This window comes from Heteronotia binoei, chromosome 14, assembly GCF_032191835.1.
Source record: "Heteronotia binoei isolate CCM8104 ecotype False Entrance Well chromosome 14, APGP_CSIRO_Hbin_v1, whole genome shotgun sequence".
In the NCBI taxonomy this organism is placed as follows: domain Eukaryota; kingdom Metazoa; phylum Chordata; class Lepidosauria; order Squamata; family Gekkonidae; genus Heteronotia; species Heteronotia binoei.
Genome location: NC_083236.1, coordinates 35,765,970 through 35,837,853, shown reverse-complemented (window position 1 = coordinate 35,837,853; position 71,884 = coordinate 35,765,970). Strand labels below are relative to the sequence as shown.

Genomic DNA, 71,884 nt, shown 5'->3' with positions numbered 1-71,884 from the left:
TGGGACGACGGGCCACCTTGCAGAGTTTGACCCCACCAACCCTGATAGGTGGGAGATCTACACGGAGTGCGCGACTGCTACCTACGGGCGAACATGATTACAGACGACAGCCGTAAGAGAGATGTGCTCCTGAGTGTCTGCAGGGAGGCCACATTCGAGATTGCAAAGGGTCTCTCGGCCCATGCAAAGATCACAGAGAAAACGTACGAGGAGATAGACTCCTGACCGGGCACTTCTTGCCCCAGCCTTCCATCATCACCCGCCGTTCCTCTTCCGCAAGAGGGATCAAGGGGCGGGAGAGACAGCCGCCGTCTACCTGGCCGCCCTCCGCCAAATCGCAGGGAACTGCAGCTTCAACAAGCTAGATGAAGCCCTGAGGGATCGCTTCGTCTGGGGCCTCCGAGACGAAAGACTGCAGCAAAAGCTCTTTGCAAAGGAAGAGCTCACCCTCCAACTTACCTTCAACGAAGCCACCGCGTTGTAGAGAGCAACCAAAGCTTACAACAACCTGCAAGCGGAAGCCATCCACCAGGAGGAGATGGCACCAGGCAACCCAGAGGAGGAGGAGGCAAACCAGCTACGTCGCCAACCAGGAATGGGGCCGAGAGCGCCCACGCGGCCATGAGCGACAGAGAGATCCACACAAGCGCCGGGACTGCCCCTACCACAACGTGGACTGCAGGAACTGCAGAAGAGTGAGCCACATAGCGAGGGCTTGCCGGGCCAAGGCCACCCACAGATGCCAGTCCACCAACCACGACTCGACCGATGCCTTCTCGACCGCATCAACTAGCCTGCAGGTAATGAACTTGCCCCTCACCACCCCAGATAAGGTCAGGGTGTCGGTCCTAATCGAGGGCGCTCCATGCCTAATGGAGCTGGACTCAGGCTCTTCCATCTCCATAATTTTGGAGAAGTCTCTAAGAAAACTTTGTCCCCTTGGCAGCCCCGGCTGCGACCAGTGGACTTCATACTGCGAGACTTCCAAAAAAACCCTGTACAGATTTTGGGTTGGGCCACTGTAAGGGTAGAGTTTAAAAATTTTAAGGGCAAGCTGGACATTCTCATGGTCAAACGCCAGCTCACCACATTACTGAAGCTGGCCTGGTTTCAACCACTGGGTATTCAAATAGTGGGGGTGCAGCAGATGCAAATGCAAAATTTCGAGCACGTGTGCCGAGAATTCCCGGAAGTGTTTGATGGGTCCCTGGGGTGCTACAAGGGGCCTCCCATCACCTCACCCCTCGATCCCTACATGAGACCGATAAGGCTGAAGGCCAGGCGAGTTCTGTTCTCTCTTAAACCAAAAATAGAAGCGGAGCTGGACCACCTCACGGCCCAGGGAGTGCTAGAACCGGTATCCTATGCTGCATGGGAAACTCCCATAGTCACTCCAGTGAAGCCAAATGGAGATGTGCGCATATGAGCTGATTACAAGTGCACAATAAATAAGGCACTTCAGGACAACCCATACCCCGTTCCGGTGGTTAGCTACGTACTGGCAGCCCTAGCAGGCTCTAAGGTTTTGGGGAAACTGGACTTGGCCCAGGCGTACCAGCAACTCCCGGTGGACGCCGAGACAGCAGAAGCCCAGACCATTGTGACTCACAGGGGAGCTTTTCGGGTGCAGCGGTTGCAATTTGGGGTTAGTGTGGCTCTGGGGATTTTTCAAAGCATAATGGATACTCTTCTCAAAGTGATCCCCGGAATGCAACTGTTTTTTGATGACGTTTTGATTGCCTCCCCAGACGCTGAGGAATTCAGCAGCCGTCTGCGTAAGGTACTCTGCCTTTTCCAGGTGGCGGGACTTAAAGTAAAATGGGAGAAGTGTTCCCTCGGGGTGTCGAGGGTAGAGTTCTTGGGATTTGCAGTAGACGCCGCGGCAATCCACCCGACGGCCGACAAGACCAGGGCTATTGTCCATGCTTCGGCCCCCACAAGCAAGATGGAGTTACAAAGTTTCTTGGGATTATTAATTTTTATCGTTCATTTTTGCCCCACAAAGCAGCCATCACAGAACCCCTTCATAGGCTCCTTGATAAAAACGCCCGTGGGTCTGGGAAAAGAAGCAGGCCGCCGCTTTTCAGGCAGTCAAGGACCTCCTAGTTTCCAATGACGTGCTCCACCATTTTGACGAATCCTTACTAGTGATTCTGGTTTGCGATGCTTGCCCGTACGCGGTGGGTGCCGTTCTGGGGCACCAACTCCCGGATGGGAGGGAGGTTTCTGTGGCTTATTATTTGAGGACCCTGACCCCCACGGAGCGCAACTATGCCCAGATAGACAAGGAGCCTTGGCAATAGTGGTGGGTGTGCATAAATTCAACGACTACCTGTACGGTAGGCGTTTCATGATCACCATGGACCATAAGCTGCTACTGGGCCTCCTCGCCCCAGACCGCCATACACTGCAAATCCTGTCACAGCGCGTCCTGTGGTGGAACTGGTTCCTCAACTCATACACATATGCCCTGGTCCACCGCCCCAGCAAAGCTATGGGACACGCGGACGCCCTCAGCTGCCTGCCGCTGCCCTCTATGGACCCGGATCCCACCCACCATGTGATGCTTATAGAGAATCTACCAGAGAGGCCCCTCCACACCGCTGAGGTAGCTAGGGCCACGGGTAGAGACCACATCCTCGCACACGTTTTAGACTGGGTGGGAAGGGGGTGGCCCACGAGCAAACTGGACGCAGAATTCAGGGCATTCGCATCACTCAGAGAAGAGCTGTCCATGCACAAGGGGTGCCTTTTCTGGGGTAGCAGGGTGGTGGTCCCCCCCTCCATTGTGGAAGCAACTGCTGGAAGCCGCACACGAAACACACCCAGGGATAGTGCGCATGAAGGCCCTGGCATGTAGCTATGTATGGTGGCCGAGGATGGACGAGGAGAGAAGATTCCAGAACAGCAACAGGCGACGGACAGCCCTTTTCCGTCGTCACCCCACCGCGAGGAACCAGCCGCCTCGCCAGCCACAGCGGCCGCTCCAACTCCTCAAATAACCCTGAGGAGGTTGACCCGGGAACGCAGGGCCAGCCTACTTGAAAGACTTCGTGTCTTGAACTGGGGGGGGGGGAGTGTTGTGTCTTGCATTTCAGTCCCAAAATTACAACACAGCAGACGCTACAGAGGTGACCAGTGGAAGTCCACTGGTCCCCGGATGTAGCTCCGCAAATACGCTCCGCCAATCAAGATCTGTGGTGGGAAGTTTAACTGGCTAGGATTGGACCTGGCCAGACTGAGGGTTGTTCCGGGGTATGTATATAATCGGGACCCGGCCCGCGTTGCCTTGCCTTGTGATGTACTCGCTAATAAAGCATGCTGCCTTCAACACGTCTCGTCACTCAGTACATTACACTTTTCCAGGATTATTAATTTTCTTGGGATTATTAATTTTTATCATTCATTTTTGCCCCACAAAGCAGCCATCGCAGAACCCCTTCATAGGCTCCTTGATAAAAACGCCCGTGGGTCTGGGAAAAGAAGCAGGCCGCCGCTTTTCAGGCAGTCAAGGACCTCCTAGTTTCCAATGATGTGCTCCAGGGCCTTGCAGCATCTGGTACAATTCTGAAGGGTCTGCAAAACAGAGCTGAGAGCAGTATCAGATGCCTAGCCAATAGACTACTGTAAGTTTTGGCCTCTCTCTCCTTCCCTTATCCCCCTGCTTCCACCCCCCAACACTTTTTCTTCCCTTCTTCAGACATTTTATATTGCCCTCCATTTGAGTTTTTACACCGTATAAAAATTGTTTTACTGATTTTATTGCTGTTTATTAACTTACATTGTATTTTAGAAGGTTTTATTGTATTGTTATGAATTGTTGTCACCCGCTGTGAGCCGGTTCCAGCGAAAGAAAGTTAGAAATTAAATGAAATAAATAAGGTTCCTGAACAGGAGCAATATATATATAGACACTAAAATACTTCTTTGGTTTGAGCAAACGAACCCTTGGATGTTTTAGGGTTCTGGTTCATGTGTATTGTGGCCATATGCACATTTAAAATAGATGTGATGACCTGTGCAGATGGCACAACAACCTCAGACAATGGGGCCACGGATAGTTGCATGAGCTCCCACCTGGCATGGTTGCCAAGCCATTACACATGGATGGAACATCTGAAAAGAACGCTTGTGTGCTTACCTGCCTGATCTGCTGTTTGCATGGGTTTCTTTTCTTACTGCTTTCCTGCTTCTGCCCACTGCTTTCAATGGCTCTCTAGAACTCTGTAAAACTACCAGTTTCAGTTTTATTTTAATGCTACTGCTTGTCTGTTTGATTATGTTTATATTTCTTAGAAGCCTCTTTTATTTATATTTCTTAGAATTTCTCTAACACAGCATAGGAGGGGAGGGGGGGTGAGAACCAAGGAGAGACACAGAACAGTAGCTTTTGAAAGAGGCTGAAAGGTTGTCTGATCCAATCTGCTCTCCTAAGAGAGAAACATCCACGCAGCAGCCCTCTGCTGAAAGCACCTAATACACTTTCATCGCCAGTAATAATTTGGGTGTTAGGAAGAGAGACACGCAGAGACGACTGCAGCACCACCAATTTCTAGGATCCTTGGAGGACTGAGTCCAGGGTACAATTTCAGGAAGCAATTATCTTGGAGAAACGCTCTAATTGGGGACAGATTGGGTTTTCTCTGGAGCGTTCTCTCTTTCACGCCCCTCTCTGTTTACTGAAAGAGCTAAAACATAAAGCAATGCTCCACTGCTTCCCAGTTTAATCTCTACGGCCCAGCTGGGCCCAGGAGATTACTACTATATTCTTACCCTACAAGGCTTCTCCCCCCACCCCATTCTCATGCACCTTACCCTGTAGAGACTCATAATTTGTGGAGGGAGATAACAGGCTTTTATAATTGAGGTGGAAAAAGTAAGCAGAGCTGTCTCTAGAGGCTTGGACACTGACAGGCATCAGTCAGAACCCTCAAGAGAGAAACAGGTTATTTAGCATGGTACCCTTAAGTGCAGGGGAAAGGAGAGACCTGTCAGCACTTTGCATCTCTGGAGTGTACATCCCTTGATCCTTAGCAAGCCAATGAACCTGCAAGCCGTTCCTGGATTCATGCTGGGATAGAGGGCAGCATTGAGGTCTGCAGCCAGGTGCCAAAAGACAAGCAAGCGCTTGCTGTCATCGGGAAAAACTGATGTCACAGGACCTTTATTTTCCATAGCAGAGCTTGGGCTGCTAACAACAAACTCACTTGGGAATTTGGACCATTCAAGCATCCTCTTTGCAAAAAATCAAAAAACCCTGAGCATTGCTGTTTACGTCACTGAAGCTGACCACCAGACTGACAGATTGTTGCAGCATTTACTCTCTGATACCGATTTCCTTCTTGCTGAAATTGCAGAATCTACTTGTTTGGTTCTGTATTTCTAAGGAAGGAAAGGTGGTGGAAAATAAAATTTGAAAAGGATGTTAACCAGGAAGGCAGGACCAGTGAGAGAGATCAGCCAAAGGGCCTGCAAACGAGCCCTGACTTACAAGACTGAAGGCTGCCAATTTTCAGGTGGTACCTAGAGACCTGCTATTTGATCTCCAGATGACATGGATCAGTTCCCCTGAAGAAAATGGCTGCTTTGGAGGATGGAGTCCATGGCTGTTTTTGAGCAGGAACACACAGGAACACAGTTCCAGCTGGCTTGGCATCAGAGGGTGTGACCTAATATGCAAATAAGTTCCCACTGGGCTTTTTCTACAAAAAAAGCACCCTGTGTTAAACAATGGTGATGTCAGGGGGTGTGGCCTAATATGCAAAAAATTAACTCTGACAGAGTCTATGACATATCCTGCTGAGGTCCCTCCCCTGCCCAAACTATGTCCTCCCCAAGCTCAGTCCCCAAGATCTCCAGCTATTTCCCAACCCAGAGCTGGTAATGCTAAACTCAAGGCCTCTGACCCAACCTTTGACTCAAATGAGTACTTGCTCCACAGTTTTTTCCCCTGGGCACCTCTCTAAGCCAGAAATGGAAGCTCGCTACAGAAAATGCTGTGATGTCACAGAGATCTCTGAGGTGATTTTCCAGTTCAAGGAGGGAGGGAGTCCCAGGAAATGAGCTGAGCCCTGTTCCTTCAGGCCCCATCAGCACATGACTATCTAGCAAAATAAGGGAGTAACGTTACTCCCGCAGGAAAAAGGAAGGAGCCAGTTTTGTATAGTGACTACAGTGCCAAACTAGGATTTGAAGGACCCAAGTTCAAATCTCTGCTCAGCCATGAAGTTTGCCGGATGGCCTTGGGTCAGTCACTCTCTTTCAGCCCAACCTGCACTGGGTTGATATAAGGATACACATCGTTTAATACTGAATCAGACCACCAATCTATTAAGACCACTATTGTCTGGATGGTAGCAGTTCTTCGAGATCTCAGGATCTTTCACAGCATGTGCTATTTCATCCATTTAATTAGGGATTGAACCTGGAACCTGCGGTATGCAAGGCAAATGCTCTGTCACTGAACTATGGCCCCTCAGTCCCTACTCCACATTTTCCGGATTTTTAAATTTAATACCTGAAGTGTTGCATGTCTAGGTCAAAAAAGGGTGCTATAAATGTGACTGTAGCTTGAATGTTGTAGAAAATCTCTGCAGATGGAAGGGATTTCCATCTGTGGATCAGGGCTTTTTCACCTCTACTCTGTTGCTGCAGCCCTCAAATCTCCCCCTCAGTGGTCCTGCAGGACAAGGGACACTCACAATTGGAAGGGGGGAATTAGCAGAAACCACCTCCTTTCCATTAGCGGAAATTTTCTGCTGGATCCAATCAATCTGTTATTCATAGCATCACATTTCAACAACAGAAATGAGATGTGGACAGAGCTTTTTCTTTTTTTTTTTTAGCAGGAACGCACAGGAACACAGTTCCGGCTGGCTTGGTGCCAGGGGGTGTGGCCTAATATACAAATGAATTCCTGCTGGGCTTTTTCTACAAAGAAAGCCCTGTGCCAAACAATGGTGATGTCAGGGAGTATAGCCTAATATGCAAATGAGTTCCTGCTGAGCTTCTACAAAAAACAGCCCTGGATGTGGGTAGTAGATCCAGTGGGAACTGGATGATGCCTCCTGGACTGTGATCACACACACGAAATAATTCACTTTCAATCCACTTTCAGTGTACTTTCCAACTCGATTTTGCCAGTTCACACAGTAAAACCAAGTTGGAAAGTGCACTGAAAGTGGATTGAAAGTGCATTATTTAGTGTGTGTGATCACAGCCTTGGTATGACCAGCACTAGGGCTGCCAACCCTAGGTTAGGATTAGGAAATCCCTGGACATTTGAGGATGGTGTAATGAAGATTTCTTTTAATGGTATTGTGGATTTTAAAAATCTAATTATATACATATATCTAGTGGTTTTGGTTTCTGGGCTGCTTACCAATTTTTATTCTTCCAGCCGTGTTTTGGTTATGTGTGAACTTGGAAGGAGTTGTTTTAATCTCCTAATTAATGGTTACTCTCAGTTGCACTAGGAGAGTCAGCTTGGGTTGACTGGTTCTTCCGGGATGCCCATTTTTGGTTTGTCATTAGCCAGCTGAGGGGGATTTATACTGTTTCCCAAAACTGCTTTTTTATTACTGTTTTTCTTGGCAAAAAGCTGTCCTGCTTACCGGCTGGTGATTATGGGGTTATGTAAGTCGTATTAGTTAGTTATATTTTATAACATTATTTTGTTTGCACCAGTCTATTCTGAAACTGCCTGCCAGCTCAATAAATATTTTTGCTTATCTTTGAGTTGTGTTGCCTTGTCTGTCACTGTAAGAAAACACCTTGGTCTGCCTCGGTGTGAGGGGAGTATAGGTTGTTTACAGATGGTGTCTGGAGAGGGCGGGGTTTGAACCAGGCAGGAAGCAGAGCAGCAGAGACATGTCATTCAAAGGAGGAGTGGCAAAAGGCCTCTTGGAAAGCTGACAGGAAAGACCTGACAGGCTAGCCAGAAAGCTCTTCTGTGGAAAGAAGCTTGGCCAAGATGTTCCTCAGCCTATCAGCTCTCTCTCACATACGCCTTACCTCAGGTACATCTCTCTGAACCACTGAAGGTACAACCTACTGTGTAGCACAGCACTGGAGTTAGGGTGACACTGAAATAAAGATGGACAATTATTTATTTTATATATTTCTTTTACTTCATTTATATCCAGCCTTTCTCCCAAATAGTGCATTATTATTCTCTCCTCAGTTTTTACCTCAAATTAATTATGTCAGGTAGGTAAGATTGAAAGTGTGTGTGGCCCAAGGTCACCAAGTAAGCTTCCATGGCAAAGTGGGGATTTGATCATGGATATCCCACATCCTAGTCTGAGACATTCTAATCCAATGGTTCCCAAAATGGGGTACACCACTCCAAGGAGGTGTTGGGATTGCTTAGGGGGTGCTAAGAGGCAAGGGCACAGCAGGGGTTGCAGAAGGATGGCAAACAAATAGAGGGAGAGAGGGAGGGAGAAGTGGAAAAAAGCAACTTTAAATGCATTCTCCAAGGTGCCAGCTGGCTTGTCTTGGAGAAGTGATTTAAAGAGAGAAATGCCTTTTCCAAGTCATAGGGTGGTGGGGGCTTCAAGAGCCACACAATATATGTGGCTCCCGAGTCACAGTTTGGCCACCCATGATATATAAGACCAAAAGTCTGTGCTTGTACTAGTTTTACCTCAGTAATTTCAACCCCTGGTTTCACCTGACCTTTCCCCGCAACGTTAAATAAAAACTTTTGTTGTTTTTGAATGTTAAAGGCTCTCAAGAGCCATTTTCAAGGGTTTAAGGGTGATCCTATCCCTTCCCTCAGGTTCCTGGGCTGAACTTACTGAAAGGCTGGGATAGCCAGAGTTTCTTCAGGGGAGAAGAAACACATTACCGGGGCTGCTCAGTTAGATAAGAGACAGAGAAACGGAGGAAAAATCTTGCCTCTGAGAGAGGGAAGCAGATAGGGTGCATCATAGTGTGCTTTATCAAAGGTGAAAGTTTGGCTTGTTATTTGCAAGGCAACTGAGAACAGATACTAAAGGAGAATCAATATTTCATGTCACTGATCAGTTCTTAAAGGACAAGGAAATTCTGCTTACTAACTTAATTGTCTGAGAAACTGTTGGAGCTTCATCAACGACTGGTCACTATTGTAGGTGTGTTGCTTACTTGTCAAAAGCACTGCCAAATGTCTTTAACATTCACTGTGTCATTCATCACCATCATCTGGTTGCAAAAAACCTCAATGATTGCCTACACAAGTTGTTGAACACTGTCAAATTGCAATAAATAAAATGCTCTCAATGATTAACTATCTCAAGAGCTCTGTGTTGAGAATGAAGATTTTTAATGTTTGCTCTTCATACTCAAGTTCTTTGTGTTGTGAAGTTTTTTGAAGGCATTAATGCTTTGCTTAATGATGAACTCAAAAGAGATCAGGCATGACATCGTTTATGACATCGAACTATTTGCTACATTCAATTAAATGAATTTGCAAAGAAATTAGGTCAATCTTATCAGGGCCAAATCTGTCATTTCTACATTTGTTTAAAGTTAACTCTATTCAAACACAATATAGGTGGTCACAGGCTATACCAAGTTTGTCTGAGCTTGAAGAAAAAAGTGGGATACAAGATGATCTGCAAGCTTTTTATGACCATTTGGACATGCTGCTTGAATATATGTCTGAGTGATTTGAAAATCTTTTGATGAAAATTCCAGATTGGGCGATAAATCTATTTGCAGATACGGAGGAAACTGAGGCGGTGAAGAAAGAACTGAGCTACAAAATTACATTGAGCTGAAGCCAAACTTAAGAAATTTACGCAGAGTTTTGGCTACAGAAAGAAATTCCTGATCAGTATCCAGCATTACGGACAGTGGTTAGGAAGCTCCTTGTTGCATTTCCAACATCATTATTTGGTGGAACATGGTTTTAATGTTGTCATCCAACTTCTCCCCCAGCAAAGAAATCAACTCCAGATTACTAAATATGGTTATTTAAGACTCCTGCTATGTGAATTTAAACCAGACATTGGGAAACTTTGTTTCACCTCATCAAGCCCATCCATCATATTAAGAATTTACTGAACAGTGAAGTAGCTACCGAATGTGGTATCTAAGATTCTTGCTAAATGACTCTTGAGCTTTTGAAAAGCTGGTATATCACCAGTTCAAGATCATCAATTTTGTTGTATAAAATAAAATTAAAAGTTTTAATTGGGTTTTGAATAAATGTGCAATTCATTGTTACTGTTTTGAATCTTATCGTTATCTTCCTTAGTGGGCCATGTAAACTGTATTCAGGATAATGTTTTGGTAGGGTAGAGTAGAGGAGGACACCCTGTTCTGGATAGCCCAGGCTCATCAGATCTCAGAAGCAGGGTTGGCTCTAGCCAATATTTGGATAGGAGACCACCAAAGAATACCAGGGTCATGACGTGGAGGCAGGCAATAGCAACCACCTCTGAATATATATTGCCTTGAAAATCATACAGGATCACTATAAGATATAGTAGTTGTAGTAGTACCATGGCACAGAGTGGTAAGCTGCAGTATTGCAATTCAAGCTCTGCTCATGACCTGAGTTCAACCCTGGCAGAAGCTGGGTTCAGGTAACCAGCTCAAGGTTGACTCAGCCTTCCATCTTTCCAAGGCTGGTCAAATGAGTACCCAGCTTGCTGGGGGTAAAGTGTAGATGACTGGGGAAGGGAATGGCAAACCACCCCGTAAAAAGTCTGCCAAGAAAACGTTGTGATGCGACGTCACCCAAGAGTCGGAAATGACTGGTGCTTGCACAGGGGACTACCTCTACCTTTTTAGTCATTGTTTAGATTTTTCAGCAGTGACTTAACAACACTTTCCACCACCAGAGTAGCGGGCACTGGGGATGAGTTCATGGAACCAAGGGGGGTGGCCTGAGCATTTTTGGGAACTACTGTTGTAATCACAATATCACATTGGCTCACAGTAGGTTGAGTGATACCATGGCAGGCAATTGGTAGAGGCAGTTAATGCTCATCCTGTCCACCCTCAGAGGCCCCTAAATGCTCAGGAGCCAGAAACTATGAAAGCAAAGGGGGAAAGGTACACTGTCCTATTCTCTGTTCTCATGCCTTGTCAGAGGAAGATATCATTCAACAAGGGTCCTCTTCAACTTTCCCCTCCCTAATAGTTTTATTGATGTGTTTTTAAAGGGGGGGGGGCCTTCCTCCAGCTTCTCTTTCTTCTTCCTTGTGGTCTCGGCAGCAGGACCTTTTCCATCTCCAACTAGACTAGCCAGCTGCAGATCTCCCCCACAAGGGGTGGAAATACAGAAAGTATAATCCGCAGAATGTGACATTCCAGGCATGAAGTACCAAGGGAAATTCAACAGATGCAGAATGAAAGCAAATGATCTGAAACAAAGGCATAACAGCTCAACTACTGGAAAACTGTGGAGTAAAAACAGGATGCAGAAAGCGCCAGGGGAGGGGGCGCCTTGGCTAATATTTTTCTCTTTTTGGAAGAAAGTGCAAAAGTTAACCATGACTGGAAAATGAAGTTCAATTAAAAATATTTACACGTTTTACATGAGAAGCTTAGGAAGAGGCTGATCCAATAGATTTGCATTCAATCAAGAAACTACATTACAAAATAAAATAATAGAAAAAATTACAGAATTTCCACAGAGAGGTACTTAGGCCATCTATTTGTTTTCAGGTAAAATCTCTTCAAACAAAATTAATTCTAAAATTTATTTGAAGGAGTTTCTGTTTCTTGGTGCCTGGCAAGACAAACAGGTAATTCTGCTGAGTCAGACCATCGGCCTTTCAAAGTCATTCTCATCTACTCTGACCAGCAGTGGCTCTCCAAGTTCTCCCATCACCTAGTACCTGATTCTTTTAGTGGGAATTGCCTCAGCTGGGACCTTCCGCATGTGAAGCAGGTAATCTATGTTGAGCCATGCCCCCTTCTCAACACACGAGCTGCTAGAAAGCAACACACATAGTTTACAATTCTATAGGACTTGCAAGACAGAGCTCTTCCACCAGGCTTTCAATCTAACAATGGCTGCCTGTGCTTGGTGCACTGTGCACCAGGGAGCCTAGACTTCGGATTTCCATCTAGTATTGACTGGATCTCCTATCTGTATATGGTGATCATGGATTGCTGCATTTCGTCACTGCACGTAGAGCACTTTACAGGGCTTTTTTTGTAGCCGGAACTCCTTTGCATATTAGGCCACACACCCCTGATGTAGCCAATCCTCCAGGATCTTACAGTAGGCCCTGTACGAAGAGCTCTGTAAGCTCTTAGAGGCTTGGTTACATCAGGGGTATGTGGCCTAATATGCAAAGGAGTTCCTGCTACATAAAACCTCTGGCACTTGATGTTTTTACTGTTATAGATTGTTTTTAATTGTTTTACGGTGAAGTATGCCGGTTTGGCTCTTGTAAGCTGCCCCAAGCCTGCCTCGGTGGGGAGGGCAAGGTATAAATTGAACTAATGACTAACAAATAAATAAAGTTTGCCATATGCATCCACCCCCCACCCCCGTGTTTGTCATACCCTGTTAGAATGTCTGAAAGAGCTACCAAGCTGGCCAGAAAAGCAGGGCGGGGTGAGAAGCATTGTCAAGTCACAGCCATAGCGTTTTCACAACAAGAGACAAACAGAGGTGGTTTGCCATTTCCTGCCTGGACTTCTTTGGTGGATTCCCATCCAAGTACTAACCAGGGCCAGCTCCGCTCAGTTTCTGAGATCAGGCAAGCCTGGGCCATGCAGGTCAGGACTGAACAAAGTAGGAGTCAAGTAGCAACTTTAAGACCAACCAAGTTTTATACATTTTTATGAATTATTTTTAATTCATAACACTGCCAGCCATTGGCTGCTGGCCCAGGAAAGTGGAACTCAAGCTTTTGTATGTGTGTGTACTTCTTCAGACGAGCGAGCAGAACTTACATATACCTGGTGGGTAGTGGTTAAGAATGCAAAGTGATACGAAGTTAGGACCCAATGGCAAAATAGTGTCATAAACAAACTGAAAGACCATTTGGTCTGGGTAGCATTTGTGTGGGAAACTAATCAAAGGTAATAAAAGTTGCCTGTTAATTGCTCTTTCAGGGCTGAAATGCAGGTTCTCTAGAGGAATTTGGTCTGAAACACTAGGCGCATGGGATCCCTCTCTCCTTTCCAAGTCGCAACCTGGGAACTGAGTTATGGCGAGCAAATCCAAGAAGAGGAATTCCTACATGGATACATGATCAAGTGATTCCCACTAACAAAACTTACTTCAGGGTGTTCTCTGTGCCACTTTCCCCAGAGCAGCCGTCATAGCAATCATTGATAGTGAGGCCTTATATCGAGATTTTTGCACTTCAAACACGTCCTACAAATTGACACACGAAGTGCAGGTTTGTTGATGTGGCATAAATGGGTCCAGAATGCACAGATTGCAAGCCTGCTGTTGAATGTCTGCCTTGTATGCAGAATATTATGGGAAACTTTGTACAGGTTGCACTCCTCATTAAGAGCAACTGCGGGAGCACAGAAGCCAGCACTTACAGGAACAGCTCACATAAAAAGGGTATTCTGTAGCAGACCTATACATATCCATTTTATTTTTAATTCATAACACTGCCAGCCATTGGCTGCTGGCCCAGGAAAGTGGAACTCAACCCCAGCCTCCCTCGCAACGTAAAATGCACCCAGCCTGGCCCCCTTTGTAAACAAATACACTGTCCAAAACCTTCCTATGGCTCAATAATCTTCCTTGAAAAGCCAATCCAAACATGCCCACAATGACCTGGTCTAGCCCTCTCAACCAAGCAAAACCACTTTAGATTTCACATAGTCACAGAATCATACTGTTGGAAGGGACATCCAGGGTCATCTAGTCCAACCCAACGCACAATGCAGGAAACTCCCAAATAACTCCCTCTAAGTTCACAGGATCTTCATTGCTGTCAAATGGCCATACAGCCTCTGTTCCTGTTCCACTGAGGAACTGCTCTGTCAGGAAGCTCTTCCTAATGTTGAACCAAAAACTCTTTTAATTTCAACCCATTGGTTCTGGTCCTATCTTCTGGGGCCACAGAAAACAATTCCACACCATCCTCTTTGACAGCCCTTCAAGTACATGAAAATGGTGATCATATCACCTCTCAGTCGCCTCCTCTCCAAGCTAAACATGCCCAGCTCTTTCAACCTTCCTTTGTAGGACTTGGTCTCCAGATCCCTTACCATCTTCGTCGCCCTCCTCTGGACCCGTTCCAACTTGTCTATATCCTTCTTAAAATGTGGTGCCCAAAACTGAACACAATACTCCAGGTGAGGTCTTACCAGAGCAGAGTAAAGCAATACCATCACTTCACATGATCTGGACACTATACTTCTGTTGATACAGCCCAAAATTGCATTTGCCTTTTCAGCCACATCACACTATTATGATGACTCTTGTTCAGCGTATGGTCCACTAAGACCCCTAGATCCTTTTCGCACATACTACTGTTAAGACAAGTCTCCCCCATCTTCTAACCATGGATTTTTCCTACCTAAATGCAGAACTTTACATTTATCCCTGTTAAAATTCTTTTTATTGGTTTTAGTCCAGTTTTCTAGCCTGTCAAGATCATCCTGTATCCTGTTTGTCTTCTACTGTATTTGCAACCCCTCCCAATTTCGTATCATCTGCAAATTTAATAAGCATTCCCTCTATTCCCCAGGACAAATCCTTGAGGCGCTCTACTTGTCACTTCTCTCCAAGAGGATGAGGAACCATTCACAAGCACTTTGGGTGTGATCTGTCAGTTACAGATCCACCTAACGGTAACAGGATCCAAACCCCAGAGAAAAAGAAGGGAGTAATTTGCTTGTAGGAAGACATGTGACCTCAAAACCAGTCCACCCTACATAAAGGGGGACAGTGGACAGGAACTGGGTGTCAAGGTGGCCGTGGTACCCTAAAACCCTGCAGGATATAAGGTTTATTTTTACATTAGGATTTCAAAGATGGCTAAAGAAATGAAAATCTAGAATGTGACTGCTTATTGTAATCTGATTTACTTATTTAGTACATCTTTATCCTGTCCAGGGCTTTTTTCCCCCTGGGGGAACACATAAGAACATAAGAGAAGCCATGTTGGATCAGGCCAATGGCCCATCCAGTCCAACACTCTGTGTCACACAGTGGCCAAAAAAACGCCAGGTACCATCAGGTCTATCAGTGGGGCCAGGACATTAGAAGCCCTCCCACTGTGCCCCCCCCACAAGCAACAAGAAAACGGAGCATCACTGTTCTAGACAGAGAGTTCCAACAATATGCTGTGGCTAATAGCCACTGATGGACCTCTGCTCCATATGTTGATCCAATCAAGACATTTGTTCCATTCAATATATTTTATTTAGTTTATAAAGAAAAAAGTCAGGGGTTGGGGGATACAGAAAAAAAGAAGGGAGCAGATAGGATAAAATTAGCCATCATGTTTCCTGCATCATAATTCTACAAAATGTTATTCCATTATTTACATGGTCAAGGTTAGAAACTGTAATTTAATCCTTGATAATCTACTAGTTTACACCTATCAGGGATACAGGGATAGAGTATAATCAACCAACACATATGTTGATTCAATCAACACAGTGGAACAGAGTTCTGGAACCAATTTGTGAAAACAAAATTATAAAAAAAAGTTTAAAATTCCATGAAGGGCACCCCTGTATTTCTCCTTCATTTCCCTCTTGAGAGTTCTGGCACCTCTTTTTCCAGGAAAAAAGCCCTGATCCTACCCTACCCCTTGACCTGGAAAGCCCAGGCTAGCCCAGTCTCATTAGATCTAGGAAGCTCATGTATGTTTTGCTCCCTCTCAGGCCTCAGATTCAGCAGGAGCTCACAGGAGCACAGCCCTTGAACCTTTCTGAGGGTTCCCCCTCTTCCTCCCCACCTACCTTGTCCATTGAATAGTAGGTGCAGCTGCATAACAATCCCTGGATTAGGAGAGCAGCCAGCCAGCCAACTACCAGGAGCTTTGCCATGCCCCCAGCAGCCCTCATTAACCCCTGGAGAAGCCCACACCATCCTTTCTCTACTTCTTACGTGATTTTGGGCAGTGGGTAGCTTGCTGGCCTTTTGACTAGGGAGCCGGCCCAGGAGAGCCTCAGGCGAACGAGGCCTGTTTGGGCTGGCTGGATCTCTAGACAGCCCAAGCCAGCCTCACTCGCCCAGGGCTCTCCTTTCTTGCATCAGGTTGCTTTTGGCTGAGGTGCAGGATATGCTTATGAGGTATGCTCCCTCTAGTGGTTGATTCAATATTGCATTGGTTCATGCCCAGCACATCTCCCTGCAGATTTAAACTGCATGTTTTTGTGCCAGACTGATGTAATATTAAATACACCACAAGAGGGAGCAAGACGCATGAGGAACAGATTCCCCCCACCCCACCCCAAGCAAATGGAACTTTCAAGTGAGGAAAATGAGAATGCAGGAAAGTTCTAAATCCAGCTAGAAACCAGGTTGCCTAGATGCGAAACCCCTACTCTGTCATGGAAGCTTGCTGGGTGACCTTGGGCCAATCACTCTCTCTTTGAGCCTAACTGTCCTCCCAGGGTGGCAGTGAGGACGAAGATGGGGAAGGAAGAACCCAGTATGCTGCCCCAAGTTCCTTGGAAGAAATCAGCAATCAAAATGTACTGGGCAGATTTATAAACTGTTGAACTAATCCAATAACACCATTCTTTAAGTGCCATATATAACTACTTAACCACTTACTGTGTTCTATTACCAGAAATTTTGTTTTATTGTTGTGGCTTTCCATTTCAAGTGCACTCACAAATGGCAGCTTCTCCCAATTGGGAACCTCACACGAAGGCAGTATAGAGCATCATAAATGTCAATGCGCTGATTTAATGCGATTATCTGGGGAGCGTGATATTACAAACACCGTAACTTAGCATTGCTTGCGTATAAAACACCTTTATGACGGGTTTTATTAGTGGTGACATTAGAATTAGAAGCAAATTGAGAGGTGGTAAAAACCCCTACGCAGAAGCAGACTCTAAAAGGCAGCAGTGAAAATAACGTGTGCAAAACCCTGAGCAGGATTCTCTCAACAAGGCTGTTTCCTTTGGAAAAGAAGAGAGAAGAGAGATGAAATTTTCTAAAACCTTCTCAACCTATATTTCCGTATAGCAGGGGTGGCCAACGGTAGCTCTCCAGATGTTTTTTTGCCTACAACTCCCATCAGCTCCAGCCAGCATAACCAATGGCTGGGGCTGATGGGAATTGTAGGCAAAAAACATCTGGAGAGCTACAAATGGTTACCCCTGCTGTATAGGTTGACTAGATAGCATGCAAGCAGCACTAGCTTCTTCTACAACACTAGCTGTTTTAGCTCGTCTTTTGATTCTACACCGAGCCATGTCGGGCTAGGCCATTTGTGTACCTATTTTAGATTAAGTAGCAGAGATATAAATTTGATAAAGGACACAGAGAAACACAATTAAAACATGCTTAAAACATTAGCACTCGTTGGTCTTAAAGGTGCCCTATTTGTATTTCTCCCATGGGATCCAGGGAACTGGGCAAAGGAAGTTCTGGCCCTTTCATTCCTTCCCCAGGGGACCAGGATGGGGAGGAGACTCGGCCAATAGAAGGAAGAGAGGCTTGGCTCAGTAGCTCCACAGTGTGATTGAGAGAGCCTGGAAAAACAAGCTCTGTCTCCCCCCCTCCTTCCCAATAGAGGACCCTCAGCCAACTGAAAAGACAGAGGCTTTGCTCTGTAGCTCCTGTGCCATTGAGCAAGCCTGGCAAAGCAAGCTGTTAAGAAAAAGGAAGCAAGAGATAGGGAAGAGGAAGCAGATGACAGCCAGTTGCTCGAGGGCCTGATAGGAGCCTTCTGGGGGCCTGATTAGGCCCCCAGACTGCATGTTTGATACCCCTGCCCTAAGCAGTCTGGGACCAGTGTATCTGCAGGACCACGCCTTCTGGTACGTCCCCTGTCCCCCCCAAAAAGCATTATACTCAATGGATAACAACTTACTAGTGATCCCTGGCCTGAAAAGTATCCAGCTGTCCTCAACCAGAGCCAGGGCTCTCCAAGTCAAATTCAGGCCCTGTGGGATTTGATGCTGTTCCACAGGATATGTAAGACAGAGATGTTCTGCCGGGCCTACAGTTCACGCCAGTGAGGATTTCCATCTAGGCTCGACTCCCTTCCCGCCCCCCATCCATTTCCCCTTCCCCTGTGGGTTATTCTCCATTTACCATTCTTCCCTTTTTATGCACTAATTGATCAGTTGCCAGTAATATTGCAAGAGTGGTTTTAATAATTTTAAAATTAAGAATATTGTTTATATGGATATCATTGTCACCCACTCTGAGCCCTGCTGTACAGGGAAGGGCAGGCTATAAATATAATAAATAAATAAAAATCGTTTGAATAAAAAGAAAGCCCAGTTAATTGTGGGTTTTTTTAAAAAAAAAAAATCTTGAGAATACTAGACTAGGGTTTGGGAGGGCCAGGTTTGAATCTCCATTCTGCTATGGAAGCTTGCTGGGTAACCTTTAGCCACACAGTTTCAACCTAACCGACCTCACAGGATTGTTGTGAGGATAAAATGGAGAGAAAGAGAACGATGGAAACCACTCAGGGTCTGCCCCACTGAGGAGAAAAGCAGGATCTAAGTGAAGTATATAAAAATGTGCAGTTCATTTAATATTATTTTGCACATGCATGTTTTTAATGCAGTTTTATGGGAGCCACTGATGCCCAGCATTATTTAAGTAGGTGACCCAGCCAGCCACAATCCTGGGACAGAACTGATTTCACCTACTGTGTAGGTGCAGAAAGTGTCTGGAAGACAGACGGGAATGAGAGCTTCTGCTTCTCCAGCTCCTGTGCAACCGCAAAGCTGTTTGACGCGATGCCCGATTTGAATGGCAGCAAGACGAGTGGATCAAAGGCTTGGCTCACAAGTTGGTACAGCTGTCAAAAACAGGACACTGAGCTGTCAAACGTGTTTGTTGCAAGCTTCTCAGCATCCTGCATTTTGAAGGGTGTGGATGAGGGCTGGACAATCTCTGAAGCCATTAAAGGGCTAGGTAAGATCTATAGTAGTTGGCAACGAGACGTCACTATTCCGCTTAGTGGCTTGCTCTTCCCCACAGGCAGAAGCAAAATACAAGATGCAAAAGTCAGAGTTGTGCAAAGAAAAAAATATTGGCATCATTTAGACTTTTTTTTTTAAGCATACAGGTTACTCCCAGCCTTGGTTCCAATTAGGACTGCAACAAATGAAGGAATTCTGAGTCGATTTAACTGTATGAGATTCAATGGATGGATGAAGTCTGCTTAAGGTTGCATTACAGTTAATACAACAGTTCTGAAGTTTGAAAAGCACACTTTGTTTCTTTTAAATAAGTGTTACATTATTTATTTATCATAATATTTTTAACCCACCTTCCCAATAGTTCAGATTCAGCTTGCAATAAATAGAAAACTATATTGGCACAGCAAGAAAACAAACCAACACTCGATAATCTCTAAAAATAAAGACATTCTAAATCGGGGTGCCAACGGTAGCTCTCCAGATGTTTTTTTGCCTACAACTCCCATCAGCCCCAGCCATTGGCCATGCTCTAAGTGATATCCAAATCCCCTGCAAAATCTTGAGGAACACAGACTTGCAAGCTTTCCTAACCACTTCCAAGAGCTCACTGGGAGGGGGAGTAGAAAAAAAATTATAGAATTTGATAAATCAGCTATAAAAGGGGCACTTTCAAAAGATGCTGTTGCATATGGGTTCCTTTAGGGAGGCAGCCCTTTAGATCAGGGATGGCCAATGGTAGTTCTCCAGATGTTTTTTGCCTACAACTCCCATCAGCCCCAGCCAGCATGGCCAACGGCTGCGGCTGATGGGAGTTGTAGGCAAAAAAACTTCTGGAGAGCTACCTTTGGCCACCCCTGCTTTAGATATTTATCTGCCAAGTCCATGTTTATTCCACCCTTTCTCTACAGTTCTCAAAGCGGCAGACCTGGTTTCCCCCACATAACAACTTTGTGAGGCAGGCTAGGCTGCAAAAGAGGGATTGGCCAAGGGACATCCAGTGAGCTTCAGGGCTCAGTAGAGATTGGAACCTGCCTCTCGCAGATCCTAGTTTCACCCTCTGGCTGCTCTGCCACACTGGCTCACTGCAAGCCCCAACATATTGGAACCCAACAAAGCTGAGCCAGTTTGGTGTAGTGATTAAGTGTGTGGACTCTTATCTGGGAGAACCGGGTTTTAATCCCCACTCCTCCACTTGCACCTGATGGAATGGCCTTGGGTTAGCCGTAGCTCTTGCAGAGGTTGTCCTTGAAAAGGCAGCTGCTGTAAGAGCTCTCTCAGCCCCACCCATTTCACAGGGTGTCTGTTGTGGGGGAAGAAGATAAAGAAGATTGTAAGCCGCTCTGAATCTTTGATTCAGAGAGAAGGGCGGGGTATAAATCTGCAATTCTTCTTCTTTTTCTTAACATCAGCTGACTTTGAACATCAGCTCCTGGCTAGTCTCAGCGTCCTGACAGTCTCTGTCCTAAAGTAAGGGAAGCCTCTTCTAATGCGACCTTAATGGAGGCATTCCCATTTCTCTATCAGAGAGAAGGGAATACCTTGTCTAAGATGGTGCTCTTTTTGGCAATACTCAAAGCATTGGGGGAAACTGTTGCTTAATCAGGGGTGCTTTTTTAAGTCGATCACAAGGGTGGGTGGTTTTTTTGGCTGTTGTTGTTCACTGGATCTACCCGGTTCATTGACAAAGCATTACCACACGTATTTAAAAATCTATGTAACAAAGGAAATCACAGCATTGCGATTTTAATTGCTTGGGCTTCACCCTTGTGCAATTTAGAGGTATTCTTTCCTCTTCGTGAAGCACTTGATGAGAAGCCACAGATGTTAACCTTTCATGACTGGCAAGCTGGAGCACGTGTGCATGTTTGTGTCTTAAGAATGCAACACGTAATCCTAATTACTCTTCCCAAAGCTTGGTTGGTATGGTTATGCATTACATCCTGATCGCTGTGTTCTGCATGGAATGATAAAAACAGACAGGGAGTCTCCAAGAATAATTTTAAAAACGCATTTGTTGGGGCAACTAAAAAAGAGTTTAGGAAAATAAAACCAGCTTAGCTTGGTGCCCAGGCGACTGCAGTTTTGGTGCCAGATAAGCCTCAGTGGGGGAAAGTATGCCAATGTTGTATAGGAGACAAACATCCATCACACAAAAAACCCCAACATGTGTTCTGTGATATAATCCTCCATCACTCATTTTATCATTCTAAGCAAGACAGAGTCGTGTGGTTAGAGTGTTAGGCTAGAAGCTGGGAGAAAAGGGCAACTAAAATGATTGAAGGATTGGAACACTTTCCCTATGAAGAAAGGTTAAAGCTGCCCTGAGCCTGCCTTGGTGGGGAGGGCGGGGTATAAATAAAATTGTATTATTATTATTATTATTATTAAAGCACTTGGGGCTCTTTAGCTTGGAGAAATGTCAACTAAGGGGTGACATGATAATGTCGACTAAGGGATTTTACAAGATTATGCATGGGGTAGAAAAAGAAGTACTTTTCTTCCTTTCTCACAATACAAGAACTCGTGGGCACTCAATGAAATTGCTGAGCAGTTGGGTTACAATGGATAAAAGGAAGTACTTCTTCACTCAAAGGGTGATTACCACATGGAATTCACTGCCACAGGAGGTAGTGGCAGCTACAAGCATAAACGGCTTCAAGAGGGGATTGGATAAACATATGGAGCAGTGTGTGTGTGTGCGCCTCATCAGTGGCTATTAGCCACAAGGTATAGATGGAATTCTCTGTCTGAGGCAGTGATGCTCTGTATTCTTGGTGCGGGGGGGGGAACTAGTGGGAGGGCTTCTAGTGTCCTTGCCCCACTGGTGGACCTCCTGATGGCACCTGGTGTTTTTGGCCACTGTGTTGCACAGAGTGTTGGACTGGGTTGGCCATTGGCCTGGTCCAACATGGCTTCTCTTATGTTCTTATGACTCACCCAGGTTAAAATCCTCACTCTGCCATGGAAGCTTGCTGGGTGACCTTGGGTTAGTTACGCTCTCTCAGCCTAGCCCACGAGCTTATTGTGAGGATAAAATGGAGAAGAAGAGAATGATGTAAGCCACTTGGGAGAAAGGCAAGGTATAAATAGCAAAAGAAAGAAAGCTCTGTGAATATGCTTATATCTCATTATTTTGCCATGGTATTCCCTTCAAAACAAACTGTGTGCGCTCATGTGTCATTTTCTTTTTCAATGAAATCACAAATAATCTTTAAAAAAGGGGGGAAAATGGTCAAAGCAAATTGTACTCTGCAGAGTCTTTTGTCAGGCAATCCAAAAGAGCCACTAATGCCTCAAGAGCCATTAGGTTCCAAATGCGGCCAATTTTTATTACAAACACGTCAGAGTCTCTCTCGCCTGCATTCCAGGAATCAGAAAACGTCAGGGGCAACCTGCTCCTTCAGTGGCCTGTCTTCTGGACGCTGGGCTGACCGCCAACCCAGACACCAGCTCTGCAGAGCTCTACTCCTGCATTGGGATATTCCTCAATTTCTGCCTCAATTCTTCTGCATGTGCATGGCTCTTGGCTCTTTTATCTTGATACTGGAAGGAAGAAAACAAGGCAATAAATGAATTATAGATAAGTTATGTCACTCCATTTAAATGCAGCATTAGCTGGATCATTCAGGAAGGGGGGGGAATTGTTGGACACAAATTATATTTGCATTGGCAAAAAAATCCACATACACACCACAATATGATTATTTAATCTACATCTTTAGCAACTCTATTTGCTTTAGATAGAATGCAGCTTGCAAAAAACAAAAGCAAAAAAGAACAAAATTAGCATTCTCCCAGGCATCAAAAGCCTTCCAGCTGATATTTAAACATGTGCCTCTGTGACTGTGAAAAGAAGAAAACTGTATAAGCAGTGCTAGCTAGAAAGCCAAAACCCCAGGCAAAACAGGAATATGGCTACATATATCAAGCCCTATATATGTACATGCACTAGAAGCAACAACAGAGGAGTAACAGCGACATACTTTTCTCAGGAAAACTGGGAACAGAAAAGCAAAAACGGGGTGGGGAGTGAAAAATATGCACAGTCTCCGCAAAACCTAGGATCTCAGCAGGATGTTACTCCCCTCTGACCTAGGCTGCATTCAGATGTTATGATAAACAGAGGTCGGGCCACAATAGAGGCTTGCTATTCGGCTCACTTCAGCCTCCTCCCATCCAATAAATGGAGTCACCCGGAGGCTTCTGAGTTTGGGTATCCTTGAGTCAACCTGTGAATCTCCATAGCATTCAGCTGCAGGTGGCAGACTGACCAGGAGTTTGTTTGCAAGGGCCATGGCTCAGGGTGGAGCATCTGCTGGGCACAGAGAAGGTCTCAGGTTCAGTCCCTGGCATCTCCAACCAAAAGGAGCAGGCAATATGAAAGGCCTGAGAACCTGCTCCCAGTCTGAGTAGTCAAGTGCTGACTTCAATGGACCCGTGGTCTGATGCAGTATAAGGCACCAAGATCCTGTGTCGTCCTACAAACTGGGATTCTAACCTTTGGGTTTAATCCCAAAAATGGAGCGGGGAAGAGAGTGCGCAAGCAGGACAAGCAAGATATATTTATGCTTGTTCTAGACAACCAACCAACACATGCTTACATGTTCCCTATTTTTTAAGAACTAGAGCGCTAGTGGGGGGGGTGTGTGTTAAAACACGGCCTCCCACTCAATCTCCTCTCCATGGCACAAAGCAAGTTCCACTAACATCTCTGCCCATGGTTAAGGTTCACCATTACTAGCCTTGCCCTGCTTCAAAGTCAGGTTCAAATCCCCATTTTAAAAAAGCATTAGGACTCTGTTGACTTAAAGTTTTTAAGCAAGCCTCAAGCCTTTTCGGAAGATAACAGCTGGGGGGTGTCTGAATGCACAATCTCTTAAGCGTGCCCTTAAACATGGATCCGCAATTTAGAGTGCAGAACCCATACCAGCTGAAAGCAAACCTAAATATGAGGGCCGATCTGTATTCTAGGTTGAAAACTCCATCTCAGGCCTGGGCTAGAATCAGATGGTAGAATCGGTAGACTGCAGGTGGGAGGGCGCATCTTTGAATGTTCCCCCCACAGAACAACTATATATGAGTCAAAGAGCAGCTTATCAAGACACGTTCTAGCTTTGCCTTTTTTTGTATACTGGACCAGCTTTCCACTTAAGAGAGAATTATTAATCTGTACTCAGAAGCAGCAGAGCACATTCTAACAGCTATGCAATCCGCTACCTAATAAACCACTTCATGCTTTTGCACCAGGCCTTAGTAATAATTCTCGCTTATCCACATGGGGGGAGGGACTTGTGCGGTTTCCCTGTTGCTGCTGCCAATGCAATGCAGTGGTAATAGAACTAAGTTGGAGTCCAGTAGCACCTTTAAGACCAATGAAGTTTTATTCAGAATATAAGCTTTCATGCGCATGCACACTTCATCAGTGATGAATCAGACAATGCAGTAGTAAGTCGGCTTCCATGTGACAGGTGTCCTTACATTTTCCCTGTCCTACTTCCCCCAGCACTAGCCACTTCACCCCCACCCCAGTGCACCATCTGAGCTTTTTCTGTTTTGTTTTTAACTGACAATTGAATATAGCTACAGTATTATAACAATGTATGTACTAGGTTCTCAAAATTCTCAGCTATCTTTTAAAAAATCTCTAGTCCCTTCCCTTGTGGAGATATAAAAGGAAAGGCATATGTCTGCAATGAAAGGGACCAGAGATTTTTTTTTAAACGATAGCTGGGATTGCAGAGAACCTAACAGACACATTGTTATAAAATCACTACGATATAATGATATTCAACTATCAAACACTTAAAAAAAAAAAAAACCTTTGGTGGTGTTGGGAGGAAATGGCCTCCATGGGGATTGGGACAGGGGAAATGGATGCCACATGGACAGAACCAGGAAAATCCAAACTTTCTCGCCCACACAGCAGCCATCCAGATCTTTTTCAGAACCTTGCAGCAAAGCAGGCTTGGAAAGATCAGAGAAAAGTCAGGGAATACCTTGAGAGATAAACAAATACACATCAATGCTCTGCAGAAGCAGGGTGGGGAAAACGCTTCCCCAAACCACCCAATCAAGGGTTTTTTTCCTGAGAAATGACTTTCATATTCCAACAACAGACTGCAAGGTTTTTTGTTTGTTTTTGCATATATCCAGATTGACCCTAGGCTCACCAGGAGAAATGAACGTTTAAAACGGCACTTTGGGATACTGGGTTGGATCTTACCATTCTCTTCCAACTAAGCAAGGAGTCTTGCTTCAGAGCAAAAGATCGCTTACATGGTAGAAGAAAGGCCTGAAGGCTACCAGAGGCTTACCTCTCTCTTTAAGCACTGCCTCATTTCTCTGTCGAGATGGTTACAATGGCCCAAATATTTCATGATGGAGTGCTGAGGGGCAGAAAAAGAACAGTTTTAGAATGCCAACTTTTGCCTTTAAAAGAAGAAGAAAGCTGTGATCTTCAGGTCCCTGTCTGTGCTAGTAGAAAAAAATGTTCTGATGGCAAGAGACAGTATTTAGACTGGTTTATTCTGTGCAAATGTCCTACCTCTTCCTGAAGAGTCTTTTAATTGATATTAAGCATATCCCCAAAACCTACTTGAAGCAAGCCAGGAGAGGACATGCACAATCCAAGACAAACCTGCACTTTGACAGGCAACTTATTAATAACAGTCCCTGTTCATTGAGAAGCCAGTCCTATAACTGAGTCACACAAGGAGCTTTGTCGGTGTTGCCAAGTACAGATAAATGTACTCACAAAAACAGCACTAACTACATGCAAGTAAAGTCTGGAAAGCCGTAGGAGCAGAAAAGAATCAACTTCTACAGCAAAGATTCAGGAGGGCTGAACCAAGAGCTCTATAGAGGGAAGCTCTTAAGACTTGAGGAGAGATCCAGAAAACGGTGTGACAAATTTTTCCCTACATAGTAATTTTGAGTTATGATTTCAAAAGGTTAAAGAATCAAAGCATTTCAAGCAGAATACTGTGAACCCATTTCCTGCTGGCTGGATCCTTCTGCAGTTGAGTTGGATCCAGTGCAGTTTTTTTCTGTAAAAGAACTTCCCCTCTGATATGAGGACCAAGAAGTCACTGTATCCAACCCATGGTTTGTAAAGGTAAAGGTAGTCCCCTGTGAAGCACCAGTGGTTTTCGACTCTGGGGTGATGTTGCTTTCACAACGTTTTCACCGCAGACTTTTTACGGGGTGGTTTGCCATTGCCTTCCCCAGTCATCTACACTTTCCCCCCAGCAAGCTGGGTACTCATTTTACCCACCTCGGAAGGATGGAAGGCTGAATCAACCTGGAGCCGGCTACCTGAACCAGCTTCCACTGGAATCAAACTCAGGTCGTAAGCAGAGGGCTCCGACTGCAGTACTGCAGCTTTACCACTCTGCGCCACAGGTTTGTACATTCAGGTAATTCCCCTTCCACTTCCATTAGCCTGGTGGGGCGTGGGACCAGATTCTTTCACTCGGTCTCCTCTCTCCACATTACACAGTAAGCCATTTTTTAAACTCTGGCTCAGCCCTCCTTCCCTACTGAAGTTCAGCCTAAACACACGTAACTGGAACAAATACATATTCTCTTCATTTATTCTTGCCCTCTAACTTCTTTCCCCTTCCCTTATACCAAGTTTTAGATCAGGGGTGGGGAACCTTTTTTCTGCCAAGGGCCATATAGATAGATATTTATAACATCATAAAAAATTATCAACTTAAAAAACAGTGCTCTGCTGAGGAAGAATGATTCAGGCCAGCAAAATTAATGCAAATGATTGTTTTTCTATTTGAAGTCATGTGGAGAGAACCTAATCTGGCCCACACACACAGCCTGCTGCCCTAGGCAAATGCATAGGCCCAGGGTTTTTTTGTAGAAAAAGCCCAGCAGGAACTCAGTAGCATATTAGACCACATCCCCTAATATTAGCATATTAGGCCACACACTCATTAGCATATTAGGCCACACCATCTGGGATAATCAAGTGAACGGTGACAGTAACTTTTCCAGGCCCTGCAGCAATTCTGGCCGGCCAGCCAGGCCCCAGGGAGGCTGCCGCACAATACATCTGGGCCCTGTGATCGCTGCCTGGCCCAGGGGAGGCTGCTGCACAGCACGGCTGGGCCCCACGATCCTCGCTGGCCAGTCAGGCCCCAGGGAAGTTGTCACATGGCTCGGTTCAGTCCAGCAACCCCCGAGGGCCATATCAAGTGACCTCGAGGGCCATATACAGCCCTCGGGACAGAGGTTCCCCACCCCTGTTTTAGATCATATATTCCCTGGGGCAGTGACCTGTCTTATACATCGATGGTGCCACGTTAATTAATATGATTGCTAAAGTTGAGGAACAGTTCAAAACCAGTTGGCAATTTTAAAAAAAATGAGCAGGGGTAGGTAACATGCTGCCCATGGGCACCACTGTGCTCCCAATACCTTTTGTGGCACCAGCCAAATGTTTTTAGAATGAGGGCAGAGCCAAGTGGGGCTTATGCCCAGCAAAGCTTCTGATTAGCCACTGAAGATCTGATTGGCTCTGAAGATTTTTAAAAAACATTGCTTTGACAGCAGCTGCCACCACAGCCCACAGATTTTCTGCATGTGACTGAAGGAAAGCTGTGGCAGCCATTTTGTGGCTGGCTCCATTTTTACAGCAGTCATTTTGTGGGTGTGCCCACCATGTTGTGTTAGAATTCCAAAAGTGCCCACAGGCTCAAAAAAGCTCAGGGACCTCTGAGGTAGAGGAAACCGCTGAGAAGTCACACAAGCATCTTTACATCTCAGCTGAGAAGGAGAACGAGGATAGGACAGGAAGTTTAGCCTGCATGTATCTCCAAAAGGATGCCTGAGGTGGTGCAGAAGAACCCAACCTGCCCTCCCTTTCTCTCCTCTAAAAGTCTAATACCTGAAGGAACCCCCTAAAAAAACCCAGTTTGTACAAGGAAATTTCATACATCTCTAAACAATTTGTTATTTTATGCTACCCATTTTTTCCTACCCCCAAACACCATATTAATAAATACAGAAGCACAAGGATACAAAATAAGCCACATTAATTCCTGGTGCACTTTTGAGCAGCTCAGAGAAATGTTGGAAAAGCAGTTTGGATAGAGCATCGATGATGAGGAGGGAGAGGGGGGGGGAGGATGAGGATGAGGATGAGGATGGTGATGATGCAAATTCTACTGGATGCACCTACATCCTTGTGCATGTGGTTTTGTTTATTATCATGGCCACAGCTCAAAATCAAGCACTAATACCTTGTGGGTTAAGGATTCTGCTGCCCCAAGAAGCATCCAGGAAAAAAAGAGAGAGAAATCTGACTTTTAGGCTAGAAAAAAGACTCGCCTAGTTTTGTCTGATCACACACACAAAACTTCTAAGTTTAGACACCAAGGTCCATGTTTCTGTTCAAAAAAGCCAAACTCTTCTCAGAACAATAAAACCCGTACTTTTATAACAACTCAAACACTCTTTCATGAACAACAGTGAGAAAAACAGAATGGCATTTCTTCTTTTGCAAGTATTCTTATTTGAGCAACTTTATTTATTAGTGACTGCAGTATTTTTAATTAATAAGCTCCATTTTTTTTAAAAAAAAGTATATGTAGTATGATATTAAACAATCTACATATTTTACTTCCACATCAATTGAGTTACTTTCAATAAACAGATTAACAATTGCTACAATTCTAAAATGTAAATACACAACTGCTTGTCAATTTTGAGCAGCGGAGATCTTACTGATACCATCTCTCTTAGGTCAAAGGGCTCAAAGAAAACTATGGGCAGTTAAACTCCCAACATTCCTCCATCCTGCTCAAATTCCGTGAGGTGCTCAACTGAACAATGGGGTGGGGAAAGACAACAGCAACACTTTGATACTGGCTGGAACCAGTAACTAATGTCAGCAACACTCTAGGAATCTTCTCAAACCCTATGGTTTCTACCATAGAGACAGGGCAAAAGCCTAGACCACCACTGACCTAGAAGTGACATCAACATATTGCCAATGTCCTTTTTCTCATGCTGTGTCTGCAAAAGTCTTCCAGGGGTTCCAGGCATGTGGCTGGGAACCCTACCAGTACATCGGCTCCATTTTTTTATAACCCTGATTTTACTGCAGCTGTGTTTGTATAGGACTTTCATGCATTCAAAGAAATTGGCATAGATTCACTCATTAACCCTGATAACAACCTGTATGGCATAGCAGCACTGTTTCAAATGGCAGGAGCTAAGGAAGCATGGCAAGCCTAAGTCCACTTAGTAAACAGAAAGGAGCTTCCAGATTTGTAGTCTAATCTTTTAGACATTAGCTAGTACCAGGTCTTGATTCAAATCTTCAAAGTTCAAGGGTGTTACCTCAGAAAAATTGCCCAAACAATCAAGTCTTGTGAGCCCTGAAAGAAGGGGGAGAGGGGGAGAGAGACTAAACTACACATGCCAACAATGGCTGCAATCACACCATTTGCTCCCTGGATCAATATTGCTTAATGTGGATTAGTTAATGCTTTTTAACAGCCTTTTAACCACCCTCTTGTACTCACAATCAGGCAGTCTGGAGAGGATTTCTGTTCTAATTGGAATGCAACCTTCCTAAATGGAGTGGCAATCGGAGCAGTTCACGTTTGCAATTGTAACTACAGAACTAGGGGGCGGGGGGGGGGTGGCAATTATTCTCAATTAATGCAGAGAGCGTGATCTTGGCCAAAAGCATCATTTCTCCTGCTCTGGAGACAAAGAGCACAAAATGTTGCCACAATGTGGCAACGGCAAATAACGTTCTGTGTTTTTTTAGGAACCAACATTAAATAAACGTTTAAAAATAAAACAGAACGAACATTTGAAAACGTTTACTTAAACCTTTCTGCGAAGTAGCTCTAAGGCAAAATGCAATGAAAACCATATGGATAGACAGCAAATCAAAATCCAGCGGTTCCCATTCCATGTAATCCTATCCTGAAAACCAATTGTTTATGAGACATCCCACCCTATTCCAGCCCCCCTCCCCACCAGTTGCTCCTCCACTGCAGATTGTCCAAGCTGCCTATCGAAGTCTGGCAATGAGAACTGCTAAATGTGACTTCCAACCAATGCTCCCTCTAAGCTGTGGAGTCTTGTGAGCAAAAATTCTACTTCCCGAGCTACTGGCATTAAAGTTGTGAGCTACTGCATAAATTAATTTGCTCTGGGGGGGCATTTTTCCTGAGCTAAGACAAAAACGTGTGAGCCGGAGGCTAAAAAACCCCGTGAGCTAGCTCACACTAACTCAGCTTAGAGGGAACACTGCTTCCAACATATAGGGTTGCCAGGTCCTCCCTGACGACCAGTTGGAGATGGGGGGTGGGACAGAGCTGCCAGATCCAGACTGAGAAAATCCTGGAGATTTGGGGATGGAGCCTGGGGAGAATAGGGACCTCGGTGGGGTACAAGGTACAATGCCATAGCGTCCACCCTCCAAAGAAGCCTTTTTCTCCAGGTAAAGTGATCTCTGTAATCTGGAGATGGTGCTTTCAGGGAATCTCCATGTCCTACCTGGAAGCTGGCATGGCCACAACATGCAGGTAGCACACCAAGATATTTTCCACTCTTAAACCTTACAGGGAATGAATATGCACCTTAATAGGAAGGCAAGGAAAATGCCACGAGAAGCTTCTTTACAGTCAGGAGGGAAACTGGAAGTGCTAAGCAAAGCTCTGGAGGAACAGATGGCAATGCTTATGATAGTTACAAGCACAACAGGACAAGAAAGGGAGAGAAGTTTTACTACTGGAAAAGAAGTTGCTTTTTGTTGTCGGTGCTATTTATTACCAGTTCTTTTCCTGGTGACGGGGGAAGAATGGGGTGGCAGTGGTGGTGGGAAAGGTTGTTCAACAGCCATCCAACAAGGACCTTCTTCTGATGTAGTCTAAACCAATTAGGGATCCTATGGGCTGAGGAACAATCTGATACTTGGCTACATCACAGTGCAATAAAACAAAATTAGAACAGTATGCACTGCACTTAGGCTTGCCACTCCCCAGTTGTGTAACAAAACACAAGGCACCATGGTCTCTAAGCTAGACAAAAACAATGAAAAGACCATGCAATTCACAACAAACATATATATATATATATAATAACAATGTAGAACAGTAAGACAATATTGGTAAAGTAACAGTCCATGAATGGTGAAAAACCTTTTCAGTCCAAACAAGGTGTTCTACAAATATGGTCCCATAGAGAGTGCTTTCCTCCTTTCTTCCACTAGCCAATGGGACTTCTCTTGAAGAGACAAGCTTCCAAACAGGAGAAAAGGATCCCTGAGCCCGACTTGCTATTCAAATGTAAGCAGTTTCATGTCTTCTTCAAGAGCTCCTTTCTCAATTAGTGTCTCAACCAAGTGTTTTTTCAAATGGAACACAGTGGCCTCCAGCAATCACACAGAGCCTAAGCTTCACCAGTATCATTGGGCTATTAGTTCTACTCCCCAGTTGAGGGCAGGGAATCTCCCATTTTTGCGGGTTCCTAGCTGGCGGGAGAAAATCCCCCCCCCCCAACAGCAACATCATGTGACATGCCTACATCACCCAGAAGTGATGTGGGCATATGGGGGGCAATACTCTAGTTTTGCGGCAATGGTTTGAGGGCCATTTTAACTTGCTTTTTGCCCAAAAACCAGCACGTCACCCCAATGTGCCTAGTCACTTCTGGGTGATGTAGACACGGTGCATAACATCCTTTCTGGTGATGTCAGCATGTTGGGGGCGACACTTCCAGTTCCTGGAATGACCCCACCCCACCTGCCAGTGACTCAAACACACCTGGCAACCTGTACCTGCTCAGAATAGGCATCCTGACAAGGCCACGCAGCCTTTCAAGGGTGCTGTTTGATGCTATCAGGAAATCCAATCATATGAGGGTGACGCTTCCTGTCCTCACTCTGAGCTCAGCCTGCTTCATACTCCCCCCGCCCTGTGAAGTTGTCAGTGTTGCGGATGATTTTCACAGGAGGTGTTTCAGAAATCATCTGCGCCCCATGCTCAGTCCTCATCACCACAGGCAACTAGTTCAATGGCAACTCCAACAAATCACCAAAGCCTTTAAAGAACCAGCATTCAGTTTTTAGGCATCATCCAGGTCTTCACATCTGCATCTAATTCTTAGTGGCATCAACAAAGGTATGTTGTGTCCCATTTGCCAGACACATCTCTCATCAACCCCAATGGCTTGGATCCAATGACTTCCTTCCACAAAGTAATACGTCTTTCTTCATCAGTCTCTTCCCATCAGATGAAGACCTTTCTCTTTATGAAAAGAAACCACTAGAGCCGGCCTAATAAATGCAACAGATTGCTTTTGTGGATCCCACATGAAACAATTGAGGAGACTGAAGAGCTTCAAAGAAAATAATAGACGTTAGCTATTGACAAGAAGCAGAAAAGATTTGTGCAAATATGAAGCTGGAAAGAAAGGAATTCCTATCAGTGGCAGGGGAGGATACGTAGCAACAGTACTTTACCTACTTCTACAAGAACACAATTAGGTTTCTGTAGCACCTCAAAGGCTAACAAAACTCTTCAGGGTATAAACTTTGTCAGATGCAAGAAATCTTGCATCTGACAAAGTGAGCACTGCTTATACCCTGGAAAAATCTGTTGGCCTCTAAGGTCCTACTGGACTCAAGTTTTGTTGCACCACTACAAACCAATACAGCTACCACCTGACACTTTCTTCTGCAATTAGCTCTGTGGTCTGGAAAAAAATTCTAATTTTCAATACAACAGTTGCACTTCCTTCATCTTTATGCTGAGCATGGCTTTTCAAAACACATGAACAAAAAAGCCAGGCTTGTGTTTCTGTTCTTCTAGTAATCAAATATACTTCTCAACTAGAACTGATCAGGACATGCATCTTGTGGATGCGTAATTACATGTAATGATTCACTTATTTTCAGTCATGAAAGGGTTCATGAATGCCAATTCAGAGAAGGATTCCCTCGCAGACAGGGATAGTCACTGATGTTGCTATTGATGAATTCTGCCAAGCAGAAGAGACAGCTTTTAATTATCCATTACTGTTATAATTAGACAGCAACGACAAGCTTCTTGCTGCTCAAGAGAACAATGGCACTTGATGAGCACGAGTGAGACCAGGCCACTTCTACAGGATACACTTGCAGCATCGTTGCTCTGGTGCAGCATCTGAAACGTCTATGTTTGAAAACTGAGAGCCAAACAAACGAGAACCTAGTCATTCTGAGGACATCCAAAAATACTTTTGGCAATCATATATGAAGCTGTCTTATCCAGGCTATCCGTCTGTCCTTATATTGCCTTCTCTGCTATCTGGTAGAAAGAGTTCCCTCCATCGGAAGCAGAGTGGCACCCTTCTGAGCTCATGGCTTTTAATGGTCTTAGAAAAATGCAACATTACTTAGAATAGCACTGAAAAAATCACAGAACTGTCTCTGTGTCCAGGGGTCGCAAGAAGTCAACCAGGACTTACAGGCATACATGCACACAGACACATGCATACACAAATATTAACAAAACAAAACCACAAAACTGTGAGATGCCAAAGATTAAATTTGAGAATTTTTGCATGCAAGAGACATTGCTTCACAACCAGGGGTGTCGAACTCACTCATTATGAGAGATGGATCTGACATAAATCTGACCTTTTCGAGCTGGACCATGTGTGTCATAAAATATAATACAGTGGGTTCTATGCATGGATGAGGCAAAGGATAAGTGATAACAAGCTCTTTATTAAGTACAGCATGGTCGGTGGCTGCACTAACAAGACTGAGAACTGGGCAACAAGGCCAAACCTATATACATCTTTGGGTTCCCACACAAGCACATTATTGGGTCATAGAACCACAGAGTTGGAAGGGACCTCAAGGGTCAACTAGTCCAACCCCCTGCACAATGCAGGAAACTCACAAATACCTCCCCCTAAATTAACAGGATCTTCATTGCTGTCAGAAGGCCATCTAGCCTCTGTTTAAAAACCTTCCAAGGAAGGAGACCCCATAAGGAGAAGCGTTGCAGGCCAAAATGACGGGCAGTCGCTCATCAAAGTGCACCAGCAAGCTATTCGAAGTTAAAATGTTCTTTACTGCCTGGAAGGCAGTGGCTTGCTGGCGACCCCAAACCCATGGTGCCCTTTTGTCCAACAGTCTATGCAAGGGTTCCTCTACTGCCGCCTTGTGGGGAAGAAAGGGGTGGTAGAAGTTGAGGAGGCCCAAGAAAGATTGTAGTTCCGCCTTATTGGTGGGGGCAGGTGTGTCGCAAATGGCCTTTATTTTGTCCTGTGCCGGGTGGATTCCGCTCACGTCCACCATATACCCCAGAAAGTCAATGGTGGGCACCCCAACATACACTTCTCCCATTTGACCTTTAACCCCCACCACGTCGAAACACTGCAACACCGTCCAGAGGCGGGCAGCAAATTCTTCTTTGGTGGCCGCTGCTATCAGCACATCATCGAAGAACGGCTGGACACTGGGGACACCTTTAAAAAGAGAGTCCATTAAGTTCTGGAAGATCCCAGGGGCCACGCTAACACTGAACTGCAGGTGCTTGACTCAGAAGGCCGCCCAGTGCGCTACGATGGTTTGGGCCTCCACTGTGGTGGTGTCCACAGAGAGCTGCTGATACACCTGGGCCAAATCAAGTTTGCCAAAAAAAATTGCCCCCACTAAAGAAGCTAGCATGTGGCTTACAACTGGAACCTGATATGCATGACCCTTCAGCACCTTGTTTATCGTGCATTTGTAATCAGCACAAATGCAGATGCTGCCATTGGGTTTGACCGGGGTGATGATGGGGGTCTCCCATTTTGCATTAGCGACCGGTTCCAGAATCCCTTGGGCCATGAGGCAGTCTAGCTCCTAAGTTTTGAGTCTCAGAGCTAGGGGCATGTGCCGGGCCTTCAGCCTTATGGGCTGCATGCTGGGGTTCAGTTGTAAGGCTACTTGGGGCCCGGTGTACGTCCCCAAGGTACCATCGAAGACAGCAGGAAATTCTTCGCAAACCTTTTGAAAATCTCCTTGAGAGGGAGCGTGATGGATACCCATTACCCGGATCCCCAGGGCCTCAAACCAGGACCGCCCCAGTAGGCTACACAGATCCCCTTCAACAACGATTATGGGAAGCTTGCCCGCGAACTTCCTGTATTTAACGTGAACCGCCTCCACCCCCAGGACAGCGACCTCTCTCTTCTGGAAGTCGCAGACAGGTGTAACTGGAATTCCCTCCCTGGGCACAGCTCCCAGAACTGGCTGAAATGACCATCTGGCCTGCCCCAGAATCTACCTCCATTTTGTAGGGCGTGCCTTCTATAAATACAGTCACTTTGAATTTATCAGGGGAGAGCATGGGCAGCTGGCATACCTGGTTCCCTGTTGTGGTGAGCGCCTGGATGTCTTCCACGAGTACAACCCTGTGACGGCAGCCATTTTTCTGTTATGAAGTGTCCCCTTGGTGCAGCAACAATCCTCTGCAAACACGTGCCAGGTGCCCGGCCTTTCCACAAGTGTGGCAAACTGTGTTTCGGAACTTGCAGGTGCGTCGCTCATGCGGCTCCCTGCAGCTGGCGCAGGTCTTGGGGCTTGCTGGTTCTGCCACCCGTAGCTTTTGCTGGCCCGCCTGATGTAGCTTGAGGGCATCATCCCCATCAGAGTCATCCGCAGACGGCCGAAGCTGGTGCGCACTGGCAACAGGGTGGTGCCCCTTTTCTTTGTTCACATCTTTGGCTGCTATGGCTATCTGAAGGGCCCTTCCAGGGTGGGGTTGGCCTCTGCCACAATCTTTTGATGGGCTTTTGTGTCCTGGAGGCCATGAGTAAACTTCATGAGCAGGACGTCTTCTATTTGGGCACCGTATTCTGCTTTCATGCCCATTTTGCGCAGGAGGATGAGGTAGCCCATTACGGTCTTGTTTGGCTGTTGATTCCTGTCGAGGAACTGCAACTGTCGGGTGAGGCGGGTTGGCTTCGGAATGAAATGGTCGGTCAGTGCATTGATGATCTGGTCATAGGAAGAAGTTTCGAGCGTTGCCGGTGCGACCAGGCTCTCTGCAAGCTGCAATGTGGTAATGCTGCAGTTGCTCAGCAAGATGGCCTTCTTCATCTCTGGTTCATCATCTCCAATTCTTTGGGCCACGAAGTGGTACTTGAGTTGTTTGACCCAGGATTCTCAGACTTTGGGCTGCACCGTGTCAAACACTGGAATGGAGTTTTGCGATCTGGGGGCGGTGGCCATGGTCAGGCTGGGTGGCAGTGCCTGTTGCATGGCAGCACTGGAGCTTGTTGCACGGGGCAATGTCGGTCGACTCTGGGCTGTCAAGTCGTCAGATTCAATAACGAGTTGTTACAAAGAAACTACTTTATTGATACTGTTACTTGAGGCTAAGCCAGCATTGAAAAGACTAAAGAATAAACTGTAGATACATTGCATATAAGGGACACTTCAAAGGGATTCCTAAGGGGGGAGGATTATGCAGGGAACATTCACACACTGATGTTACCAATTCGTTCTCAGGCTTGCATGGCCTTGATCGTAGTGGGCTCCTGACTCCCTTCCGAGAGCCAGGCCTGAGAAGGCACAGATAAGACTTTCACATCTTTCCATTTCAAAGCAAGGCCACTCACTACAGGAAGGGAGAGGTAGGAAAGGTACAAGCTAGCAGCATTTGAATTTACTTTGGTTCTACCCAGAATGCTCTTGGACTGAGCCAGAGTTACAGACAGACTTGACATAGGCCTCACTCATCCGGGTTCTGTCCTCGTTGCCACTATAATATAGTGCATTCTATGCATGGATAGGGTGAAGGATAAGTGATAACAAGCTCTTTATTAAGTATAGCATAGTCAATGGCTGCACTAACAAGACTGAGAACTGGGCCAACGGGGCCAAACCTATATACATCTTTGGGTTCCCACGCAAGCACATTATTGGGTCATTCAAACTGGTGAGACTTGTGATTGGTCCAGGGCAGCAGAGATTTGGATCCTGCAGCCCATTGTTCCCAAGTCCCGAAGTTCCCAGGTCCAGATGACACCAGTGAGCCAGGTAGGAATACCCAAAGTCTTCACTTGAGTCCACATACATAACATAAAATGTAATGCCTGGTTGCAGAGATATACACTTTATAAAGGACACAGACAAACACAAAGGTTTTGTTTTGTTATTGCTTTAAAAAAAAATAAACCAAAACATGCTTAAAACATTAGCACTCGGTCTTAAAGGTGCTTTCTTTGTATCTCTCCCATGGGATCCAGGAGCTCTGGCTCTTTCCTTCCTTCCCCAGGGGACCAGGAGGGGGGGAGGAGCCTCAGTCAATAGAAGGAAGAAAGGTTTGGCTCAGTACCTCTGCTGCGCAATTGAGAGAGACTGAAAAAACAAGCTCTGCCATCCCCTCTGCCTTCCCAAGGGAGGAGCCTCAGTCAAAAGAGAAAACAGAGGCTTGCTCTGTAGCTCTTGTGCAATTGAGCAAGCCTTGCAAAGCAAGCTGTTATGCACAAGAGAGGGAGAAGGAAACAGACAACAGGCAGTTGCTCAGGGGCCTGATAGGAGCCCTCCAGGGGCCTGATTCAGTCCTCAGGCCACATGTTTGACACCCCTGATCTAGAACATCTTTTGTTCTTTTGGGGATGGTGGTGGAAAGCATCACAAAGTCACAGCAGACTTATGGTGACCCCATAAGAGATGGTCAAAGATGGTTTGCTATTGCCTGTCTCTGCACAGCAACTCTGGATTTCTTGATGGTGTTCCATCCAAATACTAATCAGGGTCAACCCTGCTCAGCTTCTGAGATCTGATAAGACTGAGCTATTTTAGATAATGGGGGGAAAGAAAAAACCCAGCAGCCAATATCACTACAAATCCAATAACTTTTTAAAGGTTAAGTCCTCCCCCCAAATTGATCTGAACTCTTTCAATCAATGGGTGAATTGATAAACATCCGCAGGGTCCCTCCTACAATACAAAAGCAAGGCAAAGCTCTCTTCAGGAAAAACTTAGCTACACTAGGTTGAAGATTCTCTCATGTAATTGTATGATCCCAGGACAGTGCTCTCAAGAGACTTCATTGGCTCTGCATTGGGTCAGAAGTCTTACCTCACTGTGACACTCTTTCAGTAGGCGGATGACGGCGTTGCACTCTTCTGTATGAAGATGAGGAGACAAGTCCGGATGCATCGTGCATTAAGCCAGGCTTACGAGCAAAATTAGAAACTCTTCTACCCTGCCAAGAATAAAACATTAGGATTTACTTTACATCTAGCATATTTCCAGCAGGGACATCTTACTCTCGACTTATTTGTCTGTGAAAAGATCAAACAGAACCGGTTATGAAAGTGCTCCTTTATTTCAATTCTATTCTATAATCCAGGGATGTTGAACTCATTTGTTCTGAGGGCCGGATCTGACATAAAGGAGACCTTGTTGGGCCGGGCCATGTTGGTCTGGGCTATGTGTGTGCCTATTTAAGATTAGATACCAGAGATATAAACTTTATAAAGGACACAGAAAAACACAATTAAAGATTATTTTTTAAAAAATGTAAAACATACTTAAAACATTAGCATTCATTGGTCTTAAAGGTGTTTTCTTTGTATTTCTCCCATGGGAGCTCTGTCTCTTTCCTTCCTTCCCCAGACAACCACGAGGGGGAGGAGAGCCCTATCCAATAGAAGGCTTGGCTCAGTAGCTCTGCTGTGCGATTGTGATAGCCTGGCAAAGCAAGCTCTTCCTCCCCCCCTTCCTCCACAAGGGAGGAGCCTCAGCCAACAGAGAAAACAGAGATTTTGCTCTGTGGCTCCTGGGCAATTAGCAAGCCCTGCAAAACAAGCCATTACAGAGAAGGAAGCAAGAGAGAGGGAGAAGGAAGCAGATGACGGCCAGTTGCTCAGGGGCCTAATAGGAGCCCTCTGGGGGCCTGATTCGGCCCCCGGGCCAGATGTTTGACACCCCTGTTATAATGGGTCACCATCAGCTTACCAGCTGCCTTCCTGTTTTTCCAAAGTGGTCAACCAGATGCCTGCAAACTGGACATCAAGGCCTTCTCTTGCTAGTCTCCAGCAACTGGTATTCAGGGGCAGACTGCCACTGTACATGCATGTTCCATGGCTAGTAGTGTTCTATGATTAACTGCAATGTGCCTGTAGAAAAGAGCAAGAGTCCAGTAGCACCTTAAAGACTACCAAAATCTGTGGCAAGGTATGAGCTTTTGTGAGTCACTGCTTGCTTCTTCTTATCTCATACCCTGCCACAAATTTTGTTAGTCTAGAAGCTTGACAAGCAGCATGAGAAAAACTGAAAACATTTTTCAAAAATAATGGAGTCTGTCCTCATGTTTTAAGAACTCTTCCAGATCAAAACTGAAGTTACCAGTTAAAGAACTAATGTATGGCTCATGTCAGTCTGTGTGGTAGAAATTCAAAAGCTGTACCTTCTAAAGAACATCAAAAGGTGATATTTACTAGAGAAATGTAGCATCTGCATCCTTATCCTTCCACTTCACAAAAACTATGAAAACACAGAACACCGTTTAAGTCCAATGGCAAGACCAATGAAGTTTAACACTGACTATACGTGTGAACTGAGTGACTTAGCATATGTGGTGAGATAAGAACCCAATATCGCTGTTAAGCCCCGGGGGTTCCATTGTCCGGAGCACTGTAATAACTTGTAACTCAGCAATCACCCATTTCAGTCTGTTTCTGAAATTCCTTTGCAATAAAACCGCTGCTTTGAGGTCCCCCACTGAGTGCCCTGGGAAGTTGAAATGTTCTCCTATAGTTTACTCAATTTTGTGGTTCTTGGTGTCAGATTTGTGTCCATTTATCCTTTGGTGTAGGGTATGAAAACACAGAATATTGTTAACTTTTCTGTGAGGTTGCACTGGTTTCACAGATGTCAATCTAAAAGCTTGCTTGGATATGCTGAATGCTCTGAACAGAAAGTGTGTGCTGCCTGTGCAGAACACTGACTTAAACACTGAGATAAATCAGGGAGTGCCAAAGGCACAACAACAATAAAGCCACATCAGGCTAAAAGACAAAGACACTTCTTCCTGTCTTATTTTTTACATGATATGCAATACCTGACCATTAACCTTGGGTGCTCTGTGACAATCTGGAACCTCCAATTCCAATTCTCCCTTTGTTCCCAAAACTGATACCAAATACATGACTTAGCTTCATACCTCCAGTTTTAAAGAGCTAAAGTCCAGCAGCACTTTAAAGACTAACAAAATTTCTGGCAGGGTATGAGCTTTCATGAGCCACTGCTCACTTCGTCAAATAGTTTTGTAATCCTGAATTATAATTCAACCATGAACCTCCCTTCCCAAATTAAAATTCAATCAAGAACCCGGCCTGAGTCCGTTTTGGGGAAGGGGGGGTAGAAATGTGAAATAAATAAATAATAATAACTTCCCTTTCTGTTGCTTTTCCCTGGTGCCATTTCGTCAGTTCTATAGTTTTCTCCTGATAAACTGCTCAAATCTTGGATATTCCTACATCTTCTGTCATAATCTTTTTCTTGAAAGAACCCCTTTAACACTGTGAGCCATAAACAGTATAACTGACTAGCTTTAGAGTCAGTAATTACAGTCTTATCCTGAACTGCAACAGACTTTCAACACACAGAATGGATCCTTCTTTCTTCCATCTGATTTCTTTGCAGAATATGACAGGTAATCTTTGCTTTCATTCTTGATCTCTCTCCCCTCCTCTTATTTCCCAAACCACATGTACACCTTTAGGTCAAAGAGTAATTCCTGCTCCAATCTGGAGTAGCTCTGCTAAATATTTTGTTGTTGTCGCTATATTCATTAGAATAAGGAATGTGCTGATGTTTTGATTTAGAACTGCTAGTATTTGCTTAGGATTACACACACCACTATTGTACCAAGTCCCTGAATAAACTCTGTATTTCTTTTCAAACCAGATATCTGTCATCCTTGTCCTACTGAAAACTTGCTACTCAATGCTTGCTACCTATCCCAGTTTTCTGCACCCTACAGAAACTCACAAGCTAATTCCTCGTGTTGATCTGAATGTAATGTTCACAGGGATGTGGTAACAACCATATAAATGCAACCATACCCCAGTTCTGAAAAGAGCACAGAAAAGGTCGCTGCTGACTTATTAAATGCATCACGTTGTCTGTTCTTCAGCAATATATATGATATGGGAAGGGGCTTAGGCAGTGGTCCTTAATATAGGGTTAACAGATTTACAAGACAGACTATTACTATTTTCAGCTGCGGAGTGCTGGAGACAAGTGAGGCCTCCACAGATCTTGAAAACCACACAGGGCTAATTCCACAGTACCCTGGACAACAATCCCATAGCACGTTGAAACTTAAAGCAATGACAGGGACCCTATCTGTAAATGTTTGGAAAGAAAATTTATGAATATAAATTGTTCAGAGAGAACACACAGAAATTCCAGGGAAAGCATATCAAGGGAATTGAGCAATTGCTCTGAAAGAAATATTAGCCTCCAAGTGCAAGGATAATATAACAATCTGAAAATAGAGCAATTGCTCTGGGAGAAAGGCAGGCGGGGGGGGGGGGAGCACTAAGCAAACACCATTAAAATCTAAAGCAATTATTTGGAAAAAGGTATTAAGGGTGAGCTCCATTTATTAAAACAGATCCAACACATTTCACAAGACAGTGCAACACCAATGGGCATTCAGCTGGATTTCAATTAGAGAATTCTACCAGGAAGCTGTTCACCGTGTGTATCTCTTAGCACAATGGCGGGTAATGAGTTGGATCCAGCAGCAATTTCTGTTGACAGGAGGGATTTCTATCAGAAGAATGGGACTCACATCTTCTACTGCAGCCTGAAATGGAAGTTCCTGAGGAACAAGGGACCCCCTCTCTCCATAAACACATGTGGGGAGACATGGAGGTATACAAAGGAAGGGGAGAACTGGCAAAAATTGACACACCTCTTTTATTAGTGGAAATCTACCAATGGATCCAACACAACGGAATTTACAACTGAAAAAAAAAAAAAAACTTTGGTCAAAATTCTCTGTCTTTCTCTCCACTTCCAAGAACCATCTGCAGTCTCAAACAGTCTAGCTTTCCTAGTTCTCCATATAACCTTCAAAATTAATTTGAAAGGTGTTCCTCTAATTTGTTGGATTATTTGTGATTCAAGCCCACTCATCACGCTTACATTTATAGGCCAACTTTCCTTCAAGTAACATAGCATGGCATTGTTCTGTATCAGTCCTCCATCTACAACCCTCAATGGCTAGCTAGTAGAGTGGAGTGTACAATAAATGTGTGTTGTTCAGTGGTCAAAGCTAAACTTAGACATCAAGAAGGCTGGAGATTCATTGAAGTCACTGATGGCAACCCGGGTTTCAGGGGGTAATCCATACCCTACCCTACCCTTTATTTGTCTCAAAAAGACCACCTTATTTTAACAATACAATAATGAATTTATTGTTTCTTCCATAGAAGGGTTAAGCAGCTTATTTTGGCTAACATGTAGCTAGTTAGTTTGGCTAACATGTAAAACAGTTTCACACTTAGGCTAAGCTGCAATTATCTTAAGTGAATTTACAATATTTCACCCACTCTGAGGGTTACAGAATTGGCAGGCGGTTTCTCCTAGTGAGAGAAATGGAGTGATTTTATCTGGGAAAGGCTCACTAAACACTGGGATCTAAACTCTAAACACCATTCACTATTGGCTTTCACCACATTGATAGGGAAACTGGTCAACCCTTGACTCCAACCCCAACACTGAAGACAGAATCAGCAGGTGTCCCCAGACACCCTTCCCTAACCTGCAGCCTCCCTAAATTAAACTAACCTGCTGAAACACAGGATACCCAGGCCCATTCCCATCCAATCCCTATTTCTCTATATGTGGACGATCCGTAGCTGACCCTTTATGTGGATGATCCCTAGCTGACAATTTTTCTTGGTTCCTGACCTTCCAACCCTCCCCACCACCAAACGTCCATGGCTTCTCATTGGATGGAAACTTGAAGAATTTACAAACACCTTAAGGAATCAGGGATCAGCTACGACACTTGAAGGACAGATCTGGAACCCATCAGTCACAGGCATATAAGGGGTTTATTTCTTTATTTGTTTAGAAAATGTACATACCACCTCTCCAGAGACCTGCTAAAAGGTGGCTCATAACTATAAAACAAGGCAATTAAAAACAAACCATGAGTCAAAGCCATTTAAGCAGTCAATAAAAACAAGCCTAGTAAGGTGTTTCTTCTTACCTCACACGATGACCTTGGGAAGGAGGTCAGACAAACCCCACTATATGTACTATCTTAACATCCTACGTTTAGTAATCGTTTACTATAATTCTAGGGAGCCAGGTACAGTGGGGATGGAGTCTCTGATAACTGAAGTTTCTCTCCGAGAGATCCAAGACTGTCCCCACCTCTCCAGCAACTGCACCAATGGCCAGTGGAACCCAATCAGAAGTATGACCTTTTGTTCTTAAATTCTTAGGCTACGTCCTAGTAAATTACCACTTTGTGAATTGCCACATATGTAATTGTTGCATTTTGATATACCAAACTGCATTTTAAAATTTTCCATTTAAAACTGCTTTTCCATTGAAGATATGTTTGCAGGTCAGAAAATATGGAAAATGTAATTGTGTAACATTCCGAAATGTATAAAAATTGGAAATAAAAATTAACTAAAATCGACTAAAATCAGAAAAGATATTGCAGGGTAGAATTAAAGTGTCACAAAAATATTTTTTCTTTTTTCTTTTGCTTTAACAACAACAAACTTTAAAACAATCAACAAACATCCAATAATTATACAAATAAGGAAGACGATAGACAGACAGAAAGATTTATTTACATTTACCACATATGCAGAGTTCCCCAGTAGGGCACCCACCAGTACTCCCTCTGGCACACACACCCCTGAACTCTTCAATAATTGGCTGGGGCCATTTTAAGGCAGGGCTTGTTTTTGGCTGCAATTTGTATGCAAATGAAATGGTTTTCCACAGCTGCAGCAGCAGAAGTGGCCTCTGGAGGATCAGGAAGACTAGTAAGCACCTGGAACTGTGCTATCATTTCCCCTTTTCATTCCCCACCCCCCCTCTTTCTCCTATCCTTTCCCCCTCAGGCTTTCCTTCATGCCTTTTTATTCCCATTCTGTGACACTTCTGCAAAACACAGAGGCAGGTATTGCATTTGGCTCTGCCTCCCAAGGCATCCATTTTGGAGTGGCACTCATCAGCCCTTCTCAAAATCCCAAAGTGCACCCACAGGCTCAAAAAGAGTGGGGACTCATGATATAAATGCACAGAGATACACCCCTTTCTATCATATCTTGCGATTCACATAGCCCCTTCTCTAACTTTATAATGCCGTCCAACTTCTATTCCATTTTAAATACATTGCCCACCCCCCCCCCGGCCATTGGAACACACATAAGGTCACCATTTTAACACATCACAAACCTTTATCCCAAAAATATTTTCTAACTTAAACTTCCATCAGGACAGGATACAGTACATGGAATCACCATTTAAAAAGCTAATGTGGCATAATCATCATTAAGAGTATTGGACAAGTACCTAGGAGACCTGGTTTCAAATCCCCACTTGTGCTGTGGAACCTCACTGGGTGACCTTGGACCAGTCACAATCTTGTGACCTAACCTACCTCGCAGGGTTGTTATGAGGATAAAACAGAGGTGAGACTAATATAAGCTGCCTTGAGTCTCCACTAGGGAGAAAGGTGGGGTATAAAGGTCTGATGCAGTTCATCAGCAGTACAATCCTAAAAGTCACATCGACTTCAATGGCTTTAGAAAAATGCAACTCTGCTTATCGACTGCATTTGAGAAATGGCTGACCGTAGCATCCAGCACTTAACCACAATGCCAGGTTGGTGTAAGTTTTTTTTTTAAGTTTATAATTGAAGATTAAAGGCGAGTTCTGCATTTGATAACAGGCTGACAGCCGCCTCTTTAGTTATTGCTATTAACCAGAAATGACAATGATCAGAGCATGATTGGGGCGGGGGTGGGGGAGTCACACATCAGTAAAAACAGGTGTAAATCCCACTCTTGTAGGTGGTTACTATACCAAACAGAAGACATAAACAAAAGTCAGCAAAACAGTCTTCTAGAAACACAAGTCCTGCGGTTATTGCACAATTGTTAGGTCAAAAGGCCAACGATGTCACAATCCGTCTCTCTTAATCAAACTGACCAGAAAGACGGAGCTTAATTGGAACAGAGCAGCAACAATAGCCCTGGAAATCACTGGTCTGGTCAACTGCCCCCTGCCTTTGGGGTCCTTGAAATCTGTAACTCCATTTGCTTTTAAGACAGAGTCCCATTTGTCTTAAAACCCCTGCTTGGCAGTAAATCAGAATAACTATCACCCCTGCATCTAAGTGCAAACAGTGATTGCATTCCTGCCTGCACTGTTCCCCTGGCTCATACTAGAAACAACAAAACAAAAAAAGCATCCCCCGATGCATCCATTTCTACCCGGTTATTGAACCATCCTGCCAATTCTGCTCAAAACCACACAGGAGGGTTTCTCTCCCCACCCCCTCCTTTTCCCTGCCAAATCCTTCCCTAACATTGCATCCACTGAGGGTGAGAAAATGAGCCAGGATTATTTTGTCAGTTTCAAGAGAGGATTTATTTATATTGATGACAAGAGTACCGTCCAGGGCTCAAGGCTTTTAAGTTCAGGATGTTTTTAAAACGCTGTGGAAATGGCACTTCCTTGTGCCATTTAATAAAAAGTCAACACCCAGAATTTTCACTTTCTTCTTGGTTGAACAGAATAGCCTAACACTACCCCCTAGGAGACTTCAGCTGTCTCCTGTTACCCCCATTTGGTTGGTATTAGCAGTAGCCATCCCCCAAAAATCACCTACCAGCTACTAGAGCTGTCAGAAGGAAGAAATGGGTACTTTCATGCCAAGTTGGATCAAATTCCTGAAACTCTCCCATGGCATCTATAATTTTCCCATCTGTTCTCAAGTACTGCCCCAAGACCATCTTCACTGGCAGGTAGAAACAAGTCTTGTAGTATTACATAACTATGTGAATGTTTAGATTTTAATTATGTAAATTATGGAATGTCTAATTTTTATGCATAATGTTATATTTTTATGTCAGTTTTTATATGTTGTAAGCCGCCCTGAGCCACCTGGTGGGAAGGGCGGGATATAAATCTCAAATTTAAAAAAAAAAATTCTCTCCAGCTCTATTTGCTCACACCCGGCGCAACATTAGCAGATATCTCAAGCATCTGTCTAGTTATAAAATGGGTATAATAATGAGAAAACCAACCCACACAGAAGAACAACAAGGTCAAAGTTCCTAGGGGAATTCTAATCAGGGTAACACTGATGGATGTAACACTCGGCAGTCACATTTTTTGAGAAGCCAAATAGAACCTGACAGGGCTCAGCTCTGCCTGAAAGCAGTTGTGTAAGGAAGAAACACGGCAGAGAAAGAAAGTTCATATGAACATAAGAAGCTGCCTTGTCACAAGTCAGGTCATCTGTCCAAGCTTTTCAAACCCAAGACCCATCTTTCCCAGCCAACTGCCACCAGAGGACCTACAAAGGTGCAACAATATGACAGGAAATCGCACAATAGCAGAGGCCAACACTAAAGCTAAACAATGCCAACAATTAAGAGCAACAGCAGTTGAAAGAAAGGGGAAAATAATCTGATAAAGTGCCAATGCTGGGGTACCACCAGGTAACTGCTGAAATCAAAAGGCCTAGCATATGAAGGCCCTGACCTGGATTGTCCAGCTTAGTCTGATCTTACTGGATCTTGGAAGCTAAGAAGGGCCAGCTGTGGTTAGTATCTGGATGGATGACCACTGAGGAAGCCCACGGTTGCTACACAGAGGCAGGCATTGGCAAACCCCCTCCCAAGTTGGTTATTTATTTATTTTATTTATTTATTTATATTGGAATTTATACCCCGCCCTTCACACCGAAGTGTCTCAGGGCGGCTTACAACATAATAATTTAGTACTACAATTTAAAACACTTACAAGTAGAATTAAAACCATAAATTAATAAAAAACAAGATAGATAAAACCGGCGGTCTACAGATGCATTTCGTTCCATCCAAAAGATTTCCTTGTCAGTCAGTATTATAGGCCTGCCGGAAGAGGGCTGTCTTACAGGCCCTGCGGAACTGCCCTAGGTCCCGCAGGGCCCGCACCTCCTCCGGCAGCTGGTTCCACCAATAAGGTGCCGTTATTGAGAAGGCCCGATCCCTGGTGGATTTTAGACGGGCCTCCTTTGGCCCGGGGACTACCAACAGGTTTTGTGAACCCGAACGTGTGGGGAAAGACGGTCCCTAAGGTAGACAGGTCCTAGGCCATATAGGGCTTTAAAGGTAATGACCAACACCTTGTACCGGACTCGGAATATTACCGGCAGCCAGTGCAGACCCCGGAGCCCCGGCCGAATGTGCTCCCGTCTTGGGAGCCCTAATAACAGCCGGGCAGCAGCGTTCTGCACCAACTGCAGTTTCCGGGTCCGGCACAAGGGTAGCCCCATGTAGAGGGCATTACAGTAGTCTAACCTCGAGGTGACCGTAGCATGAATCACTGTTGCCAGGTCGTCACGTTCCAGGAAGGGGGCCAACTGCTTCGCCCGCCTAAGGTGAAAAAACGCGGACTTGGCAGTGGCTGCTATCTGGGCCTCCATTGTCAGTGAAGGCTCCAACAGCACCCCCAGGCTCTTGACCCTGCCCGACGCTGTTAGCGGCGCGCCGTCAAAAACTGGCAGGGGGATTTCCCTTCCCGGGCCGCAGCGACCCAGGCACAGGACCTCTGTCTTCGCCGGATTCAGCTTCAGCCCGCTCAGCCTAAACCACCTAGCCACTGCCTGTAACGCTCGGTCCAGATTTTCTGGGGCGCAGGCGGGCCGGCCGTCCATAAGCAGATAGAGCTGGGTGTCATCAGCATATTGATGACACCCGAGCCCGTACCCTCGGGCAATCTGGGCAAGGGGGCGCATGTAGATGTTAAATAACATCGGGGAGAGCACCGCCCCTTGAGGCACCCCGCAATCAAGCGTGTGTCTCCGGGACAGTTCCTCCCCAATCGCCACCCTTTGTCCCCGACCGTCAAGGAAAGAGGAAAACCATTGCAAGGCCAACCCCTGAATCCCTGCGTCGGCAAGGCGGCACGCCAGAAGCCGATGGTCGACCATATCGAACGCTGCCGATAGGTCCAACAACATCAGCACCGCCGAGCCGCCTTGATCCAGATGCCGCTGAAGGTCATCCACCAGGGCGACCAGCACCGTCTCCGTCCCGTGGCCCGGGCGAAAACCAGACTGGTAGGGGTCAAGGATAGAAGCGTCCTCCAGGAAACTCTGTAGCTGCAACGCCACTGCCCTCTCGATAAGTTTGCCCAAAAAGGGCAAATTCGATACCGGCCGATAGTGTGCCAATTCGGTCGGATCTAACGTTGTTTTCTTCAAGAGGGGGCGGACCACCGCCTCTCTGAGCGCTGATGGAAAATGCCCCTCCAATAGGGATCTGTTTATGATATCCCGTATAGGATATCTTAGCTCCCTCCGGCAGGTCTTAATAAGCCAGGAGGGGCATGGGTCCAATTTACAAGTTGTTGGGCGTGCAGATAGGAGGATCCTGTCAACTTCTTCCAGGCTGAGCGCGCCGAAGCCGTCCAGGACACGATCCGAAGACAGGCACGGAGCCTCAGGTCCACTAACTGTATCTAATATGGCAGGAAAGTCGGAACGGAGCGATGCGATTTTATCCGCAAAAAAATCCGCAAAAGCCTCACAGCCAATTTCCAATTCATTGAAATTTGGTCTGCCCTGTGGCAGCGTTGCACTGAAGCAAATAAACTGGGGAAAGAGGGAGAAAATTCAAGAAGCATTTCATATCAGTTTGGTGCACTTGAGGGCAGTGTTCCCTGTAAACTGAATTAGTACAAGATAGCTCAGTTTTTTAACCTCCAGCTCACACTTTTTTGGCTTAGCTCAGAAAAAAGGGCCCCAGAGCAAACTAAAATTTATGCAGTAGCTCACCACTTTAATGCCAGTAGCTCACAAAATAGAATTTTTGCTCAAAAGACTCCACAGTTTAGAGGGAGTGTAGTTTTGGGGAAATGCAGACAGATTTTAGGGCAGCCGAGCATTAATTTTATCTCCAAGAGTTATGCATTTTTTCCTAGCTGAATGCAGAGATAGCGTGTCTGTGTGCATTTATTCCTAGGTGAAACAGATAAGGGAGTGTGCATGTGTGTAATGTAAAAGGACTCCAGGTTACAACTTAAGTGTCATCCTTTTACAACTAAGACAGCCAGTCGAGTGCATAAGGACATGTATTTGTTTTGTTCATCTTGCTGGTTTAAATGACATCATTAGCTTGGAAATTTCCATAAGCAGCTTTGAGACCCTTTGGGAAGAAAGCATGCATAAACTGTTAATTTGCATTATTTGAGGAACAGCTGCACGTTGACTAGTGGCTTTTCCAGACTTGACTTAAGCCTTCCAGCATTTATCGCCCACTGACAAATGACATTCAAACAAAAATATTTGCAAGTGTCCACCAGGTGGTGCAGTAACAAAAAGCCCAGCAAGCAGAACCATCTCATGCTTTTTCTAGTAAGAATTAAATCATTACAGGATTAATTTGTTCAACCACAGCTTCTCTTGCATCCTTTATATGCATAATTATTTTTGTCAGTAGAACAAGACTTCCATGCAGATAAGTTATTGTGCACAGCCATCCCCTCAAAACTGAATTTTTGGTACAAGTCACAGCTTTGACAACCATTTCATTTGATGTAATTATCTGTACTTCTATGCAGATGTTTACAGAAATACATGTCTAAGTCTGCAGATATTTGCAGAACATACTGTAAACAACTGGGAGAACCGGGTTTGATTCTCCACTCCTCCACTTACAGCTGCTAGAATAGCCTTGGGTTAGCCAAAGCTCTCATAGAGATTGTCCTTGAAAGAGCAGCTGCTGTGAGAGCCCTCTCAGCCCCACCCACTTCACAGGGTGTCTGTTGTGAGAGGAGAAGATATAGGAGATTGTAAGCCACTCTGAGTCTCTGATTCAGAGAGAAGGGTGAGGTATAAGAGAGCCAGTTTGGTGCAGTGGTTTACAGACTCTTATCTGGGAGAACCAGGTTTGATTCTCCACTCCTCCAATTGCACCTGCTGGAGTGGCCTTGGGTCAGTCATAGCTTTCACAGGAGTTGTCCTTGAAAGGGCAGCTGCTGTAAAAAGCTCTCTCAGCCTCACCCACCTCACAGGGTGTCTGTTGTGGGGGGGAGGGGGAGGTAGAGAATATTGTGACCGCTCTGAGATTCAGAGTATAGTGTGGGATATAAATCCAATATCATCATCTTCTTCTTCTTCCTCTTCTTCTATAAATCTGCAGTCTTCTTTTTCTATAAGCGCTAAGTGTTCTACAGTAGCATGGCTTGGAAAGAGGACATTCCCACCCTACTGACAACTCAGGTATGTCACAGTATTAGAGTTTTAGCTGGTATAATCCTATTGAAATTTAGCATGGATTCAGTCCAAGCATTTTTGCCTCAACTGTGATATGAACTGAGCAACACAGAAGTTTTCCTTATTATTCAGCAGAAATGGTATAGCGGTTATATGAGGATGTGGGAGATCCAGGTTCAAATCCCCACTCTGCTATAGAAGCCTGCTAGGAGACCTTGGGCCAATCATAAACTCTCAGCCTACATGGGCCTTCCCTTGGGGTTGACCTGGTTCAGAATGAAACCACGCAGGTTCTGACAGGGACCCCTAGGATGGCACATGCACAACTGGTGCTACGCGAACTGTACTGGTTATCAGTGGAGTGCTGGTCCAAATTCAAGGTGTTTACCCTTTAAGACCATTTGCGGTCAGGGACCCACATACCTTCGGGACCGCTTGTCTCAATACCCCACCAGTAGAACATTACAATCAAGCACAAAAAATTTCCTGGTAGTCCCAGCCTGAGAGAGATCTGGTTGTCCTCAACCAGGACTAGGGCCTTCTCAGCCCTGACCCCTGCCTGGTGGAACTCCCTGCCAGAGAACATCCATGCCCTGCAGGATTTATTACCTTGTCACAGGGCCTGCAAAGTAGAGATGTTCCACCAGGCCTTTGGTTGAGGACAGCGATGGGACAATACATAATTTGGCACTCCCAGGATCCCCTATCCTTTATCTACCTTCAGAAATTGGAGAATGGTAATATTCCCCTTATGTGGCATCTGCATTGTTTTAAACTAGACACGGGATTAATTGTATTTTAACTGTATATTAATGTTATATAATTGACCCAGATGGTTTTATCCTGTTGCAAGCTACCCTGAGCCCTGTGTGCAGGGAAGAGTAGCCTAGAAACCCAAAGAATAAATAAATAAAATACAAATAACCAACCTTACAGGGTTGTCACGAGGATAAAACGGAGGAGAGAACAACATAATCTGCTTTGGGTCTCCACGGGGAGACAGATGGGGTATAAATTATGTAAATAATTGTGCCTTTTTAGTGAGCAGTTCAGGCAATATGAGCTCTGGAATGCTGGTCATGATGCTGTATGTAAACAACATTCCCAAAGAGAGAATGAAAGCTACCCTAGCGAAGAAATACCATTAAAACGGTCAAGTTACTGTACCCCAAAACAAGGAATCCTCATGAATCTCTTGAACAACATTTGAGCTACACGTTGCAATCCGAAGAGCGCTTTCCTAATAGTAAGCCCCAATAAACAGACTTGAGTAGGATTCTGAGTAGACCTGCTTAAGATTGCACTAATAGACCTCAACATGAGACCCCGTAGAGCCACTACTAAATAATGCTGACCTAGATGGACCAATAGTTCAATTCAATATAAAGCAGCTTCATGTTTCCTTGTGTGCGTACCTTTACTTACAATATAATCTTATGCTAAGTTACGCCAGTTATACCACTTGAAACCCACTGATTTCAGTGGGCTTAGACTGCAGGGATGCTGTACAGGATTAAACGTCTAGTTTTCTATGGTAAAAATAAACTGCATGTGACAGTTTCCTTTAAATTCTGACATTTGTATTCAAAGACTGCTTGCAGGACTAATAGCATCATCATTTATTCATACTTATTAACCAAAGGTTATTGCAGTCTTAATATAAAAAAATAAAAATGTAAAATAAAAATGTAAAAAATATAAACACATTACAGACATCAGCAAATAACGAGATCTGTAATAAAAATACTTTAAAATTCAGATTTCTTTCCCATAAGAGTTAAAACTAGTTCGAATTATAAGAATTTACCATCCGGTTAGACATAACTTCAGAGCTGAAGTTGCTTATCACCTATAGAGAGAAGCCATATAACTTACATAAGTGTGTGTGTGAGTGCCATGGCAGATGACTTATGGTGACCCTATAGGATGTTCATAAGTATACATAAGTTACATAAGTATTAGGACAAATATAAAAACTCAATTAAAAAAACCATTAACCATACTAATACGGTACTTTCACTGTAGCTAGTTTCAAAAGGTATAGAGGAAAAAGCATACAGTCATACCACTGCAAATAGATCAAGGTTTGAGAAAGCTGATTTCATTTAAGATAAATGATCTGCAAAAAATGGAGTCATCTGCTCCATTCCGCTTCCTCTTCCAGGAGTACAATTTATTTCAATTTCCATCCTACTTGTTCTTTGAACTTTGGGGTTGATAGATGTCTGGGAACTTACATTCAGGTGGGGGTTATTGATGTTTTTTTACTGAACAGGTAGCCATATAATTACAAAGCCTGCTTCTTGATACCAGTAGATAGGAGACAACAACTTCTGCTGGGTGGATGCCACTGTGCACACAAAACTCAATTGTGCATATAATAAAAGGGTATAATTTTACTAAGCCAATCAAAATCTCCTCAAAGTAGTGCTCAAACTTTAGGATAGCTGAATCAAAGTGGGATATGGGAGACCCAGGTTCAAATTTGCTGGATGACCTTGAGCCAGTCATACTGTAAACTTAACTACCTCACAGGGTTGTTGTGAGAATAAAATGGAGGAGAGGAGAACAATGTAAGCTGCTTTGAGTCCCCATTGTTGAGAAAGGCAAGGTATAAATTAAGCAAATACTTTGAAATTGTCAGAGGGTTTTAACAAAGGTATCATTCTATTGCCCTGAAATAAAAAAAAATTTAAGCAGCATGGTCAATCATATTTTTATAATGCCTCTCTATAGTCATCATTCATGCCATTGGTCTTTGTAGCCAGCCTTTTTCCACTTGAACAATAATATACCCAGTATTTACATATAAAAATGCTTTGTGCATTCAACAACACCTATATTCTCTCTCAGCCTCACAATCTAAGCCGTCCTCCACCTTCTCCTCTTCACGCATGTTAAATTCATTTACTCCACAAGAGTCTCTCTTGCAGAAGTTTTGGAAGAAAGATGTGTTAATAGACTGGTCATAACAGTTCCCTTTTTAAAATATGTGACAGAATGTTTAATCGCACAATGGATGCATCTGACCTTATACAATAGCTGCAATTTATACTCAGCAACATTGACTGCCTGGGAAAGCAATGATAGGAGAAGAGAACAGTGTACCACCACTTTATTACCATGATATATCATGTGTCATATTTCACAAGCTCAAAGAGCACATACATAACAAAGTAGAAACAAAACATAAGCTATTATAAGCTGGGGGAAAGGATATGTCTAGAATTCAGCAACACCAAGGTGGTATGGTGGTTAGAACACTGGATTAGGATCTTGGAGACCCAGGTTTGAAACCTCACTCTGCCACGGAAACTCACTGAGTGACCTTGGGAAAGTCACAATCTTTCTCAGCCTAACCTACCTCACAGGTTTGTTGTGAGGATAAACGGAGCTGAGGAAAATGATGTATGCCACTTGGGGTCACCACTGGCAGGAAAAGCAAGATACTTTTAAAAATTAAATTTTAAATGTCTAAGGCATTTTCAGCAGTGGCATGTTGCAAGTGCATGCATATACAGTCAAATACTTTACAACCAATCGTGGGGGGTCAGGAGTCAGACCAGAAACTAGATCAAGAATGAACCAATGGAATATTGAGCAAAGGCAACATCACTTAGGCTTGCTAATCCCCAGGTGGGGGCAGGGGATACCCTGGTTTGGAGGTCCTCCCCCCAGTTCAGAGTCATCATAACGTGGGAGGGGAGAGAGGGAAATGTCTGCTGGACACTCCATTATTCCCTATGGAGACTGATTCCCATAGGGTATAATGGAGAATTGATCTGCAGATATCTGGGACTGAGGGGAGGCTGTTTTTTGAGGTAGATGCACCAAGTTTTCAGCATAGCATCCAATGTCTCTTCCCAAAATACCCTCCAAGTTTCAAAACAATTGGACCTATGAGTCTCCAAAGAAGGTGCCCCTATCCTTTACTATTTCCAATGGAGGGAAGGCATTTCGCCAAGCCAATCGTGGGCACCTCAAAGAACCTTCTGTGGCAGCGTGCACACAACTTGCCTCAGAGCGGTCCCTTTAGATGTGATGACCAGAACTCCCTTTGGAGTTCAATTATGCTTGTCCAATTCCAATTCCAGAAACCTTTATTGGCATAACAATTATGCTTGTCACCACCCTGTTCCTGGCTCCACCCCAATGTCTCCTGGCTCCACCCCCAAAGTCCCCAGATATTTCTTGAATTGGACTTGGCAACCCTAACATCACTTCTTCTGTATTTTTTAAAAAACAAAGTAAAGAGTGAGTAAAGCAGAAAGAAGTAGAAAAAAGAAATAGTGATGGAACACAGAAGCAGAAATGGAGACATATATATTAAAAAGGCCGTTATACTAATAACACTTTCCCGGGACTAGTTCTCAGTGAACAAAATGGGACTTCCTCAGACTTCCTCCCTAAGTTGGTCTCAGCTAGCCTGTATCTGCTGCAACTGTTCTCACTCAAGCCCTTGCTAACAAATGAAAAGTGAGAATGATACAAACCGCTTTGGGTCTCCATTGAGGAGAAAAGCACAGTAGAATAAATAAGTGACAATGTAATGGGTTTTAAAAGATAAGCTGTCATCTATAGAGTGGCACTGATGGCTTCAGGGAATATCTGGCAATACTTCGGAGGTGTCAAACTCATTAGTTACAAGGGCCAGGTCTGACATAAATGTCACTTTATTGGGCCGGGCCATTTGTACCATAAAATATAATGCCAGGTATGGTAGATATAAACTTTATAAAGGACAAAGGCAAAGAGAATGAATGATATTAATGCTTTAAATCTTAACACTCTTTGCAGTATTTTGTTAAAGTATCTCCCTGACATCCACCCTACCACTTTCACTGTCCATTACTCATAACAGCTGGAACAGTATACATAATGCACAGCCTCTGACATCTAACAATAAAGGTAATGCCCAGTTGCTCATGGGTCAGTTAAGGGCCCTGGATGGGCCAGCTCTGATCCACATGTTCGACATTCTTGTCTTAGAGAATCTAAAACAGGAAGAACTTTAGAAAGCACTAACAATGGTTTAAAACATGCTTATTCGAATTGCCAGCTTTACAGACTCAAAGCCACTCAAAAAAAACCCCTCTACTTTTCCCTCAGCCCTAGAAACTTAAAATGTGCACCAAAGAGAAGATGGGGTGGGATGAAAAGCAATCTCTCAGAAGAAAAAATAAGACTTGACATACAATTTCAGCCAAGTTGATCTCGTTTATATAAAAAAAATCCCAACCTTCCCCTCCCCCCCTCAAACAACATAGATTTTCACTAGGCAGGAACCATCAGAGCCAGCATCTGCATGCTCTGAGGTTGGGTAGCTGCCAGGTCCCAACTGGCTTCTGGCAGAGTCCGCTGCTGACGACTCACGCATTTGCTAGCACTCTACTGGACTCCCCATCGTTACAGTTACTGCCCAATGGTAAGCAGTGGTGAGCATGTCCAGTGGGAGAGCTCACGAGCAGGCAAGGGATGGACAAGGCAACTGGGAGGGAGGCCGTATGCGGCAGCCTGGTGGTGAGAAGAAGAGGGGAACCTAGAGAACTGGCAACCCAGGGTCGCTCAAGATCTGAAACTGCCTCATGGTTAATAGGGACAACTGGATAATATAACACGGCTCACACACACAAAACTTGCAGTACCTTGCAGAATAAAGGATTTACAGTGCAATCCTATGCAGAATTACTCTAATCTATTCCCCGCTAAAATCAAGAGGACTAGAACCTATTTAATCAGATACCTGCAGCAAATATCCACTTAGCAGAAATATATAAGCATGTGCGTAGTTACAGAAGGAAAACATGAAAAGTGGGGCTTAAAGTCATTAAATGCAAAGAGGTAAAGTGTGGGACATTTCTACGTAAATCTCAAAACAGAAAATCAGCGCAGCGACCAGTACAATACTACGGAGAATTACTCCAGGCTAAACTCGATTATTTAAACGGGATCACGGTAACTCTTCATAAAATTGTACTAGCAAACACATAGCACTGAATACTTACCCAAACTTAAAAGCGATAACTTTCCCTACACCAGGACTTCTCAGGAACCAGAGGAAGGGCATAACCCGGAAACAAACTTCACTCAACCCCGGAAGTTTATCCAAATAATAAGTGGCGAGACAGAGTCGACGCCTATTGTTGAGGAGAGGGGAGGCTCGCGCTGCGCAAGCGCAAGCAACGACACTGGCGCAGCGATTGGTCGCTTGGAACTGGCGCTGTCATCGTCGATTGGTTGGTTCGAAACGGAGGAAATGGTTGGTTGCTCGAGACAGTTGGCGGGCGGTCCGAAGTGTTCTTGACATCGAGGGGAGGAAAATGGCCGAGGCATTGTGGCATAGCGGGGGATCTTTCCACTGAGGTAAGTTGGGTGGCCGCTGCCACGGAGGGGTCTTTGAGGTACGTACTATTGTCTTGGCGAACAGCTCGACGACCCCTTTACTCGTCAGTAAATCCCGGTGCGATCAATGGGGTGAACTGGCAGGGGCATGCCAAAAGTACACATCGACACTTCTATGTAAACTGCCTACAAAATTAATAGGGTGTGCATTCACAAAAGCAGTCGTTGATTGTGAATAACTTTGCAAACACATTCGCTAATAACTTAGGCTTATAACAATAGTGATTAACACACATTCTCACAATTTGGCATGTTACTGTTTTATTGGTTTCTCCCGCTCATGTTACCCAGATCAAAGGTTTGCTCAGTCTGTTAATTTTACTATTCAGTCATTGGATCTTAAATTTGTACCGTTTTGCATTCTAAACTACGGCCCACCGGCTATATGTAGCTCTGCTCACTGTACCTGATTCCTCGTCTGATTAGAGCACAGGAAAGCTTACATTCTGAATAAAACTTTGTTGGTCTTAAAGGTGTTGGTCTTATATATATCTGCCCGCTATTACGTGCGTGTTCCAGATGGCTACTCTCTCAATATTTTTCTAGAGATTGGAGATGTGAAACCTGAAGAAATCTCATCTATGTCTGATCAAGAAACAGCATTCGGCTGATTGTTATAAATAAATACTATAGCTTGACTGAGGTACGTGATGCTTTTGTAGAATTACACAAACAAAATAAAGAGAGGGGAGTGTTCCCAGGAAGCTTGCCAGCAAGCCATGATCCCTACTTTTATTTGATCTCTGGTGTTCAGAGGGAATAGGGATGCTGCCTTTATGCATTTAAAAAATCTATTTAGCTGTTAATTTTTTAAATCCTTTCTAAAAGCTATCTAAGCTAGTGGTCATCACTTAACCTTGTGTGACAGTGAATTCTGAAAGTTTGTATTATATGGCATAGTTGTCACTTTCTGATCAAAATCTACTGTAAGTTGGATGACCCTGAGCTTGTAAAATTACAGAAATGAAGTATAAAAAAACATGTTTCTCTCCACAACATTCATAGCTTAGTAACATCTGCAGTGTCTTCTGATCCTCCTATTTTTCTAACTTAATATCCTCATACGCTTTTATCTACTTTTATGGAATGGATGGGCCATTGGCCTGATCCAACATGGCTTCTCTTATGTAATAACTTTAGTTGCTCTTTTATACTGGTCTTTTTTTATATATGTTCTAGCTTTCTGATAACTGTTTGTAAGGGTAGGGCACCCCAAACTGTACACCATTCCAAATGTGGGTGCAGCATTTTTATAATGATACCGTAATTTGTGCTGTTTATGTTCAGTTCTTTGAAGTGCCTTCATTATGGATGAAATAGTAGCTGAATACATCAGGAGAACTGTCCTACGAATACCACGCTCAGAAATAGGGAAAATGCTGACTACGTGGGGGTTTCTCTCTGAGAACCAGCTTCAGTCTATAAACTTACATCAGACAAAGGAGAATGTGTCCCAAGAAGTAACTCAACTTTGTGAGGTGAGAACAAAACTTGGAAAAAGTTACATGAAAGAAGTTTGCTGCCAGCTATTCTGAGAACATTGCAAAATAGATTTTTTTTTTTAGATATCTTTTAAAACATTGATCATTTTATCTAATTCTGAACATGGCTAAAAATGCAGATAAGATATCCATATAATGATCCCTTGTCCATAGGAGGCCATGTTTTTGCAGACTTGGGAAAAGGCTTGCAGAAAAACACAAACTTGGGGGTTGGAGACCAGTAGGGAGTTCAGATTACCCTAAAATGCTCATTGAGATCTTGTGAGATTACGGTCACCACTGTGGGGTTGCCTAGTAACGAAGATACTAGAACCTTGGCCTGGGCAATCCAGGTGACAGATGGAACAAGAATGCAAAGCTGTAAATGGGACTAAGTATGGAAAAGGTAAGGAAGGCAGACTGAGGGTGTAGAAAATGGGGGACAAGACTGGGTGCGCCCTATTGGTGTTGAGATGGGTGGAGTGGAGCTTCTCTGTATCAAAGAATTCTGAAACTATGTAACTGGCCCTTACCCCTGTGAAAAGTTGCCCAGAAAAAAAAGTAGGGGCAGGGGACTTAGTATATTCTGAAACAGGGCTTGGAACTCAGAATTGCTCCTTGTGATGGAACCGGCCCGATTCTGCCTTCAGACCCGGTCACGTCAACTCCCTTTTGAGTTGCCAACTCCTGGAGGGAGCTTATCCTCCACGCTGCCACCACCTGTTCAATTTAGGGGTTCCTGACCAAGAGGAACAGGACTCCCAGTTCTTGCCAGTTCTGAGGCCTGGCCTCAAGGTCCTCTGCCAACCCAGCATCTGGTTATGACAGACCAAAGTCCTTCTTTGGGAGACCCCTGGAGGATTGGCTGTATAAACACCTTGATAAGACTTCATAAACTGTTTGTATTATCTTTTAAGGAAAATGGTGCAACAATCCAGCATGCAGCAAATCTAGACATCATTTGTAAGTAGGATGTTTTATGTTTTTTATGTTTTAAGTGATTATGTAGCTAATTTTTCTGATGACACAAAAAGAGGGGGAGAGACCCCTTAACAAGCTTGATCCATTACTTGTTACTTATAAATAAGAATCACTGACCTAACTGGGACTTACTTTCACGTCAGTGGAATGGATTCAGACCCCCCTCATGTCATTCCTCAGGGCCCCTTTCCCCCAGAAGCAGCATTTTGCAAAGATCAGTGGACCACAGTGGGATAGGAGAAGCAGGAAATTTCCATTCTGCCATTGGAAAATTTAGACTGGTTCCAACCCAGAGTACCTAGGATTTGAACTTTAGTAATTTGCATAATATACACCTTGCTTGTTAAACACAGATTTGATTGTCTGACCCAGAAGGTTTGAATTCAGCAGAACAGTACTTGTGTACATATTCATATTCCTGCCATTCAGAATAGACCTTGTGAAACAGTTACTAATAAATGCCCTGTTTACGTTGCTGGAAGTTGGTTTACTTCTCAACAATTAAATACCCTCAATTTCCTTAATTATATTGCCATTATAACAGCCTGAATATCCTGACTGTGTAAAAAACCCTTCGTTTCTGTACTAGTTATTGTCAAATATTTTTCCTCAGACAATTACACATATAGGGACAAAAAAAATTGGACTGTTTACAAGATGACCAGAGAAAGCGGTAAGTATTCACAATTGTCCAATTAAGAATTGGCTATTTGTATAGAGCTTAAAGATATTAAAATGTGTTTTAATTATTATAGCAGAGCAGGTTGCCACTACTTTGATGCTTCAGTTTCTTGCGGTGTGTCACCTCTTTTTGGTTGTAACAGACATCTTTTTGTGGAAAACGCTTTCCTCCAGCATCTCTGGTGCTAATAATAACTTATTCATAGACCTTCACATGTATTAACCTACAACCAGGTTTGAATCTGAAACCACTACAAGGACTTTGCAAAAATCGTCATTTTTTTCAGATTTCTTCTTTCCCCAGGAGTCATTTCTGACCTGGAAAAAGTTTATCCTTGAGATTACAGGATCCTCCTGGATTATTAGCTACATAGGTGGCTGCAATAAAGGAGTGAGTGAAAGTGCTCTCTTCTTCTATCTGCTTATACAAGATGCAGGAGGGAACAATTTTGTCTTATTCCCCTTCTGCACAGCATCTCCTTGACCTGTGTAGCTACTTCATACAGGTTCCACATTCTTATTAGGAATAAATGTTTCCAGAACTGGAAATTACTGGGGTGGGGGAGATCATCATTCAGCTTCTTCTGCCTACAGATCTTGGAATTCATTCCATTATACTAATCAATATGTATTGCGTAACATTCTCCATTTGCAGTATTCTGTAGGCTTGTTTTATCTTTGCAAGAGTTCACTAGAATCCATTGTGATGAGTATTTTACACAGCTTGCTGTGTAGACTTTTGGTTCTTCAGCATATAGTGTAGTGAGATGTCTCTAGGACCTCAAATTATTAATACTGGAACTATGTTAAGACTTATTGCTTTACTAATGGCTGAAATCAAGTATGGAGAACAGCTGCTATGAGTTCTGTAGCAAGACTGGTGTTTTGTGTGATGTGAAGTTTTTAATAGTTGTTTTGTTTTTGTCAGGTGATGAAAATGTCATTTTCGACTTGGTAGATTTCAAAAACAACTTTAAAACCAGCCTTCAGTTACTTCTGAAAAATGTAAGAACCAAGCTGAAATTCAAGTATGTTTAAAATTCTTAAAACACTGAGTTATTATTCAGCAATTAGAAATCACAAGTTTTTAAAAAGTGTTCTGCCTGCAGTGGTTTTTATATGGCAGTTGCTTTCTGTTATTTGGTGAGGCAGGAATTTGCCATCTTGAAAAAATAGATGTCAGATCATCCTATTAGAAAAGAGAGTCAGATATACCATAGGATGTGGTTTGTAGTGTACAGAATTTTGCTTTGTTGGAAAGTCTGTGTATAGTCCTCTATGCAGCTGTTACTTCAGTATATACTTATATATCTACACCTGTACTAAAATACGTAATTTTGCTTCTTTTTAATTGTTTTTTCCTTAAATCAGGTCACTATCACTTTTAAGAAATATGAAGACAATTCAGTGTGGATTCGAGTTGCATGGGGAACGCAGTTTAAAAAACCAAACCAGTACAAGCCAACCTACGTTGTTTACCATTCACAGACTCCTTATGTCTTTATTTCCCATTCCATATTTAGAACCTGCAGAGCTATGCTTTTCCAGGTAAGCATACTTCACCTTAAAGATCTAGTAATCTCATTTTCAAAATAATGTTGTGCATTGTATTTATCAATGAAAAAAGAGAGCACTGTGGTAGAAATCAGTGTTTGGTTACCTTGAAAAGTTATTAGCCTAGGCAGTTCTCTGATCTGAGAAATTAAATATTATTGAATACAGATCTGAGCTCGCAATTATCATGGGTGGGGGGGATTCCCACCCATCTACACTTTGGTCCCAGGCCCTGTGCAACTCAGGGGCTTTGCTGGGCTGCATGGCCACTGCTGGTAGACCCAGTGGGGCTCCAAGGCCGTGCTGCATGGCCACTGGGCCCAGAGAGGCTCTCTTCTTGCACTGCTGCCACTGAGCTCAGTGAAACGCCCCACTCCCACCAACAAATGCTAGAAGTAAGTATGTTCTCTGCATAAGCACGGAGAATGCTACTTACCTTTGGGAAAATTACTCCCCAATTATATTTTTAAAAAAGATTTCAGATCTTTTTGCAAACCTGGGGAGTCCCCCAAGATTGCTGAAAAACCTGTTTAGCATCCATGTGGCTCTGATCCGTGGCCACACATCGCTATTAGATATATAAAGTGCATTCTAAAAGGAAATGTTTCAAGATCAGTTACGTACTAGTATAAGTTCTTACAAGCTGTATTATTGTGTTGAAGAGTAGCAATGTGTGGTAAAAACTGTATCCATTTTCATTTTAAGGCCCTGTTGACTGCTACCAGTTACAGTGAAATCAATGAGATGGACCTCCGTAGCCGTTGTTTAGACTCCCTCAAAGATATTGTATTTAAACGGTGTAACCAGGTGAGCCACATCTTCGGTTTTCATTGTTTAGGCCTGGTTGTAAACTTCCCAAAAGGTGGGGAAGTTGTCTTCTTCCAAGAAATTGTGCTACAGTAGCACAGAACTAGACTGACAAGACAGATTTAGTACCCCCACCACCACACTGCTTTTCAGGGGTATTCCTTCTTTCTCAACAATGCAGCAATTTCATTTTCCATTTCTAGATGACAGGATAACAGTTTGGCAAAGATAGATTTGTAACTCAGGTTTGTTCTTCTGTTGAAGACTGGGCATTACAAGCTTCTGATGACTTTTAAAGATGAAATGCTTCAGGACATATCTTAAAAAAATACAGTGAAGTCTGGATGTTGCTTCTTACAATTATAAAAGAAATTATACTAATTTAAATACATGGCCTTTCTTTCTTTCTTTCTCTCTCTCTCTCTCTCTTTTCCCCCTGTTCCCCAGAATGTTCAGACTTTTAACCCACGACCTCTACAGGAAAGGAATAGTGCTTTGGAAGAAGGTATCTATGTTACTTTGCTATACAGAGCTTTAAGCCAAAACAGGGTTATTCACATGAAATCAGTTATTTTAAGCATGTATGCCTGATTCTGTAGCCATTACTGACTGTCACTCTGAAAAGGATACAGTTTGGTGTAGTGGTTAAGTGTGCGGACTCTTATCTGGGAGAACCGGGTTTGATTCCCCACTCCTCCACTTGCACCTGCTGGAATGGCCTTGGGTCAGCCATAGCTCTCACAGAGGTTGTCCTTGAAAGGGCAGCTGCTGTGAGAGCTCTCTCAGCCCCACCCACCTCACAGGGTGTCTGTTGCGGGGGAAGGAGATTGTAAGCCGCTCTGAGACTCTGATTCAGAGAGAAGGTTGGGGTATAAATCTGCAGTCTTCTTAATGTTTACATGAGAGTTTAAATAGTTCTGTGCTTTCTAGTGGATCCAAGGATAATTCAAGAAGATAAAAACAAAAAGGAGGCCATTTGGAGAATTAATGAAGAGGACTTTGGAAATGATCCCCAGCCAAAACTACAATATGCAAAATACAGGGTAAAAAATTACATGAATGCATATTTTTGCAATAGGACAAATGGTGGGATACAAGCATTATTAAAATAAATATTGCATGTGTGGTGGTAGAAAGTGCCATCAAGTCACAGCTGACTTATGGTGAATCCATAAGGCTTGTTTTCACATTAATGTGAGAAGGAAAACAACCTCTCACCCTTCCTTCATCCTTCCTCCATTTTCCTTCGAAATCATTCCCCCATAGCATTTATACCTTTTGTAAACAAAGGCCAACTTACAGATTGGCTACACCGTCCCCGCTTTTGACATTTTGATTACATTCGTTGGTCAAATAAACATCCCATGTCCCAACTTAGAAGCAAAAGATGAACTGATATCACCTGGGGTCTCTAATCAGAACCTCCATGTAGCATTTCTGCGGTTTTCCCTACTTCCCTGTTGTTCTCCAGTGTAGGCTCCCTGGCCCAATTCCAGAATGAGTAAGAGCAGAGCTTCTGCTCTAACCTTCTCCAAGAGATAGGCTCCCGGAGGTAGAAAAGATAGCTTACTCTCCACCAAAGGATGTTTACAGAACAAATGATGATAACAGGCTTTTGCTAAAGAAGATTCTTTCATATCTAGTATGCTTAGCAAAGATTTCTAATGGAAGCCATTGTCCTTTGTTCCCCAGACCATTCCAAGCCTAGAATAGAGAGAAATGGCACTATATACTTTAAGGCAAGTTATGCAAATATAATACTTTGAGTGTAATGGTAGTGATAACACTGTGAATATAATGTTAAGGCAAGTTAGTGCAAAAGAGTTCTATGATCAGGATTAGTGCAATTCTGTTTGGCACCCTGTCCATGTTCTAGAGCAATTCTGAATCTACATCCTGCACCAGGACGATGGACCTTGCTTAGCTTCCAAGATCTGATGAGACTGAACTAGGCCTTGGGCCATCTATGTCAGGGCAATGCACATATAGGAGATATGAAAGTCTAAACATATGCTCCAGAATTTGTATACAGAACACTGGATAACTTTCCATTCTTTCTGAAACCAGCCTGCAGTTATTTTTCATTATATATAGGAATTGTGGAATTCTGTTTAGCTGTTGGACCCTGGCCTTGGAATTAAAAATGTTTTCTGATGCTGCAACCCAAGTGTTAGGGACGCCAGGCTCCTACTTGGGGTCCCCTCAAAGATTTGGGGGGCTGGTACAAGCACACTGGTGTACAATGCCACTTCTGGTGATAACGAAAAGTGATGTCATGATGTGAGGGGATGCTCTAGGCTTTGGCAAAAAAATTGGTTAAATCAATTTCCCCCATTTTTTTTCCCTCTGGCCTTTGAGGTGCCAGTAGGCAAAAAGGGGATTTTACCAGAAAGTTTCCTTCCATGGTGCAGAGTGTTAAAGCTGCAGTACTGCAGTCCTAAGCTCTGCTCATGACCTGAGTTCGATCCCTGGCGAAAGTTGGGTTTTCAGGTACCCTCTCAAGGTTGGCTCAGCCTTCCATCCTTCCAAGGTCGGTAAAATTAGTACCCAGCTTGCTGGCGGAAAGTGTAGATGACTGGGGAAGGCAATGGCAAACCACCCCATAAAAGGTCTGCTGTGAAAACATTGTGAAAGCAACGTCACCCCAGAGTTGGAAACGACTGGTGCTTGCACAGGGGACCTTTCCTTTCCTTCCTCCCAAAAAGCCTACCCAAAGTAATGCTAAATTTGATATCATTCTTGCACTTCAATGCTGTTTTCACTACACTTGGTAATACTGCCTAAGCAAATTAGAATTTATACTTAGTTGCACCAACAATGAAATTCAAAATTACCACAGAAAGCTGTACTTTTTTTTAGTGTGCATGAAAAATCATGCATGTTAAGCATTTATAACTTTCTGCCACATGGGGGCACTCTTGAATTCTCTTTTCCTTCGCTCATTTTTATACCTGTGTTGAGTATGGTAACTGTCACTAGCAAATGAGGCTTAGAGATTATATAAATAAAAAATATATGTTCTGTGGAAATGAACTTTAAACACATTAGAAGATCATATATTAATCAAAATTATTTTTATGATTATTTTTATTTTTTTTAAAATGCTATACACAGCTTATTTCCAAGCACTAAAATTAAGCATAGGAGAAAAAAACGCCAAATGCTGGTTCTACGTCCTTCTCAGACTTACACTGTATGTTAAAGTGTAAAATCAAGCAAAAACTTCTGAAGCTGACTCAAAAGTTAGGGAGAGGAAAAAGTTTTGGTCATATTTTTCTTTATACTAGAATACAGATATATTGCTTTTCATTAGAACGAAATTTGAGTTCACTAAAGGGATCATCGACTCAGGAAAGCTTATACCCTGCATAATATTGCTGCTCTTTTAGGGGCTACTAGATTTGTATTTTGTTCTCCTGCTACAGACTAACAAGGCTACCCACCTGATAGTGATTGTAATTATTTACAACAGTTGTGTGTTGATTAATACCTAGAAGCCCCAGGTTCAGATTCACATTCTGTCTTGAAGCACTCTGGGTGACCTTATGCCAGTCACACATAATGACACAAATATCAAAATGACAATGCTTAGTGTGCATATAGATTTGCAGATCCCTTACATTAATTCCATGCTCCCCTAGGGATTTCCAACCCTGAGGCTGGGAAACACTGATTTAGCATATAACCATGTAATGCTAAAAAATAAGCATTTTTCAGATGTTTAGCTTTAATAGTGATGAAATATAAAGGCTATATCACAGTAATTGATTGCTTTGGCTTTCAGCTTGAGACAGTGTTCAAAAGTAAACCAGAACTGGGCATCTTGAACAACAAGGAACCATTTAGATGCTTGGTCACATTTTCTAGCCCTCATCTTTTAGAAACACTGAAGTCCCTTGCACCTGCTGGTAAGTGTGTTTCAGTGATGAGAAAGCCTGAAAAAACCCCACTTGTTCAAACACTGTATAGTTCTGTTTTACAAGGAGATTTGTATGAATAAGCAGCTTAAAGATAGTGGGTTGATTTCAATCCAGCCAGCTTTCCTACTTGTAAAAAAGGGGGAAAGGGTTCCCTTCGGTCATCTCAAAAAGGCTATGCTGTGGCTCATGGGACCTACATTGGCAAAAGCCATGTCAGATGGGAGCAGAGGAGATGGACTGAAAAAGCTGACCCAAACCTACCTGACAACTCATCAAGTTCAAGTACAGGTATTCCCTGTAAACTGAGTTAGTGTGAGCTAGCTCACAGTTTTAGAGTCTCTAGCACATTTTTGTCTTAGCTCAGGAAAGATTTCCCCAAAGCAAATTAATTTCTGCAGTAGCTCACAACTTTAATGCCAGTAGTTCACAAAGTACAATTTTTGCTCACAAGACTCCACACCTTAGAGGGAGTATTGCTCCCCACCCCAACTATTTTGAATCCTCATGTTTAGAAAGTAGTTTAAGGATTTAATATGAACATATGAAGCTGCCTTATACTGAATCAGACCCTTGGTCCATCAAAGTCAGTATTGTCTTCTCAGACTGGCAGCGGCTCTCCAGGGTCTCAAGCTGAGGTTTTTCACCTATTTGCCTGGACCCTTTTTTTTTGGAGATGCCAGGGATTGAACCTGGGACCTTCTGCTTCCCAAGCAGATGCTCTACCACTGAGACACCGTCCCTCCCGTAACATATAACAGCCACTGATCAGATAATTCACACGTCATATTGTAGTACCTTGGCCAGCAACTGAAACTTACAAGAAGTTGCATCCTCTGAGTAAAGCACTATTCTGCTCACTAGCCTGGGTTTTATCTTCCATATTGAAGGACACAGCTGAGGTGCATCAAAGATTTCTCAGAGCCTTTGCTGTGTGGAAAAGAAAATTAGTTCTTTTTACTTCTCTCAGATGGTAGAAAGCAGCAAGGTGCCTAGATGCATTGGGGGGGGGGGGCGGGGTTGGGTCCTAGACCAGGAGTGGTGGGGCAAGGAAATCAGAAGTCTTCAGAGGCCAACTTTGGCTCATGTGCTTCTGCAGTTGGCTGCTCCTATTCATGCTGTATCCTCACTTCGCTGAAAATTACACAAGGTACACTGGTAGCTTGAATTTTTTTTTAATTGGTCTTTTGTTATCGAGAGGGCTGGCCACACACACAGAGTGTATAGGTGCCCAGGAGGATCTGGAGTGATGGAGAGAACAATTTGGAGATCTTTTCTAAGCTCCTGGAGGCTTGAGCAGGCTGACCCTCCTTCCCCCACTTCCTTCCTTTCAAAAGTTGCTCAGCTCTTCCTGGATCATATTTAGTTCTTATCAGGCTAATTTAATTTAGACACTGTTTAGCATATACCTGGAGAGTTCCCCAAGTATGTGGAAGCCCCTTACCTTGTCTGTTAGTGGCCTGGTTTGTGAGTTTACTACTGGCTAGTTTACTACTAGATATAGTGAAAGAACTGTGATCAGCCAGTTGTTTTAAATAGTATTCAAATCTAGAATCCCAAATCAAAGTACAGGTGTATTTATGAGACCAGCAGTTAGGTTGGTCAGCAGGAGCAAAAACTAAGCCTGTTGTTTGTGTTTAGTATGCTTTGAGGACTATAAAGAATCATGCAAATCCTCTAAGTGATTTAGTATTGGTTATGATTGTGACTTCATTTTATTCTAGGTCTGGCAACTGCTCCTTCTTCACGTTTATTTACCTGTATTGTCCCAGATGCCAAGAACAGTTTTAAAATTACAGAGAAAAAAAGTGGATTTTCACATGGTCCTCCAGAACAATGACCTCCTTAAAATGGTTTGCGTAATTATTTTTTAAAACATAATTTATTTGTCCAGCTGACCCTCCATCATGTAAAAGCATAAGAAGTCACTTAATTTGTCAACTCAGGTTAATGTTCTCAGTGTTTTCTTTTCTAGCAAAATCTGCTTGCTAAACTACTCACATTTCTCCCCATCATAAAACATTCAATGAAGCCTAGAATCTATAAGTTCTCCACTAGCTCACATTAAGACAAAGTCATGTTTGCAGGCTCTAGCCTGCACATACTTTCTGTGCAGTGGGAATATTCTTTGGCTGTGTGATATAACAGAAAACCACCTTTTATGACCAGTCATATAGTAAATATTTTAGAAACATAACTACTCATTCCGCTATCAGCTTTAGAGTGTTGGCTTGCTGATGCAAAGAGCAACACCAGACAGTGCTTCCAACATGGTTTTATAATAATTTTAAATGTTTAAGGAATTTGTTTGTTATACCCGTTTTTCTCTTAATATGTTTGTCATAGAATTCCTGCTTAATGGTGCCTAGCTAATAAAGTATCTCTGATGTATCTAGTGTTTAACGCTTTTTTTATCCCTGAATATAATTGGTGTATGAGATGAGATATGTGAAAGGCATGTAAAACCTGGGCTGTGACCAATGTTACTAAAATACTAACCTTAATCAAGACACCAGGTGAAAGCATGCAGTTGACCCCATTTTAGCTGTTTTAAATATTGTGTGCACAAATAGTTTACAAGGTATGTGTTGGCAATATGACATAAAAATACCTGTCCCTGCTCTAGATCAAGCTTTTTATTACAAACCTTTAAAGCGAAAGCAATAAGTTTATAAAAAGTAAAGGCTGATACCATTGAATATGTAAACTGTTCAAAAACTGTCTGGTGTACAAAGAGAAAAAAGAAGATCCTGCACGGGGCAGCAAGAAGGCAATTAGATAGGATAGTGAGGTCAGCCCTTTCTCTTCAGTTAAGTGTCATTCCTTGTCTGTCTCCAGAATGCGGCTCTTAGGGCAAATTTCCCCTTTTTCTCAGGAACGCCACCCTCAGTCTTTCTCAGCTAGAGAACCTCTCTCTGCCTCCTCTTTCCTATGAATCATGTTAATCCCTAAATTATCTACTCTTTAATCAGATTGTGCACCGTTGCTGTGTTAATTACTTTGCCAGCATAAATCAAGTAATGTAACATTTGCTGAATGTATGCCTGTTTTTAGATTTTTCACCTTCTTGTACACTACCTGCGTAATCGTGTGAAAGTAAGCTCCATTAAAGTCTGAAAGTTGCTCTGAAATGAATTCACATATGAACAGACTACAGAAAGAGAGGGAAATGTTTAGGCTCTTAGTTAAAACATACGAGCTTTCCACTAAATTACACTGATTTTAGCATTTTTGTTCTGTTATACATTTTGAAATTTGTAACTGCATTATAGCCATCCTTTGCACTGGGAGTTGCCATTGATCTGCAGTCTCCTTTTTGGGCAGAGAATGTTGCAAGGAATAAAATTGTTTTGGCAAATTTGTTGATGCTTTTGAGTCTAAGCATAAATAAAAGCTTTTTGTGAGTCTATTTTGCACCTCAATGTGACCTTTACCAGGGCTTTTTTTGAGCAGGAACAGTTCCGGCTAGCTTGGTGCAAGGGGGTGTGGCCTAATATGAAATAAGTTCTTGCTGGGCTTCCACCAAAAAAGCCCTGTATGAAGCAATGGTGATGTCAGGAGGTGTGATCTAACATGCAAATGAGTTCCTGCTTTAACAAAGTTCCTTACTTTAACAAAGGCTGATATTTGTATAATCCTTCTCAACTGAACAAAGAGAAAATTAGTTAATCCATACTGTACTTTTCGTGCCTCCATCATGTATAATAGCAGCACTTGACCCTTGTAATTTTCAAACATAGGGAAATACAACCATTACTCCCCCACAACTGTTTAGTTTAGCCTTCAGCCCTTCCCCACATTCAGGTGCTTAAAGTGATATATGTGGTCTTCTCTACTTTCATTCTCAACTTGCTTTTTAAATAACACTGCAGAGTAGATTATGACTGGCCCACATAGGTCGCATTCGTTGGTATATGAAACCAGCACTCCTTAGCGTATCACGTGTTCAACTGTAACTTCTAGCAAGGCAACTTCTTTGCACTGGTAGCACAAAAATAGTTTTGTGAAACACTAGAGATTGAACTGCTGGAAAGGAAGCTAAATCTCTTTTGCATAAAAATATAAAAAATTTTGCCTAGTCAGTGCATTCAGCTAACCATGCACAATAAGACTATGAAATAGACTCACAGCTTTAGTATGATATTCTCAGAAAAATTATCTCAAACTTCTGTAAATGAATTTCTCTGTGCAATTCAACATTGCAGCTTTTTTGGGCACAGGCTTGAACCATTTTATTAGCTAGTGCATTCTCCTCCGACATGAAACTTACAAGCTGATTTTGAGCCGGTAATTCTCAGCCTTATTTTCAGTAGAACATTATCATAAGGATAAAATGAATGGGAAAACCATGGCCCTTGTCCTGAGTGTTTGAATGAAGGACTGATTGAGATACACAGCTTCCTTCTGAATGGAAAATTAGTTCTATTCTCTCTCTTCCTTCTCAGTGGTTTTTTTTTAATTATTCCTCTTGCCCCTGCATTTGGGCCTCCTCTATGTGTGTTTGTGGCTCCGACTCTTGGGGTGGCCATTTTGTGGTTGCACTCATCATCCCATGTCTGAAATCCAGAGGAGCTGGCAGACTCAGAAACATTGGAGACCCCTGCTTTAGGATATTACCGAAGGAAGAGTAAATATGCACTATGCAAGCACTTTTTAGGTTCTTCCCCTTTAAATGCAGCAGGGGGGGGATTGCTGTTTGTTAGGGCTGCCAATTCCCAGATGGGGGCAGGGGATCCCCCAGTTTGGAGGCCCTCCCCCCACTTCAGGGCTGTCAGAAAGCGGGGCAGGGAATGTCTGCTGGGCATTCCATTATTCCCTATGATGACTGATTCCCATAGGGAATCCACAGTGGAGCAACACAAATGGGACTACCATGAAGCCCAGTAAGCCAAGCCAGAGCTACCCAAATATGCAGCCTGTAAAGCTTCCCAGAATCTTCTGCAATACACAAGCATTCTTGAAGGAGATATGCTGGAGTTTCTTGGCAGACAAGAAAATAAGGAAACGATTCCCTGATGCTAGAAAGTCTGAAAATGAGTTTAAAAAGTGGAGAAAGTGCAAGTACCGGTTGGATCACCAAGATACCTTTTGCACATATGCTTTTACTGTACAACCTTCAATTACCCTGAGGAACACCCCAAACATACTGATGATAAGATAGTCAGGCAGATGCTGTAGGCACTGACATCTAGGGTGGTGCTGCTACAATTAATTGCATCTTTGGTTAAGGAAGTAACAGTTAAATGGGGGGAAGAAGGCAGTCCCATGATGCTGTGGCAACTCACCTCTGCTGCGCAGGACTGCTCAGCTCGACGATGGCATGCAGCTGACTGTTCAGGAACTGCTGAAGTGCCTTCCTATATTCACTATGCTTGTGATGCACCCATACAAAAACGTTAACCTTTTAAAATGCAGAGAGTTTCAGAATTTTTAAGAGGTCCAACAATCAAATGCAAGGTATGAGCACAATTAGTAAGACTCTTTAAAACACCCACAAAGTAATAATTTTAACCCA

At 43.7% G+C, this 71,884-nt stretch overlaps 2 protein-coding genes across 2 annotated transcripts; one reads left to right on the top strand and one right to left on the bottom strand.

Annotated features, from left to right (window-relative positions):
* Positions 1–22,350: 22,350 nt before the first annotated feature.
* On the bottom strand, positions 22,351–56,821 carry CMC2 (C-X9-C motif containing 2). The gene is made up of 4 exons (XM_060253666.1): positions 56,552–56,821; positions 38,147–38,273; positions 25,362–25,433; positions 22,351–22,590 (listed from the first exon to the last, which is right to left on the bottom strand). Exons 2-4 carry the CDS (start codon positions 38,225–38,227, stop codon positions 22,510–22,512), a joined length of 234 nt encoding a protein of 77 aa, XP_060109649.1. The 5' UTR covers positions 38,228–38,273; positions 56,552–56,821; the 3' UTR covers positions 22,351–22,509.
* CENPN (centromere protein N) lies at positions 56,632–68,760 on the top strand. The gene is made up of 12 exons (XM_060253665.1): positions 56,632–56,909; positions 57,495–57,591; positions 58,246–58,426; positions 59,347–59,392; positions 60,024–60,083; positions 61,020–61,096; positions 61,463–61,639; positions 62,351–62,452; positions 62,900–62,957; positions 63,383–63,495; positions 66,237–66,360; positions 68,094–68,760. Exons 3-12 carry the CDS (start codon positions 58,256–58,258, stop codon positions 68,207–68,209), a joined length of 1,044 nt encoding a protein of 347 aa, XP_060109648.1. The 5' UTR covers positions 56,632–56,909; positions 57,495–57,591; positions 58,246–58,255; the 3' UTR covers positions 68,210–68,760.
* The last annotated feature ends 3,124 nt before the right edge of the window (positions 68,761–71,884 follow it).

What these genes read in the sequence shown, in the direction of transcription:
- CMC2 (XM_060253666.1), bottom strand. Translation starts at nt 38,227, where the DNA reads ATGCATCCGGACTTGTCTCCTCATCTTCATACAGAAGAGTGCAACGCC. An exon ending in TGAAAGAGTGTCACAGTGAG is followed by an intron (nt 25,434 to 38,146) that starts GTAAGACTTCTG and finishes TCTGCCCCTCAG; the next exon opens with CACTCCATCATGAAATATTT. An exon ending in GGCAGTGCTTAAAGAGAGAG is followed by an intron (nt 22,591 to 25,361) that starts GTAAGCCTCTGG and finishes TCTTCCTTCCAG; the next exon opens with TATCAAGATAAAAGAGCCAA.
- CENPN (XM_060253665.1), top strand. Translation starts at nt 58,256, where the DNA reads ATGGATGAAATAGTAGCTGAATACATCAGGAGAACTGTCCTACGAATA. An exon ending in AAGTAACTCAACTTTGTGAG is followed by an intron (nt 58,427 to 59,346) that starts GTGAGAACAAAA and finishes TTATCTTTTAAG; the next exon opens with GAAAATGGTGCAACAATCCA. An exon ending in GCAGAGCTATGCTTTTCCAG is followed by an intron (nt 61,640 to 62,350) that starts GTAAGCATACTT and finishes TTTCATTTTAAG; the next exon opens with GCCCTGTTGACTGCTACCAG.